We start from the raw sequence: 72,089 nt of genomic DNA, 5'->3' as shown, positions 1-72,089 counted from the left end.
ATTGTAATCATACATCTTAATGGAGTACAAGATGGTAGAGGCATACATATACACATCACTCATTTAGCCCTTCCCCAGTTTCCACCCCATTCCCTCTCCCTCCCTCCTTCTCATGTTCTGCTTAGTGATTGACTTTGATATGTTTGTGAATGTACATCATGTGCATTAGGGAACTTCCCTCTTCCCCCCTCCCATCTCCCTCAGTTAGGTCGCCTTATTTGCTCCTCTGTGGTTTCTCCTTCTTCAATACATTTCTTTACAGCAAACTATGTTTTAAATGTTTTTCTATTTTAAAAAATTACCTCCAAGTTTTAAAAGGTTGTTAATCTACTTTTACTTTTTGAACCATTAAGCATGAGTAAATATTTAAAAATTAAAAATATGAAAACCAAACGAACAATTATTTTTTTCTAGCACATCTCACTATAACAATCTCTTCTTAGACTGCTCCATGTTGTATCTTTCCCCAATATTGTATACATATTCAAATTATCTACATCTTTTAAACACAGAATATTAGCATGCTGTAAGAGCTGCTTCTCATCTTTTTTTTTTTTTGCTTGAAATATATCTGGTAGATTACTCTATATCAGTTTATAAGTTGTTTTTTTTATATCTTTTTAAATGGTTGCAAGCATTCTTTTTGCATGAACAAACTAATTTATCCAACATGTCTCTGATTTAGCAATTATCCCAAACATTTAAACAAGAATGCTCATCTTGCTTTATCTGTGTCTCCCTTTGTTTCCTGTTTTGGGGCTTGACATGCTTTGTGGCTTGTTTTAATGCTCACATTATTTATCTACTCTACTCTGCCTGAGAAAAATTGACCTAATGACATGCGTTCTCTTTTCCACATTCACCATTATCAAATCTGTTTGCTCATTTACTTTCACAATGAAAAGAGGAAGGATCTTGTGATAATCTGCTGAAAACCAAGTTGAGGAACCGGTCCTGGGATCTTGAGCCACCATGTTATTGAAGTCATCTTCATCCTATCAGTCTTGTCCAGGAGAAATTCACTACTTTTCCCATGACAATTTCTCTCTGGTTGAATGATCTAATCCCTATAATTTTTTTTTTTCTGTACTGGGGATGGAACCCAGGGACATTCTACTTCCAAGCTAAACTACTTCGAGCTGTATTTTATTTTTTTATTTTGAAACGGTCTCACTAAGTTGTGGAAGGCCTCACTAAGTAGCTGGTAGCTGAGACTGGCTGCAAACCTGAAATCCTCCTGTCTCAGCCTCCCAGATACTGGAATTACAAGCATGTGCCACCACACCCAGGTCCTACAATTTTTTAGCAAAGTTGCTTATTGGATCTGCTGAGGAGACTTGTCAGAGTCAATGTATAAGTAATAGTATTGTAAAAAAAACTCCATTATGAAAATGCACTAAAACTTATTGCTTAAATCAATAAGAACATACAGAATATTTGCACTATTACTGGTGACAGGTTAGGTGGGAATATATAAAGATAAATAGGATTTTTCCCTCATAGGCTTAGAGTATGGTTTCAGAAACAGATATAAAAACAGATGACTTCTACTTTTCCAAAGGTATTGTGAGGCTTTACATTTGTTGAAACCTTACACGTGTTAAACTTAGTGTGTTAAACCAAGATAATTGGGGTCTAGTTGGGTTATCTGATTCTCCACCAACTAGGTGATCACACCTAGATGAGACCTGTCACATGGGGAATTACTTTAAGGCTACGGGAGCTTCCAAGTATAACATGAAACATGCTAGCTGAAAGGTTACAGATCAGAAATGCTTACAGGTCCATTTAAAATGATTGAACCACAAACCACATGGTTTGTTGAGTTAGCTTAAAGCATACAAGGAGAAGGAAGAGTAAGGAGATGGGGTAAGTTACATTTCTTTCTTTCTTTTTGTGTGGTACTGGAGATTGAACCCAGGGGCATTCTACCTCCAAGCTATATCCCTAACCTTTTATTTTGAATCTTGGTCTTCCTAAGTTGCTGATAGCCTCATTAAGTTTCTGAGGCTGGCTTTGAACCTGTGATCCTTCTATCTCAGCCTCCCAAGTACTGGAATTACAGGCATGCACCACACTACCCAGCTGTAAGTTAACATCATTAATGAAAGATGCAAGTAGATAGAAGTAATATACATCTGAGTCTGGAGTATCATAATGTTCATCTGTATGGTCTGTCTCTCTTTTTCTCTTCCTTGCTGATGATGTTGTTATGAGAATTGTTTACAGACAGAAGTCTTGGGCCAATGATACATGTTTGCTCTACCTGGCTATACACAGACCTGAATGGGACCATATTGGCTCTGTCATCAATAGTCGGTTTAATTTGGGAGTGACATGACTATCATCCTAGGGCTGGAATGATTTCATTTTCCATCCATTTCTATCTTTAAACAATACTCACATTTGCTCCATTATATTTTTAACTTATTTTATTTACCAATGGTTGGCATGTCTTATAGGTTATTAACTTATTATCTACATTTAGCATATCAAGAAAATTATGCTTATATCTTACAAGATACTATCTGTATTTCACATGTCTTCTGAGTTTTGCTTATTTCTTATAATTTTTGCTAACTATCCTTAGCACTTCTTATGAGTTTAATCCATTCTATTTCTTTTCTGGTCTTCTGCAGTAGAATTGAATATTCTTAAACAGTACAGTGCATTCTTAAATGCACATTATAAGATCTTGTACTTGTCAGACCCCCTAGAATATAGCTTAAAGCATGCCACTGTTAATGATCAATAGAAATATGGTGATTTAATATAAATTATATTGCACTTCAAGAAAAATCAATATTATGAGACAGATGCATTTAGTTGGTAATTTTTTTTTGGTACTGGAGTTAAACTTAGGGGTACACTACCTCTGAGCTATACCCCCATTCCTTTATTTTTTATTTTGGCACAAGGTCTCTTTAGGTTGCAGAGAGGTTTACTCAGTTGTTAAAGCCAGCCTTGAATCTGTACTTCTTTTGTCTTAGCCTCTCATGTACTGGGATTCCAAGCATATACCACTGTGCCCAGCTATTTGGTGATGTTTTAACCAACAATGTTGTTATAGATTCAATGTGATCTTCCCTAAAGGGGTTTAATATATAATTCAATTTGAAAAAAGGTTAACTATTCATGAACACATCTAGTAAGTAATAATGCAATGAATATTGAAATACCCACAAATTCTAATGTGAACTATGGAACCAATTTTATTTTCTGTGTTTATTGTTCCAACTACTTAGCAATGACATTACTCCTAAGATTGAAAATTCTGACCTGAGACTCTGTTGACTTGTGCTTCATTCTCTGGTAGAAAAGTTGCGTGTAATCTGAAAGCATATAGGCCTCTCTAGGCTCTGAGTATGAAAGAGTATGAAGGAGGCCTCATGGATGTGTTGGCTGGACTCAGTCCCTCCTCAGAGTCCCTCCTCAGACTCTCCTATGCCGTATCCCACTTGTGTCTCTGATACAGACCTCTGATCTTCTATCTAACTACCTAAATAGTCACCCGAGGGAGGTAATCTGTCTGCAGAAGTTGTAGCTGGTCCCCATTGAGAACTTTGCTGCTCTGGGACAGTGGGCCAGCACATCATTTAATTCAACAACCTGCATCTGTGGTATAGAGGATGTGACAAAAATAGTGATTCTCCAAAAGTGTTTTTATTGACAGATCTTTAAAATAAAAAATCAATATATTGACATTGTGGTTGCTTAGACTATGATGGCAGGACGATGAGGAAGATGATAGAGGCCAGACCTTAACACCTGGAGAGAAAATGGGTAAATGTGGTGTCTTTTCTTGTGTGTGCTCACTTCCTAGGTTACCATTGGTGAAGGACTCATCACCCTCACCATACACGTCTGTCCTGGCTTGCTTCACCATGTCTGAGCACCTGGTCAGATATCTGAACTCTGGAAAGTCTCATCGTATTCCTTTGACTCTCTAGCTCATGTGTAGTCTCACAGGTCTCCCCATCGAAATTGCTTAATCTCTTCCTGTGGTCCAGTCTCAGAGGCTAATTAGGAATAGATACCATCCTGCCTTCTATCTTTGTCTTTTCTTTTTTGTTTTGTCTTTCAAGTTTCTTTCCCCTAAACACATTTTTCCATTTCAGCTAACTCAAACATTAAAAGCCTCCATGCACATCACATTGGTGGTTCTAGGTGGGGTATAGCTGGGAAGTCCTGCTGCAGGTTGGCAAAGCTAGGATTGTTATTCCTGTGATCATGATCCCTACTTATGATCAATATCTCTTCTAAATTTTGTTTTTTTATTTTTTTCTGCAGTACTGGGGATGGAACCCAGGGGAATTATACCTCCAAGCTGCACCCCCAGCCCTATTTTTTTTAGTATTTTTTAATTTTAAATTTGACACAGCTTCTTTTTGCCTTTGTTCTCTCATTGAATTTTTAAAAGAGGAAACATTTTGTTTTCTTTGGGGTTAGGGAGGCAAGTGACATTTTCCTTTACCTGTGAGTTAGAAAAATAATTGAATCTATGTGTTTCTATTGACCTTAATAGCAACTGATGTTTAGAAATGATCATGCAGGCATTTCTACTCCTGGCACAAGAGTTACTTTTCTCTTCCTGACACTTTAGAAATGAAAACAAGAACTTTTCATGGGTTTCGGAACAAAGTTAAGAACCAGGGAAGTGACGGGGCACTTTCATTCTTGGCACCACTTGACATTGAAAGGGCAGTGGGAAGTAACTTTCAAGTGAGTCTTAGGAGGAAACCCAAAGGACAGTCTTTCTGCAGGGTAAAATATCTTTATCCTGAGTGAATCATTCAAAGAAAAAGGGCTGGAAGCAGGCAGGGTACTGTCAGTCAGCACACGCTGTCACATGCTGTTCTGTTATGTAGAGGAACTGCAAGAATGGTGATTCCTGGAATAAGACAGTTCATTAAAGTAAAGCTGAAGTTGTCAAGAAAGAAAGAACTTTAGAACTGGCTCCAAACAAACACACACCCAGAAAAGAAAACACCAACTACTTTGTAAAGTGTGTTTTAGAATTCGTAGACTAAGATTATCTTGATCTGTAGGCAGCATTGTAATGAAGAATCTTAGGAATAGACAGTGCTTTTTCTATGAGAGATTTTTCTTCATCTCACTCTATGCCAAGTTTCTCGTGTGTGCTCACTTCCTAGGTTGACTACAAGAGAGCAGTACTGAGAAGAGTTTTCATCGAAAGAAATAATGTAAGGTACTAGATTTTTGTTCTTCAAAGAGATCCTTTTTGTCCAGGTTTCATCCCAAGTGTAGTCATAGTGTCTTACATGTCCTCATTGTCTGTCAATTCTGCTTAATTTGGCCATCTAGTTCTTGCCCTACTAATGCCACATCTTGCTCTATGCACATGCAAAATTATTTTCTTTGGAATTAATAGAATTAAAATGGGTAAAGGAAGACAATGGATAGAATTTGAACATTATATGTCTGCATTACAAATTAAATTCTTAAAACTACAATCCATATTTTGGTTATTAGACAAACTGATTTATTTTTAGTCTCACTGAAATATCCAAGACAAAATTTGCATTTATTGATTAGCAGTGTTGTGGTGGTAGGTTTCTCAGAACACTAAAGCTGATAATTGCTTTTGAGGAAGAAACTCCTTTGAGATACTCCAAGCTAGCACTGTCCAATAGAAATACAATATAAGCCTCATGTATAATTTAAAATCTTAAAGTCTTTGAGTAGTTCCAGTTGAAAAGCTAAGAAAACACTCTGATTTTAATAGTGTATTTTATTTAACTGAGTGCATCTAAAATTCTATTTCAACATGTAACCAAAATTTGAAATACATTCTTTTATCTTACTAAATCTGCAGTATCTAGTGTATATTTCATACTACCTTAATTTGGGTTAGCTACATTTCAAGTATTGAGGTAGTTCATTAAGATAAAATTAAGTGGCCAGTTATTCCCCTAATAGTGTAGGCTCTAGGAGATAACAAGTCAAATAAAATTAGTACATATTTTAAAATCTATATAACTACATATAATTTAAAAATATTCCAACCATGGCAGATTTTTAAACATAATTTTTTGTTATTAGATTTTGTACTCTCACAGGTACTAGGGCAAACAATCTATAGGTAATAAGTATTGAAAATGAGTTTAATTTTAAAATCCATTTAAAAATATAGGAACAACATGCTTTTCATGTATGAATTTATGCACATTTATCATTTAACTCTAACTTTTCTTAATTTTTATCAATAGTTTTTTTTTTTTTTGCCAAGTCTTTATCACTTCTTAGTGGCCTAAGCCTTTTCTTAATTTTTCTTGTTAAGCCGGGCGTGGTGGCGCACACTTGTAATCCCAGCATTCGAGAGGCTGAGACCTGGAGGATCACGGTTCGCGGACAGCCTCAGCTATTTAGTGAGGCCCTCTATAACTCAGTGAGACCCGGTTTCAAAATAAAAAATAAAAAATAGGGCAGGGGGTGTAGCTCGGAGGTCAAATGCCCCTGGGTTCCATCCCCAGACCCGCAAAAAAAATTTTTTTCTTGTTAAATATATTGAAAGAATAAATCCAATTGTTCAGCAATTTCAGAGCCAACATTATACTATTTTAAGTATTCAATGGATGCCCATTTTTCTCATATTTTATTATATAATTATATAATTATTATATTATTATTATTATTTGGTGTTACTGGGGGTGGAACCCAGTGGCTTTCTACCTCCGGGTTATATTCCCAGATCTACTTTATACTTTATTTGGAAACAGGGTCTCACTAAGTTACTGAGAACCTCACTAAGTAGCTGAGGGTGGCTTCAAACCTGTGCGATCCTCCTGTCTCAGCCTCCCAAGCACAGGGATTAAGAGAATGTGCCACTACGCCCAGCATAGGTGTGGTTTTAAATTTACATTTAGAAATACAAACATTTGGTTTTCCCTTTTAATTATTGACTACTGCTGAGGTAAATGAGGTAAATACAGCCTATTTTTACAGCTGTCTTATTTGCTTTTCATTTAAAATTCTGTGCATGTCAAATTTGCCTTTCAAGAACCAGACTGGCTCATATCTTAAAACATCTGTTAAAATAGACCTATAGCATTCTTAGATGTATTCCAGTCTTGTTTTTTTTTTTAGCTATTATAGATATGTTTCTTTAACAGTGACAGGAAGTCACTGCTCTAACATGTGAGGTCAGGGAGTGAAGGTGGATTCAGCTGGTTGTGAGATTAGAGTGTGGGAAACAGTCATTCAACTCATGAGTAAGTGGAGCCTCACTTCCCTGGCTTTCCCAACTCACCTTCATGCACTCATTCTTGTAGAGAAGTAATATTTTGTGAAAAACGGCCCTGGGGGTAATGAACACTAATGTTAAATTACTAGGGAGAGAAGTGAGGGAAGATAACAACTTAAAATAATAGTAATAGTAAACATAGTGTGCATAAGCTGAAAGTAGGATGTTGAATATCTTAATATACAGATGTGAATAAACTGCCCTTTGGAAATGAGAAAAAGGGATATCTTTGGAAATGAGAAAAAGAGTTGGTTCAGTTGGGTCAGAGTTCCATGGGTGCGAAGGCTGCCATCTTTTAAGACATGGGCCAGCAAGCTTTTCCTGTAAGGGGCCCAGAAGGTAAACTTTAGGTCCACATCATCTGTGTCAGAATGCTTCAGCTCTGCCCTTGCAACTTGAAAAGCAATCTTAGACACTATGTAAATGAATAAACATGACTGGCTGAGTTCTACAATTTCATTTACAAGCCTAGGCCTTTGACTGGTTTTGGCCCCTGGGCCATAATTTGCCATCCCTGAGGGAGGACATAAATCTTAACAAGTGCTTTCTTCAGTAGCTACACCATCACCTTCTCCTCTTGTTACTTCTTAAAAACACACACACAATGGAAATGGCTTTCTCAGGAATTATGTCACATTTCCCACAAGGAGGCATACATTTCTTATGCATTTTCCCATACCTCGAGTTAACTATTTTATTACCTATGCTATAAATTCTGTTGGTCTAACAGAAGCTCCAAATAATAGTGGCTTAAGCAGAATGGAAAATAATTTCTGTCACAGGAAATCTGTGTGTCCCCGAACTACAAATAAATATGATGACATCAGGATATTACCTTATTTTCATACCATTCATGGCTTACCACCACCCATTGTGCCTTGCAACTAGCTGAAAGAAGAAAGGAGGAAAGGGAAAGCATATCCACTCCCTTTAAAAGCACAAGAGGAATTTTCGTGTCATGTCTGCTCCCGTATCATTGGTCAGCACTTGGTTGCCTAGCCCATCTATCTGCAAGAAAGACTGAGAAAGAGAATACAGTCACATGTAGCTAAATGACAGAGATTCATTCTGAGAAATGCTCACTGAGTGATCTCCTTGTTGTACACACATCATAGAGTATACTTCTGGAAACCTAGATAGCATAGCCTACTACACACTTAGGCTAGGTTATAACCTTATGGGACCACTTTCATGATGCTGTCTTTGTTGGCTGAAACACCTTGTGGTTCATGATTGTATTTATCCTGGGTGGTCATAGTACTACAGAACAGATGAATAAAAATTGGGATTGTGTATAGTTCTCTACTGTAACTAGCTTTTCTACTTGAATTTTGTGCTTATAGAACAGTAAGGGCCTAAAAGGAGTTATTTAAAATTTAAAGTTATATTTTATGTGATAGACTCTATGTTATGTTATCTAGGAATAAAGGCTGTCCTAAAGTCTTTCAAAAACAAATGACAGGTATCTAGTATATATGGTTAGGATACTGTTTGAGAAGTTTTGTAGCAAATATCTCTCATAGGTTACTACTTTCCCTATCTGTGTCTCTAGCAGACATTGTTTATAGATCTTTGTCATTGAGTTCAGACTGGGCCTTAGAATTTTATCTTTCTGCTCTGCATAGCCTCTTTCAATCTAATAGAGTTGGTATGCAATGAGCAATTGACTTTCCCTTTGTCCTAAAGTCTTACTATTTTTCTTTTTCTTTTTTTTTTGTTTTTGACATGAATCTTATCCACAGACATCAGTGTGACAATATGTGAATTGAGTGTTGTTTTATTGTCTTTTAAGTCAATTCTCCTTTCTTAACTTGTGCCAAATTTTTCTTATTTTTATTTCTAGATCATGATATATATCTCAATTTTATATAACTAACTTTAGTCAGTAAACCAAAACTGGGATATTTTTATTCAACCTTTTCATTTTATAAATAGAGAAACCAAAACCCCAAAGTGGAAAAGATTTACCCATGAGCACACAGGGAGGTGATGTTTCAGAAATGAAACTAGATTCTTGAATTTTCCTCAAGTCCAATTCTTATTCTAAAATTCTTACTTTGCCCAGTCAATCAGTAAGTGTCAAGAGTGATTAAAAATCAATAATAATTATAATAATTAAGTGAGTTACATTAATAGCAGAACTGTGTTTACTGTACTTGTGGGCAGGCACCAACACATATCACCTTTCTTATGTTAAAAGATAATATTCTGAGAAATCTTTGCTCTAATGTTTTCAATTATATAAAATAGATTTGACATTGTCAAAAATAGAATTTGAAAGCTGCTTTCCAGAACATCCACTTTGGTTAAGCTATAAAGAAAGATGCAGCTGTTCTTGTAACACCTTGGTATTTCCTGTCTCAATAAGATACCTTTATGTACAATCCAAAGTATAGCATTTTCCAGATTAATTCATGATAGTAATTTTGAGTTCTTTAGAGTCTATCTGGTCATGTTGATTCTCACTTGATTCAGATTCCTTTTCCACCCAAAATTACTTGCACTCTCTTAGACAGGGGTGTGCACCTCAATTCTCTGTAAGTGTGAATAGTTCTCAGCAGGTATGCTACTTACAACTACTGTACATGAAAATTCTCATCAATAGCCAGGTAAATGCAGAAAGTCTCTGGCTTTTAAAAGCAGGAAAAAAAACCAGAAAAAATAAGTGTGATAAAGAGAGACCAATTATGGAGCAATCAAATCTAACTATAGTATATCCATCTAAGAAAGTATAATCTTTTAAATAAAACAACAGATCTTTTAAAAGACTGAGTAAATTTTTCCATAAAAACTTTAATTGAATTCTCTATCAAAAATTATGGCACTTTCACATGACAGAGAAAATGAGTCTAGTACAATACACCAAAGGAAATTTTGATAAGAAACACTTTTTGATTTAACTATTAATTATATGAGAAAGTTTCAAAGACACTGAAGAATTTCTTTCCTTTCATCTTACAGTTTTGAGGAAGTAGTTTGAAGGCAGCACACTATCATAACTATAACCAAAGAGAGAAAATAATTCAAGTACGATGTTAAATCTTGAGCTCAGCTTCTTTTAACAAATCTTGAGACACAAAGAGGGCAAAAACATCCTCTATCCTAAGACCAAGACCAAGCTCAGGTAAATGAATGTCCAGCCATCATTTGCAAACCTCGCCTGGGGTCTTGGTATCCAGTCTTATTTTGCTACTTTTGAGTTTGCCAGTAGTTGACTTATATATTCAAAGTCCTGCAGACTAGATAAGCAAGTACTCACACACCCATGTAACTCCTTTAGGTTTGCTTATTTAGTTCTTTAGAAAGTTTATTTATTTAGCGTGCATTGAGTGAGCACCTACTTAGGCAACATGGATTTGAGATGTCTCCGAAAAGCTCCTGTGTTGAAAGCATGGTCTCAGATACAGCAAGGTTCCAAGGTGGGGCTCTGACTTAAGTAGATCAACCCACTGATAGACTAATCTATTGATAACTGGATGAATGGATGACTGGGCAGTGGGACCTAGTTGGAGGGAGGAAGTAGGTCATGGCAGGAGGGGGGCTGGAAGGGTTTATCTTCTCCCCAGCCCCTTACTCTCTCTGCCACCTGGCTGTGTACTCAGTGTATTTCCCCTGCCATACCCTTCTACCATGATGTTCCGCCTCGCCTCAGGTCCTGAGCAATGGAGCCGGCCTATAGTGGATTGAAATGCTTGAAATTGTGAGTCTAAAGAAATCTTCCCTTTTCCAAGTTCCTACTGATGGATATTTCAGAGCCAGCAAATCTAATTATACTTTAATATAATATAAAAGTCCTTAAAGTTGGAAAAGTCAAAACCATGGTCTTAAGGATCCAACCTTCTACTGTGCAAGGCAGAACAAGTGAGCCTATAAGTTTGGTACAATCTGGCTCTTTGCTATGGCAGCAGCAATTTCTGCCATAGTATTCAAAAAGGAGAAAGTGTTGGAGAAGGGGAGGCTGTGGGAGTTCACAGAGTGAAGAAGGTGGGACGAAGAATCCAAGGCTGAAACACAGCACACACCAAAGCATAGAGACATGAAAGAGCACAGGCCATGTTGGGGCAGGCGCATAAGTTGAGTGGGAGCGTGAGACAGAGGATGCGATTCAATAATACAGCAAATATTAATTGTATGACCCTGTTTAGTTAAAGCAGTATCCAGAGACTCTGGATGGAGAGATGGATGTGGTTTAGTCCTTGCCCTTGAGAAAGTCACAAGGGAGAAGCATATCACAAATAAATTGTAATCAGGTGGGAATGTGTTGAGTCCAATAATAGGGGCATTAGTTCATTTGTTCATACTTATTCATTCACAAATAATTGAGTGCCAGGTCTGATTCCAGGCATCATGCTGGTGGCAGAGGCATCGACAGAGAAAGATGAGCAATAGCACACATGACCTGCTTACAAGGACTACACAGTATGGTGGGAATGGCAGATATTGATCAAGTCGATCAAGTATTGATAGAAATGTGTAAACATAAGCAACTGAAACAAACATCATCTAGAAGACATCAGATCTTAGAAAATCTATAAGGTAGATTTTGTTCTAACTAGAAAAGGCAGGAAAAACTGTACTTTCCACCAAATACATTGTGTAAGTCTACTTATACAATGCTTTCTGCATGCTTGAATTCTTCGTTCACCCAGTGCCTTGGACAGTTGGAGTGCTTTGCAAATGATTTTCAAAAGAAGGTAACCTGGGCAATAGATCGTCCTAGTTCTTGAGACTCTGAGAATATTTGTCTTCCAGTTTCATAAATAATGACCAACACTCACACAGAAAAGTCCTAAGTTAAAACTTAGGACACTAATTCTTAAGACTCTTTAGAGTTTGAGTCCTTTCTTTTGCCAACATATTTTAGAGTCGATATGTTAAGTTTTTCTGTTTACTTATAAGGTGACCTTATTTTTTCTGTCAGAATCTTCAGAGTTTTTATAAGCCATTCTGGCAGTTTCTTACAAAACTAAACATACTTTTATTGTGTGATCCAGCAATTGTGCTCCTTAATATTTAGTTGAAAACTATGTCCACATGAAGACCTACATATGAATGTTTAAAGCAGTGTTACTAGTAATTGTCAAAATGTAGACAACCAATCCGGGTGTGGTGGTATATGCTTGTAATGTCAGTACTTGGGAGGCTGAGACAAGAGGATTGCAGGTTCATAACCAGCCTCTTAGTGAGGCCCTCTAGTACTTAGTGAGATCCTGTTTCAACAATAAAGAATAAAACATAGGGCTGGTAGTATAGCTCAGAAGTAGAATGCTCCTGGGTTTAATCTCTAGTGTTGCAAGAAAAAAATGTAGACAACCAATATGTCTTTAAGTAGATTTGTTGACAAACAGACTAAGACATCCAGTCAATGGAATATTATTTAGTGCTAAAAAATGCATTAGAAAGCCATGATAAAATATAGAGGAAACATAAATGAATACTGCTAAGTGACAGAAGTCAATTATGGAAAAAGCTATATTCTGTGTTATTCTAATTATATGACATTCTTTAAATGATAAAGCATGTAGACTGTGGTTGCCAGGAGTTGGGAGAAGTGAGGGATGAATAAGTAGAGCACAGAGGATTTTTAAGGCAGTGAAACTACTTTGTGTGATTTTATAGTGGTGCGTGCCATTATACATTTGTCTAAACTCATGAAGCCTGCCAAGAGTGATATACTTTAAGAATGATTCATTCATCAAGAGTGAACCCTAATGTAAACTATAGACTTTGAGTGATAGTGATATGCCAATGTAGGTTCATTGATTGCAAAAAATGAGCCATTTTGGTTGGGGAGACTGTGCCTATGTCGGGGAGAGGGTATATGAGAACTCTGTACCTTCCACTCAATTTTACTGTGTACCTAAAATTATCCCCCCCAATAAAGTCTATTTAAAAAAACTTAACTCCCCCCAAATTTCATTCATACCCTATGAATGAAAATATTACTAAGAAATTTGTATTTATTCCAGAGTACTGTATCTTTCTTATCTTTTAGATATTTTAGTAGGAAGTTAGAGGCACTGTTTTGTGGAAACCTAGTCAGATGTTATTCTTAACCAGGACATTTCTCACATTGTTTGAACAATTTTATTTTGATGTTGTCTTATGTTTTCCAAGGATGGAATGTATACCCCTAGGAGAAATGTGTGATTTCTGCCATAACTTAAATTCATTTTATTGTATATTCCAAGCATTAAAAAGGGGTTACAACTACAAAAATATCCAAAAGTCATATTTATGGCAGACTGATTTTCAGTGATACTGCCAAGATAATTCAAATGGAAAGACTAGGCTTTCAATGGTTCTAGGATGAATGGGTATCTGTGAACAGAACTGTAAAGTTAGACTGTTATCTTTCTCCATACACAAGTTCACTGAAGAAGAATTAAATATTTTTAAAGTAAGAGTTAAAACTAAAAGACTCTCAGATGAAACCAGAGGGGTAGAGATTCCCACCTTTGGATTAGTCAATGGGTTCTTAGATATGATATCAAAACCATGAGTGACAAAAATAGATACATGGAATTACATTAAGTGAAAACATTTGGGCTACAAGTTGTATCATAAGGATGTTGAAAATATAACCTCCAAACTGAGAAAGGTATTTGTTAATATATCTAATAAAGTACTTCTATCTGAAATATATCAAGAACTCTTACAACTCAACAACAAAAAGATGAGCAACAATTTAAAAATGGGAAGAGGATTTGAGTAAAACTTTATCCAGTGAAAAATATAACAACTAGCTAAAAATCCATGAAAAGATGTTTATTATCATTATTAATTAGGATAATGCAAATCAAAACCATAATGGCATGCTACTTCTTTGCTAGAAGGGTGGTTACAATAATTTTAAAAACAGATAATATCAACCATTGGTAAGGATATGGTAAAACTAAAATCTTGGACTCTCTGCTTTTAGAAATCAACCAGAGAATAGGTAAATACCATATAATATATTTTTAAAAAGTAATATTATTTCTCTATTAAAAAGAATAAAGTATTGGTAAATGCTGCAGCAGAGATGAACCTGAAAATACTTTTCTAAGTAAGAAAGGCAGTCAGAGAAGACCATGTTCCTTACAGGTTCATCAAGCGCTAGAATAAACAAATCTATAGGGTCAGAAAGTATATTACTTGTGAATTTAGATTCCTCTTCTTTCTCTACTTTGTTAAGGTGTGAAATTAGGTTACTCATTTGAGATCATTTTTAATTTTTAATGTATATATTTACATGTATAAGTTTTCCTCCAAGCACTGCTTTCTCAGTTTTTCAGGAAAACATAGTTTATGAGAATCAGCCATTTATAGGGGAAGATGCCAAGAGAAGGAAGAAAGAAGATAAGGCCAGGATTATACAAAATAATTGATTAGATACTTAAAGATAGAAGTTTTTCAGGTGGCCCCAAGACAGGAGGATCCCCACACCATGAGGCAGGAGTAAGGTACGCGTACTAAACCAGACAAGATTGGCCCACAACAATTGGAATATACCTGAGCTTTCCTATAAACAATCAACACATCTAGCATTAGTTGAGAGAGTCCAGGTACCAGTTACTGGCATGAAATGTTGGGTTATTTTAAAGACTTTGTCTGCAACACAGAATTTGGAAAGTCTGCCAGGTGAGCAAGAAAGTGGCACCAACCAAGGTGAACGTAGTCATGACAAGTTGGATCCCAACACTCAGCAGTCTATAACTTTGTTTATTTTACTTTAATTTTTTTTTTGTGTGTGTGATGCTGGGGATGGAACTGAGGGGCACTGTACCTCTGAGGTACACTCGCACCCTGATTTTTTTATTCTTTAGCTTGAAACAGGGTCTCACTAAGTTGCAGAAGGCCTCACTAATTAGCTGAGGCTTACTGCGAACCTGTGATCCTCCTGTCTCAGTCTCCCAAATGCTGGGATTACAAGAGTGTGCCACCATGCCCGGCGTCTTTTTTATTTTTGAAACAGGGTCTCACTGAGTTGCAAAGGGCTTCTCTAAATAGCGGAGCCTCCTGAATGCTGAGATTTTAAGAGTGTGCCATCACGCCCAGCTTGTGCTTTTGATTCTTATCAAGGTTTTATATAATTTCCTTTATGATTTCTCATGGGGCCATTGGTTATTTAGGATTTTGTTAATTAATTTCTACATATTTATGATTTCCCAGATTTCTTTCTGGTATTAATTTTTAATTTAATTCTATTCTGCCTATAGAACTTATTTGGCATAATTTCATTGGTTTTAAATATTTTTTGAGGTGCTGGGGATGGAACCCAGGGGCATTCTACCTATGAGCTACACCTCCAGGTCTATTTTTCATTTTTTATTTTGAAACAGGGTCTCACTGAGTTGCAAAGGGCCTCGCTAGTAGCTGAAGCTATCCCCAAACTATGATCCTCCTGTCTCAGCCTCCCAAATGCTATGATTACAAGCATGTGCCACCACGCCCATCTATCAATGATTTTAATTTACCAAGGCATATTTCATGGTCCAGCACATAATCAATCCTAGAGAATATTCCTTGTGTGATTACAAAGAATATGTATTCTATTGTTGAGTAGATGTCCCATAGGTTTCTCTTGACTTGGTTGGTTTATGGTGGTGTTGAAGCTCTACTTCCTTGTTAATCTTTTCCCAGGTTCTTATATCCATTATAAAGTGTAGTAGTAAAGGCTACAATTACTATCATTGAATTACTTATTTCTCTTTAATTCTGTCAGTGTTTATATTATGTATTTGAGGGCTCTGTTTTTAGGTGTGCATGTGGATGTAATTGTTATATCTTCCTGATAAACTGACCCTCTTACCATTTTGATGTGTCCCTTCTTAGTGACTTTTATTGTTTTCAATCTATTTTGTTTGATATCCATGTAGCTTTTCCAGAAATTTGATAGTTGGTGGTTTCTACTTTTGATTCATAGAAAATCTTGAATTGGATCTGGTGAGATATAGTAAAAATAGGTTCACCAAATGATTAAAAAATAATTGTTTTCAGAGTGCTATACATCTTTGCTATGATAAACTTATTGTTTCCTTTAGATGCACAGGATTTTTATAGCACTGTGTAATCATATTACCATGTTGAAAGAGGTATGAAACACAGAGCTTGAACAATTTCTCTTGCATGTTTTTACTGTCATTAAAATTCTCTGCACACAACTGAGTGTTTAGATCACATTCCTCTGTTAGGCCTAGAGGGCACAGATTATGTTTTGGCACAAAATCTGTCTTCATGTGTCAGCTCAGAAGGTTAGTTTATGCCACTTCTATCTGATTGAGGATCCATAAGATGCTATAATTAATTAATCTCTGCATTAAAAATGATTAGCTGAGCATCCATTACCTATTGGCTCTAGATTGTCTGTAAATGAATAAGACAGAAATGTTCTTGTGCAGCTTATATCTTAGTGTGTGGGGGGGTATGAAAACACAGATAAAAATGTTCATTGCTGTAAATTTTTTTTAATTTATTTTTTATTGGTGCAATGTATTCATCATAGTGGTATAAAGAAAATACTTTTGTAGACATACATGTACATCTCACCCAGTTAGCCCCTACCACGATCCCCACCCCATTCCCTCCCCATCCCTCCTTCCCACGCTTGGCTTACTGGTTGACATCTAGTATTATAGCAATTTATACAATATTAACATTGATAATCTCACATAACAGTTTCATTTGTCTGGTACCAAACTTTTGATGACTTAAAGATAACATTTCAATATTTCTTTTTGCTTTCTTTCTTACCAGAGAATATTTTTTTCTTTTTTTTTTTTTTAGGTGAAACTATCATACATTCATTTATTTATTTATTTTTCAGAAAAAATCTATCCTGATATGGAATATGGACTCTAGATACCCAAAACAGTCTCAAAGAAGAACAAAGCTAGAAGATGTATGTTTTCTGATTTCAAACCATATAAAGCTACAATAATTGAAACAGTGTAGTACTGTTCTAAAGGCAGATATATAAACCATTGGAGCTAAATAAAAGCCTAGAGATAAATTCTTCCATACATTGTCAAGTTATTTTTGACAAGGTTTCCATGAACTTTTGGTGGAGGAAATACTAGTCTTTTAACTAAATATTGTTGAAAAATAATAATAAATGAAAAAGAATAAAATTGGACCCTTACCTAACACATATACAAATATTAACTCAAAATAGATAAAAGACCTAAATATAAATCTTAATACTATAAGCTTTTAGAAGAAAATCTGGGTCATAAAACCTCACAACATTGAAATTGGAAGTGATTTCTTGGATATGATTTCAATGGCACAGGCAACAAAAGAGTAAATAAACTCCCTAAAAAATAAAAAAAAATATTGTATATCCAAAGACAATGTAAACAGAGTTAAAAGTTACTGATCCTCTTCCAAGAGTTCCTCCTATGACCCATTTCTCCCTAACTCTCACATATTAGGGAAAGCATCTGATTTCTTATTTTTTGTGCCTGACTAATCTCACTTAGCATAATGTCCTCCAGTTCCACCCATTTCCCTGAAAATGATGTAATTGAGTTTTTTTTGATGGCTGAGTAAAATTCCATTGTGTACATATCCCACAGTTTTGTAATCCATTCATCTGTTGATGGACATCTTGGCTGGTTCCATAGTTTGGCTATGGTGAATTGTGCAGCTATGAACATAGATACACATGCATTAGTTTGGTAGTTTGGTTTCTTTTCTTTTGGGTAGATACCCAACAGTGGTATTGCTGGATCAAATGGAAGATTTGTTCCCATTCTTCTGAGGATTCTCCATACTGTTTTCCAAAGTGGTTGCACTAATTTTCAATCCCACCAACAATGTCTTAGAGTTCCCACTTCTCCACATCCTCACCAGCATCTGTTGTTGTTTGTGTTTTGAATGATGGCCATTCTAGTTGGAGTTAGTTGAAATCTCAGGGTAGTTTTGATTTGCATCTCTCTGATTGCCAGTGATGTTGAGCATTTTTTCATGCATTTATTGGCCATTTGAATTTCTTCTTTTGTGAAGTGTCTATTTAGTTCATTTGCCCATTTTGTTATTGGATGCTTTGTTTTCTTAGTGTTGAGTTTCTTGAGTTCTCTGTATATTCTAGATATTAGTCTAGAATATATATTCTGATAGCAGTGGTGTAGGTGGCAAAAATCTTCTCCCATTCTGTTGGCTCTCGATTGAGGTTCTTGATAGTTTCCTTTGCTGAACAGAAGCTCTTCAGTTTCATGCAATCCCATGTATTGATTCTCCTTTTAATTTGTTGTGCCTTTGGGGTCTTGTTGAGGAAATGTTTGTCTGTGCCTATGTGTTGTAGTGTTGGACCTATGCCCTCTTCAAGGAGCTTCAAGGTCTCTGGTTTAATTTCCAAGTCTTTGATCCATCGTGAGTTGACTTTTGTACAGGGTGAAAAAGTGGGATTAACATCCAATTTTCTGCATATGGTTAACCAGTTTTGCCAACACCATTTGTTGAAGAGGCTATCTTTTTTCCAGTGTATGTTTTTGGCCCCTTTGTCAAAAATCAATTGGCTGAAAGTGTGTGGACTTGTTTCTGGGTCTTCTATTCTGCTCCATTGGTCTATATATCTGTTCTTTTGCCAGTACCATGCTGTTTTTATTACAATGGCTTTGTAGTATAGTTTAAAGTCAGGTATTGTGATTCCTCCTGCGTGGTTTTTGTTGCTGAGAACTACCTTGGCTATTCTGGGCTTTTTGTTATTCCAGATAAATTTAAGGACTGATTTTTCTATGTCTGTGAGGAATGATCTTGGTAGTTTAATGGGCATTGCATTAAATCTGTAGATCACTTTTGGGAGGATGGCCATTTTAATGATATTAATTCTGCCAATCCATGAACATGGAAGGTCTTTCCATCTTCTAAGATCTTCTTCGATTTCTTTTTTCAGTGTTTTATAATTTTCTTTGTAGAGATCTTTTACTTCCTTGGTCAAGTTTATTCCTAGGTATTTTATTTTTTTGTGGGAGATCCTGAGTGGAAGTGTTTTCTGAATTTCTTTTTCATTGGATTTATGGTTGGTGTACAGGAAAGCTTCTGACTTTTTAAGATTGATTTTGTATCCAGATACCTTGCTGAATTTGTTGATCAGTTCTATAAGCCTTTTGGTTGAGTTTGTTGGGTTTTCTAAATATAGTATCATGTCATCTGCAAATAGTGAAAGCTTAAGTTCTTCTTTTCCTATTTGTACTCCTTTGATTTCCTTTTCTTGCCTTATTGCTCTGGCTAGAGTCTCTAGTACTATATTGAAGAGAAGTGGTGATAGTGGACATCCTTGTCTTGTTCCAGTTTTTAGGGGAAATTCTTGAAGTTTTTCCCCATTTAATATGATGTTGGCAGTGGGCTTATTGTAGATTGCCTTAATAATGTTGAGATATGTTCCTTCTATTCCAATTCTCTGCAGTGTTTTTATCATAAATGGATGTTGAATTTTATCAAATGCTTTTTCAGCATCTATTGAGATGATCATGTGGTTTTTGTCTTTGATTCTGTTTATATGATGAATTACATGGATTGTTTTTCGTATATTGAACCAGCCTTGCATCCCTGGGATGAACCCTACCTGGTCGTGGTGAATGATTTTCTTGATGTGGTTTTGAATGCGTGTTGCTAGTATTTTGTTTAATAGTTTTGCATCCAAGTTCATCAGAGATATAGGCCTGTAGTTTTCCTTCCTTGAACTGTCTTTATTCGGTTTGGGTATTAGTGTGATGTTGGCTTCATAGAATGTATTTGGGAGAGTCCCGGTTTTTTCTATTTCCCGAAATAGTTTGAGTAGTATTGGGATTAGTTCTCCTATAAAGGTTTTATAGAATTCACTTGGGAAACCATCTGGTCCTGGGCTTTTCTTTGATGGTAAGCTCTTTATTGCTATTTCAATCTCTTTGATTGTTATTGGTTGGTTTAAGTGTTCTATATCTTCTTGACTCAGTTTAGGAAGGTTGTATTTATCTAGGAAGTTGTCGATTTCCTCCAGATTTTCCACTTTGTTGGAGTATAGTTTTTCAAAGTAGTTTCTGATAATCCTCTGGATTTCTACGCTGTCAGTAGTAATGTCTCCTTTTTCATCCCTTATCTTCATAATTTGGTTTGATTCTCTCTTTTTTTTAGTTAGGTTGGCTAGTGGTTTATCAATCTTGTTAATTTTTTCAAGAAACCAGCTTTTGGTTTTGTTGATTTTCTGTATTGTTTTTTTTATTCTCTATTTCGTTAATTTCTGCTCTAATTTTAATAATTTCCCATCTTCTGCTGGCTTTGGGGTTCAATTGTTCCTGCTTTTCAAGGGCTTTGAGGTGTGTCATAAGGCTATTTATTTGAAGATTTTCTGTTTTTCTTATGTGAGCACTCAGTGCTATAAATTTTCCTCTTAATACTGCCTTCAAAGTGTCCCAGAGGTTTTGATATGTTGTTTCTTTATTTTCATTTGTTTCTAGAAATTTCTTGATTTCACCTCTTACATCTTCTATGACCCATTCTTCATTCAGAAGTGTGGTGTTCAGTCTCCACATGTTTATGTTGTTTCTCTGGGTCTTCTTATAGTTGATTTCTAGTTTCATTCCATTATGGTCTGAAATGACACAGGGAAGTATGTAACATTTTTTAAATTTGCTAGTGCTCATTTTGTGTCCCAGGATGTGATCTATTTTGGAGAAGGTTCCATGAGCAGCTGAGAAAAATGTAAACTCTGCTGTAGTTGGGTGAAATATTCTATATGTGTCCAAAAGGTCCATTTGGTTAATGGTGTTCTTTAGTTCTGAGACATCTTTACTGACCCTTTGTCTGGAAGATCGGTCTAGTATTGTGAGTGGTGTGTTGAAGTCTCCCAGTATTATTGTGTTGGGATTTATGTGTGGCTTCATGTCACAAAGAGTTTGATTTATGAAAGTAGCTGCCCCTATGTTTGGGGCATAGATGTTGATTATTGTTATTTCCTCTTGCTGGACTATTCCTTTTACCAGTAAAATGTGACCTTCTTTGTCTCTTCTAATAAGTTTGGGTTTGAAGTCTAACTTGTCTGATATCATAGTTGCTACTCCTGCTTGTCTTCGAGTACCATTAGCATGGATTACCTTGCTCCAGCCCTTTACCTTGAGTTTGTTCCTATCTTTACTTGTGAGGTGTGTTTCTTGTAAGCAGCAGATGGATGGATTCTGGCTTTTAATCCATTTTGCCACTTTATGTCTTTTTATTGGGGAGTTGAGGCCATTTACATTCAGTGTGATTATAGAGAGATAATTTTTAATTCCCAACATGTTAAGATCTTATTTCTGTTTGAGATACTGTTTATTCTTCTTTGCTTAGTTGTCTGCTGGATGGGAATTCTTGTTTCTTTGGTTCTGGCGTGAATTACCCATTTCCTCTTTGCAGTTAATCTCCTTGAGTATTTTCTCTAGCGCTGGTTTTGAAGACATAAATTCCTTCAGTTGCTGTTTGTCATGGAAGCTTCTTATTTCCCCATCTAATTTGATGGATAGTTTTGCTGGGTAGGAAATTTTTGGCTGGAAGTTGTTTTCTTTCAGAGTTTGGAATATGTTACTCCAAGCCCTTCTGGCTTTCATAACTTGGTTTGGGAAGTCTGGAGTGATTGTAATTGGTTTGCCTCTGTATGTCACATGGCCTTTTGTTTTTGTTGCCTTTAAGATTCTCTCCTTGGCTTCCACATTAGTCATTTTGACAATTATGTGGCGTGGGGATCCTCTTCTCTGATCCTGTCTAAAGGGAGTTCTATAAGTTTCCTGGACCTGTGTATCGACCTCTTGCTCTATGTTTGGAAAATTTTCTGCTATTACTTCCTTGAAGAGATTGTTGATCCCTTTGGTTTCACCTTCTTTTCCCTCCTCTATTCCAATTATTCTAGGTTAGCTCTCTTGAAATGGGCCCATATTTCTTCAATGTCAGATTCCTGCTGTCGGGTTTTTTTTTTCTAAATTAGAAACTATGCGTTCATTTTTAGAATGATCATCTTCAAGAAGCGAGATTCTATTCTCCATGTGGTCTAATCTGTTGTTTATACTTTGAATTGAGGCCTTTACTTCATTAATTGCATCCTTTATCTCTTTTTGACTCTCTCTAAATTCTTTTCGAAAGTCCTCTATTATTTCTAAAGTTATTTTCCTAATTTGATCTTCTAGAGATCTTTGGGTTTCTGTGTTATCAGATTCTGATGTTGTGGTGTTGTTGGCATTCACTGCTCCATTGTTATTTCTCTTTCCCATGATTTTGGAAGTTTGTGCCTTCTCTGGGTTCTTCCCTGAGTCACTACGAGTTCACTTAAGATGCTCTGGATCTCTAGTCTATGGTATCTCAGTCACCACTACTCCTTTACTGTGTTGTATCACAAAGTCTCAGACCCAGGGAGTCAATCAAGGCTGCTTAGACCGTGGGGGGTGCCAAGTTGGGCGTTCTCCAGTGGGGAGTTGTGACTATGGTATGATATCTCTGCCACTGCCACTCCCCCACTGGGCTGCACTGCTAAAATCTCCGACCCAGGGAGACTATCTGCGCAAGTCCCTGGGAGTGCAGTACTGGGATTTCTCCCCTAGGGGCCGCAATTTGACTCACGGTTGTTGAGTGCGCTGATGGAGCTGTAGTGAACTCGGTGGATTCGCTGCTGCCGCCACTGGCAATATGGCACCACTGCCACGCCCTCGGCCGTGATGCGGCGTATTTCTTCTCTGGTTTTGATCTCTGCTCTGAGTCCTTGCCAGTTGTGCTGCGCCCAGCCCTTGGGAGCTTTAGATGTTCCCTGCACCAACAAAACTGCTGACTGCCGCCCGGCTGTTCAGCACCTGCTCACCTCTGCTCGCTGTCCACCCCTCCTCTCAGGCGCCTGGTGGCTGGTTGAGTGGGTTGGTCTAGGGCCGTCCGGTGAACTTGCCGCTGCCGCCAGCAGTAAGACGCTGCTTCTGCATCCTAGGCCGCGAGGCCAGAGTACCTCCTCTCTGGATTTGAGCTCTGTTTTGAGTCTCCCTCCTCTCTGGAGCCTGGTGTTGCTAGGGGAGATGTAGGCCGCGCCGCTCCGGCCGCTCTGCGCCGCGGCTCTGGCTGCTTCGCACCACGGTTCTGGCCGCTCCGGCTGCTCCGGCCGCTCTGCACCGCGGCTCTGGCTGCTCTGCACCGTGGGTCTGGCCACTCCGGCTGCTCCGGACATTCCGCGACGCGGCTCTGGCTGCTCCGGCTGTTCTGGCCACTCCGCTCCGGCTGCTCTGGCCGCTCCGCTCAGCTGTTCTGGGCACTCTGCTCCGGCTGCTCCGGCCGCTCCACTCCGCGGCTCCGGCCACTCCGTGCCACCGCTCCAGCCAATCCGCGCTGCAGCTCTGACTGCTCCAGCTGCTCTGTACCGCGGGTCTGGCCACTCTGGCCGCTCGGGCCGTTCCGCGCCGCGGCTCTGGCTGCTCCGGCTGCTCCGGCCGCTCCGCGCCGCGCGGGCGCGGCACTTCGGGCTGGTTTTTTTCCGGTGACTTGTTTTTCCAGCCCTTTTTCTCTGTCCCTTGTATTTACCGTTTTTCTTTCTTTGCTGTGGTGTTTTCTGGCTCTGAAAGGCGCTGGTTTTGAGGTAGTAGAGTTGGATTGTTAGTGGGACTTGTAAGTGCCGCTCTCCTCCGTCGCCATCTTCCCGGAAGTACTCATTGCTGTAAATTTTATAAAGAAAATAAAATGTGGTGGCAGGATGGAGAATGAAGTGGGGGATGTGGCCCATCATAATTGGGTTGGTCTGGAGCAGCATCTCTACAGAGCTAAGAGGAGACCTAGGAAATGAGAAGGATTAGTTAGGTGAGGAACAGTGGGTAAAGCAATCCAAGCAAAGCAGACTGCAAGTGCAAACTCATGAGACCAGAAAGAGGTTGTCTGTTTAGAAAGCAGAGAACAGGCCATTGTGGTTGAAGCACAGTAGGCACAAATGAGTTGGGAAAGGAAGTTGGAGAATATAAATGCTAGATTACTTAGGCCTTGAGAGTCGCAGTTAGAAATTGGGGTGTTATTCTCTACATGATCAGAAGTCACTGGTAGGTTTTTAGAAGACAAGTCAAGTGATACGATGAATGTGTTTAAAACACCCTTTTGGAATCAGTACGAAGACTATCTACTTCCCTACTCTGGCAGAGCAAGACTGGAGCAAGAGCTCAGTTCATGTGAGAGATCTCAGGACAGCAAGCAGCAAGGTATTTTCAATGGAAACGGAGAGGTGGTGGGATCAGGGCATATCTTGAAGGTAGACTCAACAGAACTTGCTAATAGACTATATGTGAGAATAAGGGAAAGAGAAAAGTAAGAGGATTTCTAGGTTTTGTGATTCTAAATTGGATTATATGCCAGGCATGGTGGCCTATACCTTTAAGCTCAATATTTGGGAGACTGAGTCAGGAGGATTGAAGGTTTGAAACCAGCCTCAGCAACTTAATGAGACTCTCATCAACTTCAAAACAAAAAAATTTTAAAAAGTGTGGGGGCTTATCTTGGAGGAAGAATGCTTTTGGGTTCAATCCCTGTACTAAAATAAGTAAGTAAGTAAGTAAGTAAGTAAGTAAGTAAGATTAAAATCCAATTGGAAGCTGAGTGTGGTGACGCACGCTTTTAATCCCAGTATTTGGGAGGCAGAGACCTGGAGATGGGAAGATCATGGTTCAGCATGAATTTGAAGTTTATCAGGGTTAGAATCTAGGATTGTCCAAGAATAGGACTTCAGACAGACAAAAGAGGTATATTTTGTGCATGATAATCTTTTCACTTGATTCAAATCATGCAATAAAAACCAACTTTGATCATCATGAATTGAACTAAGCCATAACACTAAGCAGAGAAAATTAGAATATTTTTATGTCTTGATTGTTAGAGTATTTAATAAGTAAAATGAATTATTAGGCCTTGTGAAATATCTTTATAATATTCCAGGATGGTGCTGTATCCAGCATTTGACAATATAAAATATCAATATTGTAATATCACAAAAAAGGCATTGTATCACTGGAATACACTCAAAAGGCATTTCTTTAAAGTTCCCCTTGGGGAATGAGGCTGAAAACATCAGTTCTTTGCCATTCTGACTTCTGCCACAGTGCTGTCATCCCCATTCTTCATTTCCCAAGTGAAAGTTACTCTTGATCTCTAAGGACTAAAGGTTTCAGATAAGTATATGCCATTTACTGGTTTGTTTCCCCTCCATTGACTATTATTCACTATTTTATTTTGAAAACAACACTAATGAGTAGGGTTAATCCTGAGTGGTGACAAAATATAACAAAACAGATGTATTCCTGCTTTTTCAGAGTTGTGCTGTTGAAAACATCATCTTTTTGTGATGTGCGGCATATAGTAAAATTGTTCAGATGCAAATCTGAAACTGTTTTAATGATTTACATTTCTATTCTCTAGTACTTAGATGGTAACAAATGATATATTATTATTTCAAAGTACATTTATTGGTAAATGCCAGTACTACGTACAGGTACATTTGTTTTGACCATCAGAAATGGCCCACACTCTATGCAGGGTACAACCTTCTCTGTGGCAGACATTATAACCATGTGGTATTATGCATGCAGAGCTCTTCTCCTATGTTTGTGATGTTATGGGAAGTAGAAGACTGTTTTCTTAATTCTCATAAGTTGAATATCCCCCTAAAGACTCATTATCAAAAGGCATGTTGAAGCGTGTAGTGTCATTACAAGATTGTTTTCGCTTCGCAACAAGCAACAAAAGGAGAAAAACGTTTCTGACAATTCCTGAACGTGATCACTGGAAATCACACTAAGACACTGATGAGAAAGCCAAGTGTTTAACAGATCACTTTATGTGCACAACTTGATGAAAGCCTTGGAGTGGAGACTGATTATTTGCTAAGCACGGAACATAGTTTTCATGATCAACTACTTTTTCACTTTTCCTGAATAACAAAATTGGAGCAGATCCACAATTATAAACATTGAAATGATTACAGAACGTTCCAACCCTGGAGGAAATCACATGTAATTAAATTAACAGTGAAAGCTTTAGTTTTACTCATCTAAGGACAGTTTCTCTCTTTCTCTCTGAAGATAAAATTTTTGACAAAGTCACTTAGAAAGGAAAACCTCCCACCTAGTCAATTCAGTCTCCCCTTTAATGCTTTTGTTGTTAATGTTGTTTTCTCCATCTATTGGAGACCAGCTGCTGTGGTCTCCACCTGGCCTGTGAGCCTTCTGCTACGCCTGCGTCTGTCTCCATGGAGACAGACAGCTCCTAGGGCGGGGCCCTGCACAGTATCCTGCCAGGAACCTTCCGACCCTCGCTGGGATCAGCCTGTCTTTGATCACAGTGAAGAAGAAAGGAGAAGAAGGCACATCTTTAAAGAAGCAAGAATGTATTGGGGACCTGAAACCCTCTCTCCATGTGGTCCTGCAGATACAGTTAGATAAAGCCGTGAGAGGAGAGAAGGAGCGCCTTGTGTTTTCTTCTCTGCATTGCCAGAAGAGATGCCCCAATTGCTGGGAAGACCCGGAGGCTGAGGCGAGAAAGGGACAGAAGAGAATAATAAGAAAATTAGGGGTCTCTCTTGCAAACAAACTCCAGCAGTTCGACAACTGTGTAGAGGAAAGATTGTTAACCAGAAACCAAAGAAATGTGTGGTAACTAGGTATAATCTTCCTCTATAAATACACAATTATTCTGAATAGAGAAGTACTAAAGTCCATAAACATCTTGTCTGTTAATGACCAAAGGGACTGGGCCGTTTTTTAAAAATTGCTTATTTTACAGAGAAGGCACACAGGTTTATAGGAAAGCATAAATGCACTGAGAGCCTGTTGGGGAGCGTGGCACACTGTTGACATTTCAACCTTTTGTTTCTGCCAGTGGAAATATTTTCCTGCAGGCACGACTAGAAGGTTTTCTCACTTCACCTTTAGATCTGAAAAAAAAAAAAAAAAGAAAGCTCAACTTGTCGATGTGATGGTAGTTTTAATGTGTAAAAATAAGTTAAATGTGATAAACATTGGGCAAATGCCAATTGTTATAATTTCTGGGTGTTAAAAGTCATTCTGAGCTGGGCATGATGTCACATGCTTATAATTCCAGTATTTGGGAGGCTAAAATAGGAGGATAATTGGTTCCTGGCCTGCTTCAGCAACTTAGTGAGGCAATCTGTAACTTAGTAAGACCCTGTTTAAAAATAAAAAATAAATAAAATAGGACAGAGGCTATAGGTCAGAGGTAGAATGTCCCAGTACAAACAAAACAAAACAAAACAAAACAAACAAACAAAAAAACTGAGTTTTGCGACACTGGGATTGAGAACTAAAGTCTTTAGTGTTCTAAAGAGATTTGTCCAGAAAGACTTTATTTTTCCAGTGTATATGTACTGATATCTTTGGGAATCTAGCTTAACCTAGGACTTGAATTTTGGTCACTCTGACCAGCTAGATTTTACTGCCCATTTGAAGTGATAACTCCCTGAATTTCTGCTTTTCAGTTGGTCATTTTCCTGCAGTTTAGATCTCTTTCTTTTGGATATGCAGAGAAAAACTTCCATAAAATGATAATGACTAACATGAGTAATGTGTATTATGGTATGCAGAGTTTCTCAGAATGTACCCGATTTCACCTAGGTCTTAATCGGAAAGCTAAGAGATGGGAATAATTCTGGTCATCCAAGCCATTAAGAAGTTAGTGTACTAAGTGACATCTCAAACCCACTTCTTTTTACCCCACAGCCTATTCTACTCTGCACACTTTTGAAATACGGAGCATAGATGTTCTTTAAAGAATCACTCAGGTGTGATTGCAAATTACTAGAGGACAGAAGCAGGATTCTCCAGTTCTTCTTTCTGAGGAATGATGCTTCAGTGCTTTTGTTTGCTCTGCGCTTTTCCTGTTCAGGAGAAAAGGAATTACAGCTGTACCCATCCACCACAAGACAAAATGGTTCTTATGAGCTTTCTAGGAATGAAAATGAAGCATCTCTTCCATTTCAGTACCTTTTCTTTGGTATTTATGTAGTGCCTGCTAAAAGCAAGGAGCCAGAAGTAAGTGGGCGTTGGAGTTCTAAGACTCATACAAAGCTGGCTTTCTCTTTGTGTTACTAGGAGGAGAGCAGGTGTCACTAAAATAGCCTGGCAGGTAGGCTTATGTCTCCTCAGGCTAAAATGACACTTAGCTCTTGGCCTACCTATTCCCAGCACTGTTCATAATAGTGTCAGTGAGCATCAAGAAAACCTGTCCATGCAGCTTGTTACTAATAGTGCTCAATTATCACTTACTTTTCTGGTTTCAATAACTGAACCAACATAAATGGAAAGGCTGAAGCAAGGTCTGTGATCAATGGTTATACAAAAATAAAATATTGTCTTTGGCATTTAAAAATAGAATCCAGTGAACTTGTCCCCGTATGAACTTGTAAATCTTACCACTGATTGCTATATCTGAGACTTTGAAAAAGAGAAGCTGAAACACTGGGAAGTCATTAAAACCTGGTTGTCTAAAATCGCATGAGCTGGTGACAAAGCTTGGCAAGGGGTGTAATTTGTGACCTACCAGATCCTCCACATTGGACTGCCTGGTGAAATGTGGTTGCATCATTTTAGGGTGAAGAGCAATGCCAATTATTGGCTAATTTTGTCTCACAGTGGCTTTATTATCAAATGCACTTCCTGAGAGTCCTGTATTTCCTGGTTTAAGAGTGGCTGATGACGTACTTGTAACCAAGGTACTTGGCTCAGCTCAACAGCCTCTCTCTGACTAACCTGGAGCATGCCAAGTTAACAAACACTTTTTTGTGTTATGTTTAAGAGAAGGAATGCAAAGATTAATTCATTGACCCTAATAGCTTTAATCCAATGATTCACAAACAATGCCATTTGGATTTCAGTAACTGTGATGGTGTAACAGTTGTTGACTTTTATTAGTGTATAATTAACTCTGCAGTGTGTCAAGATGACAGTTGTAATCTTCTATTCATTCAGAGATGCTCACCAATTTCAGCATTCTTTTTAACAACTTATATGATGTCATTTCAATACTTTGATAATTACTGTCAACATTTGTGACCATGATCATAGTAACAGTGATATATGTGTTTATTACATTTCACAAAGTACACATATATTTATATATAAATTGTATCTGTGTATATATTTATATAACCATACACACATATTCATATATACGTATACATACATATATGTTGTCTTTAACTGGTTCCAAGTTGAGATATCTTGGCAGAGAAGACCTGGGCTGGGATTATGAGGAGGAGAGTGGAGAAGCAGAGATTAGAGATAGTAGGTCCATCAGGTCAGTACTTTCAGTTTTAGGACAGTTGGTTTGTATGGTTATTTTTCTATAGATTCTTTGAATCTACCAACCATGCCTCCTTTGCTAAAGCCTGTCTTGAATAGCCCAAGTTATCAATACAAAATGACCTCTCTTCATGAAAGGCCCTATTTTAGGTTGGTAATTCCTGAATTCTTTTGAGCATTGTTGCTGCTGTAACTTTTCCCACAGCCATGGTACTGGTCAGGTCCATGCAGATACCAACTGTAAGCCATCACCAGAGCATGGAAGGCTGTCCTGCCAGGGGCTCCAGAATGCAGAAGCTTGTTATTCTTCTGGTTCTGAGCTTTCATAGGTGATGGTTTCACCAGGTACCATGGGTACCAGCTCACCTGTGCAGGGCATAGACCAAGACTTCGGCATACTTTATCAATGGTACATTTAGTCCATGGCCAGTAAAGTAGGACATAGTCCACAAAAGCAAGGAACCAGACATAAGTGGACCTTAGAATCCTAAGATTCTCACAGAGCTGGTAGGATAAGAGCAGGTCACAGGCTAGCTAGGCTTCAAGGAGATGTGTGTGTGTGTGTGTGTGTGTGTGTGTGTGTGTGTGTGTGTTGTGTATTCAGTCTTCTCTTGTAAAAGCATCTGTTTCCTGTTGTGGTGGCACTCACATTTGCCTTCTTACCCCTGGAAAATAAGCTGTTTCTTCTAAAAGCTCAGGCCTCACACAAACAGGTGATGAGTTTCCAGTCTCTACTTGAACTCTGGGCCTCTTCATGGGCTGCTAGACAGCTGTGGCAGGGTGATATTGGGATGGACTACAGACTGGAGAGCAGTCCCAGTGTTCTGTTCAGCACTGTGTCATATGCAGCCAGTAGTTATTGAACAGAGTGAAAATTATTTTTCTTGAAGGCCTTTATTGAACTACAGATTTAGAGTTAGTTTTGTGCTTAGAGCCTATAGCAGTGGATTTATGAATCAACCTTACATTTTTCAAATTTTCAAAAACTTTCAAGATCATTTGGTAAAACTGAGCAGAAGATGGAAACTTTGTTTTCTGGGTAATAAATTGTGCTCAAGGTTTTTTTTTCTCTCCTAGTATAGCTTAAAAACCACCTGACAGTAATTAAATTATTCTAACATCTCCCTCCCACCTCCCACACACATTTTTCCCTTTTGTTTTGTTAGTTGGTGGTGTGTGCAATTATCGTCTTTTAAGAAACAAGCACAGCCACCCACAGCTACACATGCTAACCGTAGATCTGAACTGTGGTGATAGAAAGAAGGCATCCCTTCCCTTTTTCTCGCAGGTTGTAAACTGGTTATTCACGTTTCCTTTGATGAGAATTTTAAGCACCAAGAACTGTCTTTATAAGCACATGTAGCAGATGGTTGGGAATATTGTGTGATAAGGAAAGCTGGCCAATTTCTTTAGTTATTCTCACCTCCTGAACATATTCCAGAGAAACGCAGTGGCATATTTTAGGGTGTGTCTTTATAAGGCCTCTTTCCTTAAATATGAACATAATTTGCTGGTGTGTTCACTTTAAGATGGATTCCTTTGGGGGCCGTCTCCGTTGTAAGTGATCTTGTAGCATTTTCATATAAAATTAGACTTATGTCGAAAGCTCTCCTGGGTGTTGCTGCCTAGGAATTAACCCAGCTGTTCCTTTTCCTCATTCAGGCAGACTATGAGATAGGAGGCAATGAAGCTCGATATTTATATGTCTCTTGATAACCTTCGTGCCTATTTGTGTGGTAACATAATCCTCATAAAGGAGGAAAGAAGTTTCCAAGTCACCGACTTTGTTCTGTGAACTGACTCCACCTTTTACCATTGGCATCTATAAAATAAGGGTAGCCATTACTACTCTTGGGGTGATTGTAAGGATCAAAATAAATTAGGTAGGTAAAGTTCTTTTTTTTTTTTCATAAAAGTGCCCCATCAATAGTTGTGAAGTCAGTGGGCCAGTGATAGAGGGATATCAACAAACATCCAGTTGCTATGCTCAAGGGCTTTCTAGGTGCAAAAACATCTCAAAGATATACCATTAGGGACAGTCCCCTGCTAGCCAAAAAGGCCCAAGGGGGCTCTGCCCAACCTAATATGCTCCTTGGTGTTATATTCCTTCCTACTATGTTCCCTTGTCCCTGACTCTTGCTTCCCTAGAACATGCAGGATGAATGTGTTAACTCTAAAGTTTCAGTTCTGAGGAAGACTAGAGTGACAGAGATTTGGTCTGGGAGGGAAACTCCCAGTGGTCATGCGGTACTGGTAGCTACAGTAGCAGAAATAGAGGGATAGAGTCCTGAATGGATAACAGATGACTCATTGTTTTGAATGTTCTGAACTGTAGTTCAGTAGTCAATGGGTAAAGATAGTAAACTATTTCACTATGTCCTCACTAGTCTATTACCATATCCAGTGACAGCATATGTGTGGTATTTTTTCTTTCTTTTTAAAAGATATCCAGGCTTCCTCATATCATGAGTTTTCTTTATGTTTTAACATTCAGCATATAATGTTTTTAGGATTTCTTGTTTAGAATTCTACATTTATCATTTATATAGACAAACATATACACATCTATAATCATAAACCACACACCTTTGGATATGATTTAACTTATTTTTGCCCTTGGATTTAGTCTGAATACCCAAATAAGGTTTTAGATGACCTCTGGTAATATCATTTTTAATTATTTTATTTATATAGACGTTTTATCTCTTCAGTCCACTGGTTGTACATATAGATTTTTACATTTAAAATGTTTGGATCAATTCCCTTTAACTTTGGAAAAGTGGTAATAATTCATCCATTAAAACATCAATATTAGAGAGAAAGGGTCAGTTGCTTTAACAAAAGGCAGAGTGATTTAGAAGTAATAAACCGAAAACCTTTTCTGGTGTAGATAGTAATCAATAAGCTGACTCAAGTACAAACTCAGAGAGAAAGGAAGTCATGGAGAAAATTAAAAGTTTTTATTTCTAATGACAACTCCAGCTTCCCTTGTGGTTGGAAATAGGCCAAGTTTTGTTGGTTCGTTCAGTGAAAAGTTCTTCCTGTACCTTTTGTCCCTGAATCAGTAATAGTGTATAAGAAGTCACTGTTAAAATGCAGGTGGTCTTTGCATTGCAAAACCTTTTGAGTCAGTGCATCAGGACATTGACTCAAAATGAGTCATAGAATGAGATAGCTAGAGGAAGACCTCAGTGGTCCAAAGACTCTGAAGAGTGGGGCTAATTCTAAATTCCAAGGCTTCACTGTCTTGTTCTGTGGCCACTAGAAAAATGTGGCTATCCAAGTTTAAATTAATTAAAATAAAATACAATAAATTCAGTTGGAGTAGCCATGTGAACACATGTGGCCAGTGGCTGGCATATTGGATTAATAGAGAAGTTGACCACTTCTATCATTGCAAAAAGTTCTATTGGACAGCACTGCTCTAGGGATTGACCTAAGGAGTTCCAGAGGGTAGAGGAGTACCAATCAAGAGACATTCCAAAAAGAAATATAGGTGAAATTTAAGTATTGTTGGCCAATCTAAACAGGGGCCAAGGCCTGAGTGTGTATATAAGTAGACATGTGTAAGAAGTCAGCCAATGGACTAGGTAGACAGGTATCTATCTCCCAAATAACCAGCAAGTGTTGCAGCCTGTTCATCAGAATTCTGAGGCATGGCAAATCTAGTCATCAGAATAATTGAAAGCTGACCCAGCATGGCAAAAACAGGGACCCCCTAACCTCATCTCCAACTTTGCCATTCTGAAGCCAGCCTGGGATAGGACAATGGACCCAAACAGGGATGAGCACGTGAGAGGTCAATGCTTGGAAAATTCACTAATAAAGCTATGAGCAGAATTGAAAGACAGGGTTGTTATCAGACTGGAAAGCACAGATATGTATTCAAAGAGGAATCTCTTTGGTTAAACTAGAATTATTTGAAACTTTTGGGATAATTTTTCTTCCTCTAGACTCATTTTGTCTCATTCAATCATTTATTTAACTATATATAATAAATATATAGTTATTAAATATATTAAACATCTATTATGTAGTAGAAGATACAACAGAAAATAGGCAACCTTCCTACTTTCTAAAAGCTTATACTTTAGTGGAGGGAAACACAATAAGACTGAAAAATAGGAAAATATATTACATATTTGATGACAATAAATATAGAGAAAAATAAATGTAGAGAAAAAAAAAGCAGGAGATGGGTCTGGAGGAATTGTGATGTTAAGCAGTCATAGAAAGGCCAGTGGTCATGAAATCCCTCATTAAAGGAAGAGTGCAGGTGAAGACCTGAACAAGTGAGGAGACAGTCCTCATAGCTAGTCAAGGAAAGTGAGATCTAAGTAAAGTGAGAGTAGCCTTATCTTGTCCAGGGAGCAGTGTGTCTGGAGCAGAGTGAGGAGGGAAGGTGCTAGAAGGTAAGTGAGGGTCACATCTGGTGTTAGCACTTTTTTTATTTCTACAAATGATATTGTAAGAAAATTCTTGTAGAGTTTTTAGCAGAGGTTGACATGACCTGACTTACATGAAAAATAATCATTATGAAATTGTTTTAGGATGATTATACATTGAAATGAAGATGAGAACAAGGGACTAATTGAAGGCCATTTCAAGAGTTCAAGGAGTGAGATAGTGGCTTGAAACAGAGTGGTAACAAGCATTTCTCAAACATTTTGTCTTAGAACATGTTTATACCCCTAAAAATTATTGAGGACCTGAAAAGTTTTGTTTATATGAACTGAACTGTCAATCTTTGCCATATTGGAAAGAAAAATGTATTTATCTAAAAATGACATTAATAAATCTGCAATATTAACAAAATATTATAAAAATATATTTTAAAAATAATGAGAAGCGTGGCATTGCTTCACAGCTTTGAAAATCTCTTTAATGTTTGGATTCATAGAAGATAGTTGGATTTTGGTGAGTGCTTTTGATATGTTGTTTGGGATGAAGTACATCCATTCAGAGCTATGTCTTTGGAAAAGTAGGAGATTTCAGATAATAACACATATTCTTATTTGATAATTCACTGAAATTTACAAGTAATATTTTTCAAGGTAAGTTGAACAAAGAATTAAAAGCATACAAATAAATCTTTTTGTGCTTTGTTATACTAAAATACATTAGTCTTCATTGTATGTTGAGATACATTAATCTGTACTGGGAATACATCTTTTTTCACTAGTTTGATAACATGAAGTTGTCACTTGGAAGATATTGTTATGCTGAGGTACACAGATTTTCTAAATGTTGAAACATTTTATTGTATAAAACTAAAAATTACACTCCCTCATCACCAATCTCATCATATTTCTTCAATGTCTAATTCGTGCTGTTGAATTGTTTTTTCTGTGTTATAAACTATGTGTTCATTTTTGGAGTGATCATATTCTAGAAGCGAGATTCTACTCTCCATGTGGTCTAAGTGATTGTTTATAGTTTGAATAGATACCTTCACTTCAGTGATTGCATCCTTCATTTCTTTCAGACTCTCTCTACATTTTTTCAGAATTCCTGTATTAATTCTACAGTTATGTTTCTGATTTGACCTTCTGGGGAGCTCTGCAATTCTATGTTATCAGGTTCTGTAGTTGTGGGAGCTCATTGGTCCTTTGTTGTTCCTCCTTTTCATGACTTCAGATGTTTGCCTCTGTTACTTTCGATGAATTTCTCTGCTCCTAGGTTTCAGCTGGTATAACCAAGGGCACTTTGTTTTGTATTCAACAGTGAAGGCTGAGGAAGGAGGGAAGTGCAGGAGTAAATGGAAGAATAGGGTAAAATCTCAGGTAGAGTTGAATTGAATGAATGTATGAGTTTGGTACAGTAGTATATACTAGAAATTAGAGATAGTAGCTGGATGTGGTGGTGCACGCTTGTAATCCCAGCATTCAGAAGGGTAAGATCTGAATATCACGGTTTGGGTACTGCCTCAGCTACTTAGCGAGGCCCTCTGCAACTCAGTGAGACCTGGTTTCAAAATAAATAATAAAAAACAGGGCAAGGGATGTAACTCAGAGGTCAAATGCCCCTGGGTTTCATCCCCAGACCCGAGGGAAAAAAAAAGATAGTAAGGATAAAGTAGTGTTCTAGTAACCAATGTAGAATTTGTGGTATAATGATATGAAGTAGGTTTGATAAAAGACAAGGGAGAGATAAAAAGTGGAAGAAAGATAGGAAAGGGATAGTGAGAAGAGAGTTGGTATGTACAAAGGAAGAAGTTTGGGAGAGGGTTTGGGAATAGGTTAAAAAAAAAAACAACAACCAGGCATACATACACACACACACACACACACACACACACACACACACACACAGGAACAAATAAAACCAAAACAACCTCAACCATGAATTAATGCAGTTATACAACTAAGTGATTATCCAGCATATAGGTATGCAGCAGTTTCTTTCTGTGCAGGTACCGAGTTCCGCTGGCACCCTTCCTGCTGTGAATTTGGTTCTCTGAGATTTTCTGTCTATGTAGATGGCCACTACCATTCCTGCTGTGTTAGTTATTAAGCGCAGGTCACCCTCATGCTTTCTGCCGGTTTGGAGTGTAGGTCTCTCTCTGCCACCATTAGTGACGTATGTCTCTGAGACCAAAGTCAATGTAGGAGTTTCTATTATCCACAGCTAGGGCTGGTCTGGTCTGACTTCTCCACATTCACCACAATTGGGAGGTCTGTGGTGATCCCGGACCTTCTATTAGTTGGGTCTATCTAGATTCCCCCCCCCCACATTTTCTATTGATCAAAGCCTGAGTCTGTTAGAGCTTCTGTTATGTCCAACAGCAGCCCCCTCTCCCGCTTTCTCCGGGCTGTATCGGGAAGTCTCAGACCTGGGGTGTTTTTGTGGCTGTAGGAGACCCTAAGGGCGTCCGGCTGGGTGATTTCCCATGGGGGTGTGACCTTGCTTACAGTATTATTGAGCACAGTTCTGAGTATCTGGACAGTGTGGTACTCCCTGTCACCACTCTGCCTTTACTGGATTGAACCATAAGAACTCAGAGCCAGGGAGTTTATCATGGCTGTGCAATTCCCTTTGGGCACAGCGCTGGAGGTTCCCCTTTGGGCTACTTACGCTTCTGATGCTTGCTGGGCTGGGACTCTTGGGGACATGGTGGGCTGGGCTGTTGCTGGCTTAATGGCATCACAGCGGCGCACTGCGAGAGTGGCGAATTTCTATTGTGGTGCTGAGCTTCACTCTGTGTCCCTGGATGGCATGGTTAGATCCCGTATGCTGTAGCAGGTCTTCACACAGGCTGACTTAAAACCTGTGAGTCTGCTGCTTCTCCCTTCAAATCCTTGTTATCCTTTTGTCATTGGCGTTAGGTGCTGCGTGGAAAGCCTGCACCTGTGTCGGCACCTGCTATAGCAGGCAGGACTTTTTTTTTCCTCTCTGGTCGGTCTTCTAGTCTTCTTTTTCTCTGTCTCTCATGTTTATTGTTCTTATTCCTTGCTGATAGTATTATCTGGCTTTGTAGCACTCACTTTTTGGGACAATGGGGATTGAGTGTCAGCAGGATTTGTATGCACTGCTACTCTCTGTCACCATCTCCCCCCACCCCCCCCCAAAAAAAATCCAGACTTCTTTTTCCCTTGAAAATCTGAATTATACCATTAGCACTAGTTTCTGTGATTTCTTTTTCTGAAAGTGATGGGCTCACTTTGTTCATTTTTCAAAAAAAATTTCTGCCAAGCACTCAATGTAAAGCTTGTCTATCAGTTGTTCTTTTAAGTAAAAATGATTCATGGAAAAAAAGTGATTAGGTGAACTTCTAACACAAACAATTGTGTATTTCAGTAAGGAACAAAATGTCCCATTTTATCACCTAGAATATTATCAAAGCATGTACTCAAAGGCTGACATTTCATTTAAAAAATAAGTACTGTTTTAATAAAAAACAGTCTTGCAGGTGTGGTGGTGCATGCTTGTAATCCCAGCATTTGGGAGGCTGTGAGACAGGAGGATCACAGTTTGTGGACAGCCTCAGCTACTTAGTAAGACCCTTTGCATCTCAGTGAGACCCTGTTTCAAAATAAAGAATAAAAAAATGGGCCTGGTGGTGCACACTTGTAATCCCAGCACTTGGGAGGCTGAGACAGGGGGATCGCATAGGTTCGAAGTCAGCCTCAGCTACTTAGTGAGGCTCTCAGCAATTTAGACCCTGTTTCCAAATAAAGTATAAAATAGATCTGGGAGTATAGCCCAGAGGTAGAAAAGCCCCTGAGTTCCACCATCAGCACCACATACAAAGTAAGTAAAGAAATGAAGAAATAAAGAATAAAAAAGTAGAGCAGGAGGTGTAGCTCAGAGGTAGATGTCCATGTCCCTGGGTTCTATTCTCACTACCAGAAAAAAAAAATCTCAACTAAGTGTGGTGGTACATACCTCTAATCTCAGTACTTGGGAGGCTCACACAGGAGGATTGCAGATTCCAGACCAGCTTCAGCAAATTAGCAAGGCCCTCAGCAACTTAGTGAGACCCTGTTTCAAAATTTAAAATAAAATAGGGCTGGGCATGTAATTTGGCATTAGAACACACCTGGGTTCAGTTCCTAGGAAGGAACACACTACTTCTCTCTCTCTCTCTCTCTCTCTCTCTCTCTCTCTCTCTCTCTCTCTCTCTCTCTCTCTCAGGTAAAGCAATCTTCTTTTCTCTCACTTCCCTCTCCTACATTAGTGTGAAGAATACAAGATCACAGGTAAAAAGAGACTTCATGCATTTGCTTGGCCTTCCGCCTTCTACTATGTGAGGATGCAGATATCTGGTGCCTCTCAGAAGCTGAGAGCAGCCCTTACCAGAAAACCCAATGTGTCAGCATTTCAACAGGACCTCTCAGCCTTTCCAACTGTGAGACAAAAAGAAATCTGCTCTTTATAAATTTCTGAGTTTTAGTTCTTTTGTTATAGCCACAAAACTGCTAATGAATGAAGACAGTGTCATCCTACCAAAGTGCTCTTGTGTTGGTATGTGCTAGAACACCAATAGTTTTGTTCATCACAGCTTCAAAAAAATCATCACTGAAAATATTAATACAGGTAAAAAGTTAAATAATATTTGAGTATTATGATATTGTTTTTTTATTTAAAGTGATAGTCCTTCTTTGCTGAATTATCCCTTCAATTATCTTGTGAACCCATGAAAAAGGTATCAGGGACTCCTAAGAGGTCATGAACCAGAGTTTTAGGACCATTTCAGTAAGAAATGAGTTAATTTTGAATACATTTTAAAGGATTTGTTGATGTTTTAAACAGGGTGTATGAGAAGAAGTATCAAATATGATTCCAAGGCAGGTAGAGAATGGTGTTGCCATTTGGTAAGGAGGCTACAGAGGGAGAGGGAACAGGTGACGGGCTGGGGTGGGGGAAAGGGGTGAGAGAGACACTAGAAAGAGAAAATCGGGAGTTTGGTGTTGACCTTGTTTTCTGTTTCTGTAAAGGCCCCCCACTTCTTTTCTTTTTGGGGGCTGAAAGTTTAGATGAGGAGAGGATTTAATTATCTGAAATATCTGATGATTCACAATAGGCGTTTCTGTAAGGGAAAAGGTGCTGACTAACTGTAGCTAATGTGCCTTCTTGGTCCTCTCTTTAGAAAATTTTTTTTCTTTTGGGGAACTCCTTGCTCAGAATGAGGTAGAGCAGTGGTTGCTAATGTTAGTATTTGGTTCAAAGACTCCTTTGAAAACCTGACAACAGATCTGGACCCCCTAGTGTACTGCAGTGTAATTCTGATACTAATTACCCAGACTAGGCACAGAACTCCACAGGTTTAAGGCCATAGTCTCCCTCAAGACTATCTTTACTTCAGATGCCAGTCTCAAACAAAAAGAGACCTAGGCTACCTGCATTTCTGACCACCTGGCTACATGTAGGGGGATTTCCACAACTCAGTCAGGTTTGATAATTCACTAGAACAATGTACAGAGTTTAGGAAAGCATACAACTAAAGCTTTTTAGAGTAGCAGATATCAATGAGAACAAACCAAATAAATAGATGCTTAGGTAGAGTTTGAAATAAAATTTTTGTTGTTCTTTCCCCATGGAGTCAGGATGCCCCTCAGCCTCTCCCCTTTAATGTATCAATTCACCAATCAGAAACCGGACCTGAATCTTGTCCAGGGTTTTATTAGGGTTTGGTTACATAAATATGACTGTATAGGTCCTTGGTCATGTGTTTGAATCCATTTCTATCCCTTCCCCCCTCTTTGGAGGTCAGGCTGACCCATGCCTCAGTCCTTCAGTCACATGGCTATTTATTTTGGTGGCCAGTTCACATCCTGAGTCATCTTATTAGTATAACTCAGGTGGTGCTCATGAATTAAAAAGACATTGCTTTCATTTGGGAGATTCCAAGGGTTTTAGAAACTCCATTCCCAGAAATCAAGGCAAACACCAGACAAGTTATAATGTACCCATCAGTCAGTTTTTCTTACAATACCAAAGGTATTTTAAGAGCACATGGGCTGTGCTCTACATCATGGTGACCTGAAGTGAGAGAGTGAGCAGGGGGAGAAGGAACCATTTATATAATCCCCAAGTCTGCACCCTCAGGGACCACTTCTTCCAGCCATATCCTCCAGCCTATGGGGTACTACCCAGGTAAACCCATTACAATGGATGTAGCCACTTCTGGAATTATAACCCTCATGACTCAATTATATCAACCCTAAATATTAATAAATGAGCTCTTTAGGGGGTATTTTATGTCTGACTATAAGACGTAGAAAACTCTAGGTTAGACACCCATGGTTATGGAGTTTAAGACTGCCTTTTCAAATGGGTAACTGAGCCCTGTCCCCACTTAAGCACAAGATTTACAGGCAAGTGAAAAGATGTCAAGCATGAGATTCAAAGGAACATTCAGAGAGTTAATGGGATTCTTTAACTAATCTAGCCAAGGATAATTACAAAAATGTAAATGTTTTTGTACTACAATAGATAGGTTAATAAAAAAGCATTAAATTAGCTAGGGACAGTGGTGCATGCCTGTAATCCTAGTACTTGGGAGGCAGAGACAGGAAGATTACATTTTGGAGGCCAGCCTCAGCAACTTAGTGGAACTCTATACCAAAATACAAAACAAGATAGGGCTGGGAGTATAGCACAGAGGTAGAATGGCCCTGAATTTAAAAAAAAAGCATTAAATTGTAGGATAAAAGTGTTGGAGAGAGCAGAGGTTTATAGTAATTCTGATCCATCTACATGTTATGGGTTCCAGAGTTTGTGCACATGTAGCTTAGAGTTGGAATTCTAAGCAGGATTCACACTGAAACTGAATTGATTTTAACAATCCCATATGAACAGATTCCAAACACAATAGGTGAGCCTTTCTTTTTGTAAGGCACTCAGCACATTTTTGTTGATTTATTGCGGCAGAATTTTTTTGGTAAATGAGATGAAGCTGTTCTTTCCAGTGGCCTATAACTGATGACTGGTCATGTGCATTAGACAAGGGATTGTACTTGACTGGAGGAGACCTTTTCTTGAAACAATCTGTACCTGAGGTCATGAGTAGCTATTGTGTTCCCTAAGCTTATGGTCTTGTAGCACATTTTTTTTTTAAACAAAAAACTATGTGTTAACTCAGCTGGCTTAACCAAATCCCAGGCAAGCTAATTACATTCTTTCTAACTTAAATTCCATTTATTTTTAAAAGTTCCTCAGCCGGGCGTGGTGGCACATGCTTGTAATCCCCACACTTGGGAGGCGGAGACAGGAGGATCGTGCAGGTTCGAAGCCAGCCGCACTGGCGTAAGAGACCCTGTTTCAAAAATATAAAATAGGTCTGGAAGCGTAGCCCGGAGGTAGAAGGGCTTCCAGGAACCCCAGTACCACCAAAAAAAGAAAGTTCCTCAAAGGTAGGCATCTTTTGTTCTTTATTTTTTTTATTTGACATCTTGAAAAAAAGACACTACACAAGTGAGAGGATGGAAATTATTTATCACAGCCAGATAATGGATATAAAGCTGTTTTAATTTTGATTTGACTATACAAATAAAGAGCTTCTCTTTTTTGCTGTCTCAAGAAATGGATTTATTCTATCTAGAGCTGCAAGATACATTCTTTAAAAATATAGGAAGAAAATGTCAAAGATAGTGTACTGTTAAGGCAAAAATGTCAGTGTAGTGTAGGGGTCAATAAAAGAAGGTATACTATATTTTAATTTTATTTATTGATTTATTTCTGCAATTGTGGGATGGAACCCAGGGGCATTCGACCTCCGAGCTACACCCCCTGCCCAATTTTTTATTCTTTATTTTGAAACAGGGTCTCACTGAGTTATGGAGGGTCTCACTAAGTAGCTGAGGCTGTCCGCGAACCGCGATCCTCTGGTCTCAGCCTCTCAAATGCTGGGATTACAAGAGTGCACCACCACACCTGGATATACTATATTTTTATATCATGAAATAATTGCTTAGTTGGGTTTTTATTAACCCGACATTGAAAAATTGTATGAAAGCAAGTTTAGCTCTCAGTTTCTGATATATCAATCAGAATTTAATGATTATTCATAAGGTAAATAAGAGTAATCCTTTGAAGAGAATCACTGCATTCCTCTGTATCTTTTATTTATTTTTTAATTTTTATTTTTTGGTGGTACTGGGGTTCCTGGAAGCCCTTCTACCTCTGGGCTATACTCCCAGACCTATTTTTACATTTTTTCTATTTGGAAACAGGGTCTCCTAAGCCAGCGCGCGCGCGGCTGGCTTCGAACCTGCACGATCCTCCTGTCTCTGCCTCCCAAGCGCGGGGATTACAAGCGTGCGCCGCCACGCCCGGCTTGTATCTTTTATTTTAAGAGGAATAAAAGCATTCATAGCTGGACTTGGTGGTGCATGCTTGTAATTCCAGTACTTGGGAGTCTAAGACAGAATTCCAGGTTTAAGAACAGCCTCATCAACCTACTGAGACCCTGTTTCAATTTAAAATAAAATAGAGCTGGAGGTATAGCTCAGAGGTAGAATGCCCCTGGATTAAATCCCCAGTAATACACACACACACACACACACACACACACACACACACACTTAAATACTAAGATTAATGTGAGTATTCTCTGTTTATTCTGATTTTCAGGGAGAAATTTTGTGTGTGTGTATATGTGTATGGGTGTATGTGTGTATTTGTGTGTGTGTGTGTGTGTGTGTGTGTGTGAGTGTGTAGAGAGGAGAGAGACAGAAAGAGAGAGAAAATGAGAGAGAGAAAGAGAGAGAGAGACAGAGAGACCCTTTTATGATGTTACCTTCCATCCCTCTTGTCTCAAACTTTCTATCTATTAGTGTCCCTGGCCTTTCAGCCTAAGACTCCATACTCCTTTGATGCAGAAATTAGAGTTGCTGGAGAATTTTTTTGTAGCACTGTATATTGACTATGCTATTCAGAGGGCATTGACACATACACAGGTGATGTTTCCATCATCATTAGCTGATTTGACCAGAATGATATGTTTAAATGCCAGTGCATATGTAGACTCACATCTATCCAATAAGAAATGCGTGGTGTGGTACATATTTTATTTTTTTATATTGACAAGTATTGATTTAGAATTATTTATTTCCTTCTTTTTTACTTTCTTCTTGTTTACTACAAAAAGAAAAAAAGGAAAGGAAAGTGATGTTGCTGACATTTTGGCAGTCTATGTACCTAAAGATTGTAATGGGGGAATAGCTGTTCATGTTAGCTCCTGACTTGGTGGTCAGAGCAACCTGCTGCTCTTACAAAAAGAACCTATTGAAATGGAAATGGTATTTTAAAGGGATTATTTTGTCTTTTCATGATACTATTCAGTGTAATTCTAGGAGGAATGGATATATAAGAATGTTATTTTTCACTTAAGTTTATGTTTAGTAGCTGTTCTAGCCATCTATTTTCTTGAGCAGAAAAGCATTGCTTTGATAAAAAACGTTTAGGGAGGCCTCTTTACCTCTTGAAGTTACTCATTTTTTTTATTGCAACTAGATTTTGAGCTTTTAAAAGCAGGGATAATAACATAATTTTTACGCTTGCAATACTTTAAAATTAGCTACTACTAGGTACTTAGAGATAATTGATGAAACAAACGACTCTTGAAAACAGGTCTTTCATACTCAATGAAATGAATGTTTAATCATGAAAGTATAGTTATTACAAGAGATGGCTTTCTTTTTGTCAAGAGATTCTAGTTGGTACTTTTAAATCACATTGCCTGCTCTGATCACCTTTGAATTAAATACTTTTCTAGAATTTGGAGCAAGTAAGAAAATTTAGTGCCCTGATTATTTTTTTCTCAAAAGTGCCTTGAGATTCATATTATTAAATACAATGATACCATCTACTGTGACTAATATTTTAAAGAATTAAGCATGAAAGTCATTATTTAAGTCTTGCCTTTTAGAAATGGGATTGGAGGGCTTTTCTGGTGCCTGCGTTGGCAGCCGTGGGCTCCAATGAGCCGCTACTTTCCAGTACTCACACCTGTGGGTGATGATTTATTTCACTTTGAATGTGGGCTGAGCTTTTTGATTCCCTTCTAATGAAAACAATACAATGGGATAGGCTTTCACTAACAGGATTAGTTTGTAGAAAGACTGATTTATATCTTGGGTGCTCTCTGTAGCTCCCTCTTGTATCCCTCACTCTGAAGAAAGCCAGTGGTTGACCATGCCATGAAGCCTGTGTGAGTGAGTTTGAAAGAGGATTTTCAGTGTTTGGGATGAGTCCTCCCCTGAACTTTGAGGTGACAGCATCTTTATTCAACACCCTAATCTCACCCTTGTGAGAGAGCATGAGTCAGATCCAATGGCTTCACCTATTCTCAGATTTCTGACCCACTGAAACTGTCCCGAATACCAAGTCCCGAAAATATTTTCTTACTATTGTTTGATGATGTAACTATATATACTTCAATATACATTTGAGACTTTTATTTGTATTTCAAAGTGAACATGATATATTAAATGCTTAATAAATCACTTTATCCCATTAGATAAATTTAAAGTAAATACACAATGTGCATCTTGGGTTTTTTTTTTTTTTGTGTGTGTGTGTGTGTGTGGTACTGGAGATGGAACCCAGGGGCAGTCTACCTCCGAGCTACACCCTCAGCCCTATTTTTTATTCTTTATTTTGAAACAGGATTTCACTAAGTTGCAGAGGGCCTCACTAAGTAGCTGAGGCTGGCCGTGAACTTGGATGCTCCTGTCTCAGCCTCCCAAATGCTGGGATTACAAGCATGCACCACCATGCTTGGCTGCATCATGATTTTTATTTATTTATTTATTTTTGAAGATTTAAAGAAGTTTATTAGAAAGATAGAAATACAGAAAATAGAAATACAGCTCCATACCAGACTGGCATGGAGGGGTGACTCGAAATGAATACACAAATCATGTTTTTTTTTTAAGCAAACATTTGCTTATATGCATTTTACAAACAACAAAGGTTTAATTACATGGCAATTTATTAAAATTAGTTATTCATAATTTTATTGAGATATAATGGACAATACATGGCACATATTTAAATTGTATAACGTGACAAGTTTTTTGTTTTTTGTTTTTGTTTTTGTTTTTGTTTTTGTTTTTGCAGCACTGGGAGTGAAACCCAGGGGCATCCTACCTCCGAGCTACACCCCCGGCCCTATTTTTTTATTCATCATTTTGAAACAGGGTCTCACTAAGTTGCAGAGGGCCTCACTAAGTAGCTGAGGCTGTCCTCGAACTGCGATCTCCTGTCTTAGCCTCCCGAGTACTGGGAATACTAGTGTGTCACCACATCTGGCTCCAACTTGGTAAGTTTTGACATGAATATATAGAACCATAAAACCATAACAATATTCATAATTAAAATAATCATAATGCCGGGCGTGGTGGTGCATGCTTGTAATCCCCGCACTTTGGAGGCTAAGACAGGAGGATCACACAGGTTCGAAGCCAGCCTCAGCTGGCTTAAGAGACCCTGTTTCCAAATAAAATATAAAAAATAGGTCTAGGAGTATAGCCCGGAGGTAGAAGGCCCCTGGGTTCCATCCCCAGTACTACCAAAAAAAAAATAATAATCATATACATCTTTCCCCATACATGGCTAATATCATTTTGTAATGATGAGTAGGATAATGGACGTGTAAGTGTGTACATGTGTGCATACATGGATGTGTGTGTCTGGAATTTAAAAAAATGTGAAAACGGGGAGAAAACTGATGATTATTTTCTGGGGAGGCAGTGAGAGAAACTTTATAGAGAAAGTTCTAAAAAATAAGTAAATATTTTTGGGCGGGCATTTCTAAGGATCAGAAGAATAAGTAGAATTTTTGAAGTGAATATTGTGAGCAGGGAATAAATAGCACGATTTAAGATGGAAAAAATGTGAAAAGGCCTACAACCATGAAATAGTGCATCACATTCTGGGTTTAACAAAGAAACGATAAGAAAACACTTCTGATACTTATTAAATGTATGTACATTCTTATACAAGTTACCACTTCAGAGCCTCAGATATTCTATTTGTAAAATAATCATATCTATATGTGGTACTATTATGAGGATTGATGAGATATAATAATTTGCATGTATCTTTCATGTAATTATGCCAAATAGATGGTAACTACAGCTGGGCGTGGTGGTGCACACTTGTAATCCCAGACACTTAGGAGGCTGAGACAGAGGATTGCAGGTTCGCAGCCAGCCTCAGCAGTAAGGCCTTCTGCAACTTAATGAGATCATGTTTCAAAATAAAAAATAAAATATGCCCCGGGGGATGTAGTTCAGAGGTAGAATGCCCCTGGGTATAAATTCTAGCACCAAATAAAGAAATAGTCACTGAAATAATGATTACCACAACTAATTTTTTATTTTAATATACTTTATTGGTGCATGGTAGTCACACAACAGAACGAAGTTCAGAGTGATAGGGACATATATGCACACAGCACTTGCTGAGCTACAACTCTTTTCACTACTACCATTAGTATTTCTGGAATATTAAGCATAAAAGGGACTCAAATTGAGTTCAAACTGGAAGAATAGGTAATATCCAGACCAAGAGGAGCTTTGAATGCAATGCCAACGAGGTTTTGCTTAATCCTGTAGCTTCTGAGGCATTAGTTCCTATGGAATTTTAGATTAGGATTAATATTTTTTTTTTATTCAGAGCCTTGATCCTGGCACCGATATCTTACAGATGACTGGGAGATGGTAGGGAAGGGCTGGAAGCCCTCAGACATTAAATATTAGACAAGAATCAACTCACACTTGAAGACTTGTATCATATATGTGTGTATGACTTTGAATCTCATTATGATGTATAATTACATTTCACCAATAAAACCACATAAAAAAGACTTGCTTAAAAATCTAGTTGTTATAGATTAAGCACATAGCAGGCAAAACACATCTAAAATTCTAACAAGCACATTTAAGATAAGTAGGTAGTGCTGACTCAGAAACCTTTGTTCAAAGGAGATCAATCATGGGTATTTCTGTCATATTTCTACCTCCTCCCACAACCTTTCCCAGTTAAAAATGAAAAAAAAAAAAGATACCCTGTCCTGTGCTTTATTAAATGTTTGGCCACTGCTGGTTGTAAAGTTACACTTCATCAGAAATGCTGCATTCACACTGAAGTAATTGACTGGCTAATTACTCTCCTGGGAATATGGCCTTAGATTAATCATTATAAATAATGGGAAACTAGATAAACTTAGCTCTTGTCTCAGAGCTTGCATCTGAAACAAGGAAGAGGAAACAGCATTATTTTTATAGTTTTAGATTCCCTCAATTTCTAGATCCTGCAGCTGTGTCCTCATTGTATTTTACAGCCAGAAAAAAAAAACCCTCCTCTCAGCAGTTTCTATAATTTCAAATTTATAACTATGTCCAGGGTAATTCACCCGTAAGCCAACTAGAAATAAAAATAGAGGAGATAGACCCATCTGTTGGAGTGATTTCTTAACTGCTGAAAACATTTTCCTTTCTTTAAGAGCAAACCTTTAAATCTGTATAAATTTCAGTCCATAAACCATGAAACTCTAATTTTTCCACTGCTCTAGTTACTTGAGTAAATTATTTTTGCATATGTGATGTGTCAAAAATCAACAAAATGGTCTGAGGGAGTGTGAGAGATTGATTTTCAACTACATGAAAGTCTTCTAAGTGATAGCAAAAAGATTCTTCAGGAAAATTAAAACCCCCAAACCCTGTATTCCTTGTATCGAAAGTTCTTTGTCTTTAGTATTTCTTTTCTCTGCTTTGTGAGTTTCAACATTTTATCTCATTGTTTTCAATTAATTGTGTATTTTGTTAAAGGTTAAGATTAACCTTCTCTTAAACCTGCTATTTCTACCTTTTCTAAAAAAGGTTTATTATTTATTTATGCATTCATTTTGCAGTGCTGGGGATGGAAACCAGGGTTTTGTCTAGCACATGCTAGGCAAGTACTCTATCACTGGTCCACATCCCCACCCGATAGGGCTATTTAGACAGCCCTTACAAAACCATTACTTAAGGGGATAAATCCCTTATCCTGAGTAATGCAGACAAAAAGGATTGTTTTGCTTGAATATTCTGGCCACAGTTCTGTCAGATCTTCTCTTCATTCTGCCTGTGTAGAATAAGCAGTGGCAGCAGTGCTTTGTATTATAGTGGGAGTGTGACCTCTGCATTTTCGTGTGATAAATCCAAGGGTAAATCACGTGGAGTGCTTACCACTTGTACAGCTGGAAGTCCTCTGATTGAAATCCACACACATTTATTTTGGGAAATGAAAGATCTTACCACAAAGCACCACATAAAGGAAATTCTTTCACTTTCTGCAAGCCAGTAAAAGCAAACACAATGAAACACAAGTGCTTTTCAGATAATGTCTTACACCACCATATACTCATTCTCCATCAGCCTCAGGTCTTCTCAATGTCGCGAACAGGAAGGCTGAGAAACGCCAGGTCTGTCACCCTCTGCGTGCCCTCATGCCATCCTCAGAGGTAGATGGGGAGGGGCTATTTTCTAATGCAACTGTCCTCACCCTCCTGAGCATTCCTGCCCTCACAGTACATCTTACAAGGTGAAGGGGACTGACACAAAGGAAGGAGTTTGAGCCCCATGGTAAGCCTGTAGTGTAGAAGCAATCATCTATGGAGAATTATCTCACTATGATCAGATGCTTAGCAAGTTGCTTCCAGTCTCTTTTCTATGTTTTCTTCTTTCTTTGGCTCAGAGGACCAAGCCTGTGTTAGTGATTCAAGGCCATCTGAAAAGGCCTGGTTACTTCTTTCCCGGCATACCAAAAGGATAATTGAGTTGGGAACAATTGAGTTTGCATCATGAATTGAAATTTAGAAACTTCACTAAACATTTATCTTAGATGCACAGACAGCAAACTATGGTTTCTGTAAAGATTTGATTATGTATATAGTTTGAATGTAAATTAAAATTCTTTCTTACTGGAACTCAGGTAATTGACAGAAGAATGGGATTTAACCAAGTCAACTTTGGGGAAACATTCTGCCAAACCCCAAATAAGCATTAATTCTTTCCAAGTCTACAGAGGAGGACTTTGTCCTTAGCTACTCCCAAATGCTTATTTGTGTACTTCTCTCAGTTTATGATGCATACTTCCAAGTTCTCGCTGTTAGCTGTATAACAGAACAACTCTCAGGAAAGAGTTGATAGCTATTGTTAATATTAGTTATTTTTCCTTTGGTGTGAATTTAGGTATGTATGTTAGATTTTCCAGAATTCTTTCCATTTGAACAGTAACTTAGAAATAAACTCGTCTTTTTTTTTAAATTGAAGAATAAAGGATTGTATGGGGAGATATTTTGGAGATGTGGGACTATTCTCAACTAGAATAAATGACTTATTTACATATGAGATCAACCTCCCCATAGTGTTCATTAAGGGATTAATTGGTCTAATAGACTTAATTTCCTTTCTGTTTGAAGTGGAGCCAATCCTTGGAATCACATGACTATTTGTATCTTCTTTTAAGCAGTGTTTGATGAGAGCTATTGAATGAAAAACATTTTTGAATTAGTACAGAATATACGATTTGTCATAGATCTAAAAATAGTGGCATAGATGTGTTACAGAATGACTTCAAGGAGGAAATGATTGATTGTAATTAGAAAACAATCATATACCAACCATTCAATCACTGGAAATCTTATAGGAAAAGAAACTTCTTTTAGGACATAATTATGCATGGCACCCACACACCTGTTATTCCATTTATAGAAGCCTTTGTCTTCAGAAGAATTACTGGAATGATACACAAAAACATTGCTGGAACCAAAGACAATGGAAATCAGTAGCATTTGGTTAGTCCTGACTTTTCATCAAATTTCTCTGCACATAGTTTTCTATAGCAGCAGTCCTGTCTTTGTCCAATTGCACAAAACTGTCTCATGAGCTATTTCATATACTTAGAAACCTTGTGCCTGATTATCTTCAGTGCCACACATAGCACTTAGGACTAAGGTATTCACTAAGTATCTCCTGAAGATTGAATAAATATGTGAATGTTGAGGAAAGTCAACCTAAATTTGCATGCATAGCGAGAGGGTATTATGTGAGAGAAGAAAGGGGGCTGGGTTTTAATAAAACAAAATAACTTCTACCTACATTAAAATTTCTTGTATGTCCATTGTTATCTAAGTCCCTGAGTTGGAGAATCTTAAAGTTCTGAAAAAAACTATAATCTTCTGCTGAATTCTGGATGGGGAATATAGCTGGTAATTAGCTTTTCAATAGTGAATTATTCTCTCTTCATTTTCTTACACACATAACTTATTAATTTCTTTTAAGAGAACAATAAATTACCAACGATGCATTTTATGCTTCCAGTTTGTTCAGCACTGTACTGACATTGTGGGATATGGCTATTGAAATAGAAAACATGCCTTCTATTGCCGAGATGCTTATGTTGTTTGGAAGAGCAGACATCACACAGGTAAGAAGTAGAAAACTAGAGAAAGAAAGGAGTATATCATGGAGAAAGATGTGTTTTGGATAGCCAATGTTCTTTTTTTCTGGAATATCAGGTCCCTGGCAATACTAGTCTAATTTGAGATATTACAAATCATAAGGACAACAAAACTGTGGGATTGGAAGCTAAGCTGACTTTTCTTGTCACTTTAGTTATCAAATTTAGACTGAAACTTATTGAGATTTCATTCATAGCATCATAGTATTTGATACAGATTTTTATTTTAGGTTTAAAATAAGAGGTTGTGGTAGAAGGAGTAATTGAACTGATCACATTCAAGATGCACACATGGGCCAAAAAAGACTATGTGGCTCCAAGTCATTTTTATACCACTAAAATTAGGGCCTTTTAAAAGTAGATGCTGTAGGTAATATATAAATTAACTTCCACCTCACTGATAGGATTCCTGAATCTCCTTTAGCTTAGATTCTTTATGCCCCTGTTCTCTCTGGTCTATATTAGTTCACAACAAACTTCCATTTTCTAAATTTAATTATTCTAAATGTTAATCATTTTGTAGCTAATCAAATCTCCTAATAATTTGCTTTCAGGTCTAAAAATCTCTTAATATGTATTTTTATATCATTTTCCTGAGTATGTTTTTATTCATCGCAATAGTTAGGAATACCAGTGTTAAGTGAATAAAAAGTAACTAAAACACCATCAAATACTTGAATCAACATGAATGGGGCCCTGGATATTTTCATAAGTAGCTGATAGTTCCTTAAAAATAGATGTGTTCCTTTGACTGCATGGTATTGTTCATATTGCAAGGCCACAACTATAAAATTGATCATTTGAACCCTGGAACTTTAGGATTCTGTGACACAGATCTTGGAGAGGTCCTTGATTGTTTACAAAGGGGCAAATTCCTGAAAGATTATTACATGATGACAGTCAAATTTCTATACCAGTTTCTAGATTTATCATCCTCTACTTTTATAAAATAAAGCTGCAAAATGTTATCTTCTAGATATTTGGCTGAAAACCATCTGTATATTAATCAGACATTCAAGGGGTATTTATTAATCAACCATTCTTCCTGCATTTCCATTTGGTGTGGAGGGGAAAGTCAAAGACTCTCTGTTGCTTGCAATCCTGCTACCTTGTTGAGCTAAGGAATACATGATGAAATATTCATGGAACAATTATTGTAAAACTATATTTATATACTTGAAACTTAGGGGAAAATATGGTGGTTGGTGAAGAATTTATTATAAACTTTATGGAGATCCTGGTATCTAAGTTTTTTCTTTGGAGAACTGGTAGATTTTGACCAGCAGAAACAAAGAGAACAGGCTGAGATCAGCATGAGAACATGGTGATATCATCAGCCAGAGCCAATGAACAGAGGGCAAGGGGAAACTGGGGTGAAGAATGCTCTAACTGGAGGAGAAATTGCTTGTTTGGGGCTGTGGGAAATCATTTCAATAGGTAAGTTTGTTCCTGTCCTTTGATTTCACAATGATTTATTTATTATACCACTACCCTCATTATCTAAAACAGAACACTACAATTTCATATACCATCTGTGAGCTCCAAATGGTCATAATTAACAACCACAAATGTTCTAAAAAGGTGATGTGCTAAAAATAGCTAACCATGCTTGTCAGCAGGCTGTTTCTGTGAGTCCCATGACATTAGATGAGAGAACGGCTACATTTTGTTATACCTTCACATGACTGTATTTCTTACATAGATTGTGAGCCTAAGAAAACAAAGCTTTCTAATTAAACATCCTGAAACTTAATATTTTTATTATGGCCCATTAGGGGCAAAAAAAATTAGACCATACCAAAAGTAATTTTTTTTTTTTAATATGAAAGATGCTTAGTGTAGGTTCTGGAACAGGAGTTAACATACTCCAGACTACTTGTTAAATAAAGATAAAATATAATTCGTTTGGGATTTTTGTGTGAAATGTAAAGAGCTCTGTTATGATTTGGATATAAAATTCCCCCATAATGTTCAGAGGTGAAATCTTTGAATCAGCACTCTATGCTCATCAATGACTTAGTAAATTGTATGAACTTACTAGGGGTAACTATAGGAAGGCAGACTATGGCTAGCGGAAGCGGGTAACTGGGGGGCCTGGCCGTGGGGCTATATCTGTCCTTGGTCCTTTCCTCTGCTTCCTGGCTGCCCTGAGTATCTGTCCCATGCCACACCCTGCTACCATGATGGTTCTGCCTTGGGGTCAGCTGACTATAACAGAACACCTGAAACCCTGAACCAAAGTAAACTTTTTCTCCTTTAAGTTGGTCCTTTCAGGTATTTTGGCCACAGTGATGAGAAGCTAGCTAATTTAGGCCCTTTAAATTATTTTATTACTAAATAATTTTCTCCTTGATTCTTTATGGAGAGCACAAGAGATGAATCCTTGACAGGGAGCTTGCACAGAGTCTGAAGAAACCAGATGGCTCAGGAAAGTTAGGATTCAAAGTTTGGGGTTTAATTTCCATCAGTGAATATGGCTGTCCTTATTATACATACCTATGGCTGTCCAAACTGTTACAGCTAACTAAAAAGCAATGAGCCAAAAAAAGTATTGAATTTTATCAAATTGAAGGTGCCATGGATTGTAAGATGCACCATTATTTTATATACTACTAAGAAAGATAAAATGCTACAACTTAAACCTGGCACAATGCTTCAGTCTGTGATAATACCTTTTATTTTATGCTTAGGCATATTGAAGAATTCTTTTAGAGGTATTGAACATAGTTTAAAAATCATTTATCACTATATCCTTTGATGGGGAAATATAAATTAAACGGGTTGGTTAAAGTATTCCTAAAACTGCTTCTGTTCACTATCTGACTCTTGTAAGTCACTTTTGACTCACTACTATTACCACCAGTACCTATATTTCTCTTCACAATGTCATTCTTTATTCATCAAAAGCTCAGATGATGCTACATTTCTTGAAGAAGTGTACCACCATATTCTCTGGGATTTTCTTCCAGTATACCTAGTTTGACGCAGGCATCTGCCCACCACAGCCAGAGCTGATTGCCATTTTTATTACTACCTCACTAATGCTAAGTTAGGAGAACCTTTCTCTCCTCTCTGAGACTCTTAAATAAGCGGAAGGGGCTTATAGGCCACTAAAGCATTATGCCAGACTGAAGATACCTAATGGAAGTTGAGTAGTAGAAGGCTGGTTGTGGGGAGGGATGGTGAAGTACCTGTGGGCTTCAGATATCATCACAATACATTGAATACAAGAAACATTCAATATCAAATTTATGTATCGTTAATGATTCCATTCCTTTCTTTGTACCCAATACTTTTTCATATCAATATAGAATAATAAAATGCATTTAGCTGGGCGTGGTGGCGCACGCTTGTAATCCCCGTGCTTGGGAGGCAGAGACCGGAGGATCGTGCTGGTTCGAAGCCAGCCTTGCTGGCTTAAGAGACCCTGTTTCCAAATAAAAATATAAAAAAATAGGTCTGGGAGTGTAGCCTGGAGGTAGAAGGGTTTCCAGGAACTCCAGTACCACCAGAAAAAAAAAATAGTATGCATTCTTCCTGAAGATGCTTCATTTAAAACTTATTTTGGTGTGTATTTGTAGTATTTGGGATCACATCCAGGTGCATTCTACCTCTGAGCTACACTCTCAGCTCTGTTTCTTAAAAAAATTTTAAAACACGCTCTCACTAAGTTGCTGAGGCTGGCCTTTAACCTGTGATCCTCCTGTCTCAGCATCCTAAATACTAGAATTACAAGTGTGTGCTACCATATCTGGCTTGGAGATGCTTTAAAGGGCAATTTAATTCAATATTTTTAAAACCAATACATACCATTTAATTGAAATGATGATGAAATGAGAAAATTTGAGCAAAATTCTATAGGCCCAGCTGTATCATGGCTGGCCAACATCAATGATCAAGGTAAGAAAGTTACCTGGGACTGAACAAAATGGGGAAAAAGACAAATTTGCAGTTGAGTTAAAGGAATCCAACTGGGAATGGGAGTTGGGCAGTGAAAGTCACTTCATCTCCTATACACTTGCTTTGTGGCCTTTTATCATATTGAAGATCAGGATATGGAATTCTCCTTATTCTATTTCTTGTAGGTCAGTATTCATGATTTCCCTATTTCCTCACTGTTCCTCATTCTCATGTTTGCAGATTTCTCGGGTTTGTTTTTATGTTGTTTTGGCATCTTCTTTCTTTTGATGTGTCAATCGGTGGATAACCTGTCTGATAATTGTAGCAGTAGGGATTTAGAGGTGTCAGCAGGTTCATGCATGGGTAAGTAGTGTTTTTGTTCAATGGTGAGAGTTAGAGAGAAAGAGCTGGGATGATGGGTACAAGAATCGGGTAAAGTAGAGGATATGATTAAATTGAGTAAGAATTTAAGTAGAATAAGGTAGTGTCTGGTTGAGAATGAGAGATGGTGATATAGTAGGATTCTTGTAGTTAGTATAGAGTATTTAGATATGGAAATATGAAACAGCTTGAGAATAAAACAAGGAGATACAATAAGGGAAAAAAGTTTTGAGGGGAGAATAGAGAGGATAGAGGGAGGAAACATAAAAAGAATGGGGGAGGGAGCTAACAAACATGGATATAATAACAAAACAAGCAATAATATGGGATTAGGTAAGGGTCAAATTTTATTCTTTTCCATGTAATTATTATTTTTCAACAATATTTAGTTAAAAGATTATTATTTCCACCACCAAATGTTCGTGGAAACCTTGTCAAAAATAACTTGACAATATAGGGAAGAATTTAGCTCTAGGCTTGTATTTAACTCCAGTGGTTTATATATCTGCCTTTAGAACAGTACTATACTGTTTCAATTATTGTAGCTTTATATGGTTTGAAATCAGAAAATATATATCTTCTAGCTTTGTTCTTTTTCAAGATCGTTTTGGGTATCTAGAATCCATATTCCATATTAGGATAGATTTTTTTTCTGAAAAATAAATATATAAATATATGATAGTTTCACCTAAAAAATAGAAAAAAATATTCTCTGGTAAGAAAGAAAGCAAAAAGAAATATTGAAATGTTATCTTTAAGTCATCAAAAGCTTGGTATCAGACAAATGAAACTGTTATGTGAGATTATCATGTTTAATTTTGGATGAATTGCTATAATACTAGATGTCAACCACTAAGCCAAGCATGGGAAGGAGGGATGGGGAGAGAATGGGGTGGGGATCGGGTGGGGGCTGACTGGGTGATGTGTGCATGTATGTCTACAAAAGTTTGTATCCCACTATGATGTATGAATACAGTGCACCAATAAAAAATAAATAAATAAAAACCCTAACAATTGTAAGAATAAATAAGACAAAAAAAGTAAAAAGAAAATAAAAAATAAAACAGTACTGCTAGTTTACATACACAGGGCCCATAAGTGTCTGTTCACTGTAGTAGATTCTGGAGTATGTTTCAATATCTCTTATTTGCTCTGGACCCTATTATCAGCTCTTGGGCCCACTTTATGAGTGTTTGAGTCCCTCTCTTGCCTCTAACCGCTTTGTGTTCAGGTGTCATGGTGGTGGTTGTCACTATAAATTAGTTCCATGTAGGCATGGGGTTCTGTGTCTTCTGGCCCTGGGCTTTGAAATCTCTGCCCTGAGCACAGTGCTTTCTGCCCTGGGGTCTGAGATCCCTGGCCTTGTGCTCTGTGCTTTCAGGCCATCAGCTCTGTGCTTCCTGGGCTTGGGTTCTGTGCTGCTAGGCCCTCAGCTCTGCATTTTCCAGCCCTGGGCCTGCAACTTCCTACTCGCCCTGGCAGTGGTGGAGGGTGTCCAGTTTAATCACAGAGTGACCCCCTGTGACCTTGTGCTGGTACTGCACCCTGGGTACTATGGGCCTTTCCTGTGTCTGTAGGTTCTAACCCAGCCACCTCAGGGGTGGGCCGTCATATCCTAGCCACCCGTGGTCCCTGTGGCTGCTTCAGGTGGCAGTTACCTTACTGCCCTGTGGGCCAGGTCTCTGGAGAACACTATGCACCGTTGTGGGTGCCAGTTTCCAGTGAGCACTTGGGCTTTCAGATATTTTTCTCCATCTCTGAAGCGTGGTGCTGGTCGCTTAAGATGTTGGAGCTCTGCTGCTGCTATTTGCACTTCAAGTCCTTGGTTTACTTGCCAGAATTTCTTGGGGCTGTAGAGCCAGCAGTTGTGGCTCAGGCCAGTGGCCCGAGATGGCACTGGCTGCCACGCCAGGTAAGTCATGCGCTCAGGCTCTTTGCTGTGGATCTTGTGATACTAGAATATCTTTCAGATATTCTTCCTCCATGGTTCTCTTTTTTGTGTTTTTGTTCACATATATATTAGCTTCTTTGTTCTTGTCAAGGATCTGTCTTCTTGGTAGTTAAGTTTTGTTTGTTACAGATACTGGATGTTCTCTGCCCTATAGTCACCATTTTCTTCTCAAGAGATTATTATTTTTAACTTACATAACAAATGATAAAACAGAAAACAAAATTTTCTAGAAGCACAAGAACTGGATACAGTTAAGATGTAGAATGTTTAAGATTTTTATATTAAATTAAATCTAACATATTTAGTGCACAGTAAATTTATATAACATGAGAATACACAGCTAGAAAACAGAACATCTTCATTATAATTTTTAATTTTACAACTTGTCCAGACATGATTTTTGTAGTTTTCTATGTATGCTTTCAGCCTTTTTGCTGTTGTGTTGTGGTATTGAGAATTAAACCCAGGAGCATTCTACCTCTGAGCTATACCCCCAGTCCTATTTTTTTTAAATTTTGAAACAGGCTGTAAATAAGTTGCCAAGGGTCTCACTAAGTTGCCGAGGTTGGCTGCAGCCTGTGATTCTCCTGTCTTAGCCTCTCAAGTACTGTAATTCCATGCTCAACTCTGTCAGATTTTTTACATATGCATTCAGAGATCTTCTTAATTCATAAAATCAAACTTCCTTGACCCATAGTAATTTGCTTAGCTATTCTTCATCTGATAGATTTTGATATTCTTTTAAAATTTTGCCAATTATAAACAATTCTTCAATGAGCATATTCATATAAATATTATTATATGTGTATTGGAAAGATATTTGTATGATAAAGACCAAGGAAATGGAATTTGGAGCCCCAAAATATGATGTGAGACAAAGCTGAATTTGACAAGTGGCTGCCATTAAGTGATAAAATTATGTTTTTGTAAGGACTTCAGGTTTTTGGTTTTTTTTTTAATCCTAGGACAACATGGAGTTCAAAGACCTTCTCATTTTACTTTTGAAATTAATAGAAACCATCCTAATGTTCCATTATGTGGTTTCCTGAAGGCTTCTGCTTGTCACCTTTTATCAAATTAGCTGCTGTTATTAAGGAAAGTCAAATTCATTTAAAAGTGTTACTGGATTCATTTATAGTGTCTTATCCTATATTTTCCCAATCAATTAGTATTAAAATATAATTCCTTCAGCATGAAAGTGAGGTGAGATTTATTAAATTTTATTTGTCATCTATCAAGATGATATATTGTTTTTTCTCCTTTAATCTGTTTATGTAGTTTTTTTCTAGTATTAAAACATCCTGGAATAAGCCTTAGTCATTAAGTAATATTATTTAAGTCTGGATTTAGTTTATCCATATACAAAGTAGTATATCTTTGTGGTACATTCAAAAGTCTTGTGTATAGTGTATAGTTCTTGCCCAATTTGGATATCTACATTATTCTAGTCTTGAAAATTTAAGTTGAAAATGGCCATCTTTTCTATTTTCTGAAACAATTTAGATAAGACAGGAATAATTCATTCCTTAAAGGCAAGGTCTCTTGAAATTTGGTTACTTAATAACTTTTTCAGTACCATCTATATTTAAGGACCATTCATTCAGCTTTTCTATTTCTTTCTTTTTTTTTATGGTACTGGGGTTCCTGGAAACCCTTTTCCAGGCTACTCTCCCAGATATATATATATGTTTATTTGGAAACAGGGTCTCTTAAGCCAGTGATCTGGCTTTGAACCTGCGCCATCCTCCTGTCTCTGCCTCCCAAGTGCAGGGATTATAAGTGTGCGTCACCACGCCTGGCTATTTCTTTTAAAATTGATTTTGATAATTTGTATTTCCTGGAAGAGACTGTAAATTGTTCTACAAGTACCACCTTGGTTTTGAGGTCTTATTGTGTGAATTTCTTGTTCCTTTCTAAAGATATGAATTATTTTATCTCATTGTCTCTTTAATCTAAGCATCACTTAGAATAGTGTTTGTACCTGTAGTGTATGGCTCCATATACCCTGATCCCTCAGCCTTTTATTTAAAATTCTGGTGAGAGGGTGGAGCCTAAGTGGTTGTTTCCACAATAGCTTCTGACTAAACATACAGAAAGATCATTTTAACAATTAAAATAGTCAATTGGAGGATTGCATTTTGATATTATTAATAGAGAATGTTCACTTGTAGTATCTTAACTATAAATAAATTTAATAGTATTTAAGATAAATATGATTTACTTAATTTTGATAGAATGTAATACTTATGATAAAAGGCAGGATTATTTTTGAACACAGGTTCATCTTCTAGGAGTCTTATACTCATCTTGATTTAAAAACTTAATTGCAGAACAGTCTTGTTGGCTTACCAATGGGGACGTATGTGAGAAATGCATTGTTAGGTGATTTTGTAAGTGTGTGATACCATGAAGTGTGCCTGTTCTAAGCCAGATGATGTGGCCTGCTATACACACAGCTATATGGCTTGTGGCTCCTAGATTACAACTGCACACTTTGCTATGCTGACTACTACAGGCAATGGCAACACCATGGTGAATACAAAGTGACTAGATGATAAAACACTTTCAACTTCATGTGACTATTATGGAGCCACTGTCATATTTTTGGTCTATTGTTGAGTAAAACATTGTTATATGGGAGGTAGATATAGTTATTTAGCCCAGATCCTAGACCCGCAGGCTTCAAAGCACTACTCTGACTTCATGAAGACTGGCTTCCTGCCTCTGTTGCTGGCACCATTGCTCCTGTTTGGAATTCTCTTGCTGTTGTTCTCTGCCTCTTGATGGCCTGGGCTCCTTTTTGACGCATATGCACTCCTCCTGGAGCTCTCCTGGTTATGCCCCCTGTTCCTGACAAGGGCTCTATACTAGCTCACACTTAGTGGGGCAAATTACATCATGCTCACATTCTTGCATCTTGAAACATTTTACAGCTCCATGTCCTGTGGATAGGAAGCACTCAGTAGCATTAGCTATAATTATTTTCAGATTTAAGATTCAAATGTTACATAATTATGAAGTGATAAGTAAAAGTTTCTCATTCATCCTCAGGCCTGCCTCTTCTTAACTTTTTGATTTCTATCAGTAGTACAATGAGATGAGGCTTACATAAGAGTTGGTAATGTTTCCTTTCAGCTCTATAATTATAACTAATTCTTTCATGGTTTGTCTTTAATTTGCTTATAAATCAGGGGTCAGCAAACTGTAGCCCATATAATTGGACTAATGCCTGTTCTTTTATAGCCTATGAGCTATATATTTATATTTTATATATAAATTTACTGATTGATATATACATATATTACTTATATATAAATATACTCAATATGCTTATATAAAATCAATAATTAATTATTTTTATGCATTTATATTTTTAGAGAATTAATAAATAAAGAGAAAAATAATATTTTATGACATGTGAAAAATATAGAATTCAATTATTACCCACCCATAAATAAAGTTTTTTAATATTTTGTATTGGTGCATTGTAGTCATACATCTTAATGGGGTACAAGATGGTAGAGACATACATGCACACGTCACTTGTTTAGCCCTTCCCCGATTCCCACCCCATTCCCTTCCCCCTTCCTCTTCATGTTTGGCTTAGTGATTGACTTCGATATGCTTGTGAATGTACATCATGTACATTAGGAAATTTCCTTCATTCCCTTCAGTTAGGTAGTCTGATTTGCACATATATGTTTTTTCCTTCTTTGTCTAGAGTTCCTCCTATGACCCTTTTTCTCCCTAGCTTCTGCAATACCACTTCTGGTTATCTACCTAAAAGAATGGAAACCACACTACCAAACAAATGTATGTGTATGTGTTTGTAGCTGCACAATTCACAGTTGCCAAACTATGGAACCAGCCAACAGATAAATGGATCACAAAACTATGGGATATGTACACAATGGAATTTTACTTAACCATAAAGAAGAACAAAATTACGTATTTACAGGGAAATGGGTAGAACTGGAGAACAGATGTTAAATGCAATTAGTCACAAAAAGTAAAGTTTTTGTTTTTAGAAATACAGCCACTCATTTATTTTCCTATTGTCTCTGGTTGCTTTTGTACCATGATGGCAGAAATGAGTGGTTGCAATGGAGACATATGGCCTGCTCAAGCTCCAATATTTACTGTCAGCCCTTTACAGAAAACACTTGCCAACTCCTCCTCTAAGCTCCAAAACATAGTAAATATTGTTTTCAGATTTAGTATCTTTCACTTGAACTACTAAGGTAGCCTCCCTGTGGCTCACTGCAGTTATGTTCTTTGCTCCTCTCCCATTCATGCTCCATGTAAGAACCAGAGTGATCTTGCTGAAACATCCCTGAACCCACTCCTGTTGCTTCATGAGGGCTGAACTGGCTGTACTGGGTGCATTGTGTGTTATGTCCATATTCTAAAGAGAGGTGCTAGACATTGTCCTAGAGATTTTAATGCATCATTCTTTGTTCATGTTACTAAGATTGTTCAACTTACTTATCATATTCTTTATTGAAATAAAAATACTTTGTTTGGAAGATAGTTTTTTTTTTTTTTTTTTTTTTTTTTGCACTGAGGATTGAACCCAGGAGGTTTTACATCTGAGTTAAACCTCTAATCCTTTTTATTTTTTTATTTTGAAACAAGGTCTCACTAAGTTGTTGAGGTTGGCCTCAAACTAACAATTCCCCTGTCTCTATCTCCCAAGTACTGAGATTACAGGCATGGGCCACTCTGCCGGCCTTAAAGATAGTCTTCTTATTAGCATTTAATTGAAGTCAAGAAATCCTGGATCATATCTATTTTTTGAGGCCCTGATATATTAAAAATAATTTGGCAATGATATAATGTATTGTAGAATGTGCTAATTATATAATGTGATAATTACATAAAATACTATAATTCCAGTATTTTATGAAACTAATATCTGGCTTAAACTCTAATTTTTTTCTTTTGGTGGTACACATCCTGAAGTAATTTATTTTATATGTCAAGTAAAATGTTTTTATTGCATATATTGCATATATTAATTTTAAATAAATAAAATTTTAAATACATTTTTTTCTTGAGTGATAAAGAATTCTATATTCAAATTCCAGTGGAGCAAGGGAGGTGGTTTAAGAGAGTGGAAGGGGGGAGGGGAAATTAATGAAGGAAACACTTCCATTGACATTTTGTACATCTGTGAGAATGCCAATGCCAATCTCAGTATCCTGTATGTGGAAGGAAGGAGTGGGGGTGCTCAGAGGAAAGTCCATCAAGTGCTGTGTGCATGCATATTACCATTACTATAACTGCATTATGTGCAACCATAATGCATCAATAAAAGCATTAAACAAAGAATTCTACTTTCAATATTTTTCTCCCCAAATGTTAATGACTTTATCCTTTGGCCTGTTAGGTGTTAGGGTTTACTAATACTACTGATATCAGAATCCAAGTTTATGATGCGAATTAGGAGGCCAATTTGATTATTATTCTTTGAAGAACTTTTTTCATCTCTGTGGAAGCTTTTAAATTCTTGCCTGATCATTGGTATTCTGAAGTTTCATGGGGATAAGTTTAGATATGCATTTTTTAAAAAATGAATCTTGCCAGGCATGGTGGCACACGCTTGTAATCCCCGCGCTTGGGAGGCAGAGACGAGGATCGCGCAGGTTCGAAGCCAGCCGCCTGGCTTAAGAGACCCTGTTTCCAAAAAATAAAAAATAGGTCTGGGAGTGTAGCCCAAAGGTAGAAGGGCTTCTAGGAACCCCAGTACTACCAAAATAAATAAATAAATAAATAAATAAATAAATAAATAAATAAATAAATGAACCTTGCCCACACTTCCTATCTGAACATGTCTAGGTTTCCCCCTCACTGTGAGTTTACTTTTTGGCTATTAACTTTCATACTAGCTACTACTTCAAGCTTCAGGAGAAGTATGCTAACTCATATTGCCAAAGGAAGAGGTGCCTGAAATTTGCATCTGCTTTTCATTAGAGAGTTTTTAGATGATATAGAGAAGATTTTAGTGGGAAGACACAAATGCTTTTAAAACATGGCAACACCAAGATTTAAGGAATAAGTTGTGAAAACTGGCTCCTAAGCCTAAACCCACTTAAAAAAAAGTCGATCTCTATGTATAAAATGAGGATGTGAAATTTCATGATCTTGAAGGTCTCTCCAGAAATTCAAGGTTCTATTCAGTGTGTGTGTGTGTGTGTGTGTGTGTGTGTGTGTGTGTGTGTGTGCAGAGTATTGCCCCTATTAGGAAGAGTTTGAAGATGTAAAAGGTGTTTTGTATTGTTATAATGACGATGGATCATTTATGGCATTTTATGCGCAGGATTAGGGATCACAAATATCTTGCAGTAAGTGAGAAAGCCTTGCAAAAGAACTGTCCAGAAAAAGTAAATGTCAATAGTATACCACTGAGAAATACCGTGAAACACAGGAGCAGCTGAATGCCAGTTAATTTCTTCCACTTTTTAGAATTTTCTGTACTGTCCCTTCTTGGTGGGAGAGGGGAACATGGCGTAATTTCTTCTTCTAGTGTGCAGGGTGGTCCAGTCTTGGCTTCAGATAAAACTTGCTGCTCTTTGGCTTCACAGGCAGCTGGAATTAAGCCTTTCTGACTTGGAAGGTTGGTCTTCTATTCTTTTTCTAATGGTTAATAACTATGCCATGGTACAACTTGGTATTTTTGTGTTATTTTTCCTGTTCATCTAGATAGAGTCACTCCATTATATCCACTGCTTCAAATGAAAGAACATAGATACTACTTCCCTTGACTGAGATGAACAGGATGCATATAAAAGAGGTAAACTCTTAAACTTTGGAGCCTAGGGGATATTGACAACAAGTTAGATTAAGGAAATCTCTAAGCAGGACAAGGTCTTTGTTATAATGAATTTACATTTGCTCAGCATACCTGAGGGGAAAAAACTTCCGATTTGGTAAGACAAAGAGCAGAAGATTAAGAGCTGCTGATTTGGTCTCATCTTTGCTTCACTTTCATTAGCTTTGGAACTTGTATTGACTTAAATACAATTTGGAGATTCATTTCATCTAAAAATATGTATTTTATATGCTGAAGCTTGCTATCGGCTTGGTTCAAATGCTCCTTAGAGATATATTTTAACAGAAACAGGCCATTCCAGGGGAAATCTTATTATTAAGAAATAAGTGTACAGTTCATTATGCGGCACAATCTGAAGATCCAAGGAGGCAGCGACCTATGCTGTGTCATTTCACTTCCAGGCTGAAGCACACCTCCAACTGCCCTGGCTTTCTGTTCCTTTCTCTATCTGGGCCTTTGAGTTTGGCCTCCAGGGATCTAGGCCTTGTCTACCTCGATAGTTTTTGCCTCTACATTTTTCCCCTTACTTCCTTTTAGTCATACTAATCTGGTATTTTTTTTAAATGACATTAATCTCTCAGAAGTTTGGTTGATTGTCTTTCATACTTTCTCACTCTTCACTCCCAGTGTCTGCTTAGCGAGCTCCTACATGTCCTCCCACACTCACTTTAGGAATCATCTTCCCAGGGGGATTTCAAAACCCCCTTCTTCCTCCTCTTCTTCCTCTCCCTCCTCCTCCTCCTCCTCCTCCTCCTCCTCCTCCTCCTCCTCCTCCTCCTCCTCCTGGGACTGTCTGAAAGAATTAACCTGGGGAAGACTTGCTAAAAGTTTAACCCAGACTTAATGAATCAGAGCTATACAATGAGTCCCAGATATCCACATTTCCCCCCCAAAACTACTTTGTTATGGTTTGGATTTGGCCTCAAAATTTCATGTGCTGAAGACTTGGTCCCCAGTGCAACAATATTTAGAGGCGAGGCTTTTAGGAAATGATTGGATCATGAGGGCTTTGACCCCATCAGTGAGCTAATCCATTTGATAGATTAACAACTTGAAAGCACTACTTGGAGGAGGTAGAATCTGTAGGCAGGTGGAGCATGGTTGGAGATAGCAGGTCACTGTAAGATTGCTGTAAGTGAGCCCTTGGGGGAACTGTATCTTGTCCCTGGCCTGTCTGTCTGTCTGTCTGTCTGTCTGTCTCTGTTCTCTGGATGACATGAGCTGATGCTGACCAGCTTTCTTCTGCCATGCCCTTCTGTCATGATGTTCTGCCTTATTTTAGGCTAGAGAAATTGAGCCAGCTGTCTTTGGACTAAAACTTCTAAAACTGAGCCAAAAGAAATCTTTCTTCCTTTAATTTGTTTAACTTGGTATTTTTATCACAGTGCCACAAAGCTAACTTGTGCATTCTTAGCACATGGTAGAGGTATTTTGAGTGTATTATCTATCATTGTTTACATTTGTATTTCTAGTACACAAATAGCAGCTGACACATAATAGGTGTGTCAAAATCCATGCATGTTTTGTTGAAGTATGATCAAATCATGCTGAAAGTATAACCTAAGACATGGGATTGAGTCCTGACTCTACCACTTGGTAGGTGTGTATTTGGACAGATTATTAAAACATTATGAATCTTGATTTCTTAATCTATAAAAAAAGAATAATACCTACCTACCAGGGTTTTGAGGTGGAAATGAGATGCATAACATTAGTATTAGCCCAACAGGTTTTTAGATGGAAATTTTGAATCTCTAACATCACTTAAAAAAAAGTGATTTTCTTCTACCCTCTAGACTCTGCCTGGTTTATGAATTAAGTTGAGCTAAAACACATCACTAAGCCAGGCGTGGTGGCGCACGCTTGTAATCCCCGCGCTTGGGAGGCTGAGACAAGAGGATTGCACAGGTTCAAAGCCAGCCTCAACTACTTAGTGAGGCTCTCAGCAACTTAGTGAGACCCTGTTTCCAAATAAAGTATAAAATAGGTCTGGGGGTGTAGCCTGGAGGTAGAAAGCCACTGGGTTCCACCAATGTACCACTAAAAGAAAGAAAGAAAGAAAGAAAGAAAGAAAGAAAGAAAGAAAGAAAGAAAGAAAGAAAGAAAGAAAATAAAACAGATCATCAAGAGGAAAACCAATTTAATTACTTTTGCACACATGGTAGTCCCACAAAAATATGAATAAGAAGAGATCAGATGATTGAAACTTATATATATCATCCTCAAATATAGGGATAGTTAAAGAAATAGGAATTTTGGGGTCTTGGGGTGGTCATGGCAAGATATGGGGTGTGATAAATTTGTGGTGTATAAATATTGCTTTGTTATGTAGATGAAGTCTATCAGATGTTAAAAGTTGTCTCAGAATAGCTCTTTCCCTGGTACAGATACCTAATAACTAAAGAAAATTTCCTTTATAAATGTAATTTTCCTTTTCAAAACATGAAGATTTTACCTTATTTTTATGCAGTTGAGGAAGAGCTAAAAGCCTTTTATTTTTTCTGCTGGCTCTTAATTTCTTTTAGTGCAAAATAATCAATATGCCAAAGTGGCATACTTTGGGCAAGATGTTTTGAACCTCTTCAGATGTTAGACAGAAAATTCCTAGGAGTGGAGGGATTTTTATGGGTCATCCTTTCAAAACCCCATGTGGGCTGAAAATTTGAGAAAATTAGACTCAGGACTGGACAAATTGGCCTTTCTGATTATCCCAATTCTCTTGATTTGGCCTGCTGGGAAGATTTTTTTTCTTGTTAAACACTTCTGCTTTCCACAGTCTGCTCAGACAGATAAATGATGTTGAACAGGATGAACAGGAGACTTGTGTTCACACCAATTGAGCTGTCTGCCTTCAGGCACCGTTTCCTCTTATTTCCACCAAGCCTCCATCCATCTATCCAATCAACAGCTGTTGAGCATCTACATATGTAAAGTACTATTAGTAGAAATCACTACTATTTTTTTTAGCATTGACTATATGCCAACCATTGTACCAAGAACTTTCATGTGCCCTCTCTTGATTCACACAGCAAACTGAGATGGAGCCACTATTTATCCCTATTTGACAGAAGAGGATCTTGTGCATCAGCTTGCCCAAGATCTCATAAAAAAACATTGTGAAACTAGGATTTAAACCTGAATCATCTTTCCCCAGAGCCTGCTGTGTTAGATATTATATTACTCTGCTTCCACTGACTTCACATATCCTAAATTGCATGTATCCAGGGGTATTGTAGAAAGAAACATAACAGCAAGTAAAAAGAAAAGAAAAAATAATTCTTTCTTGATTTAAAGAATCTTTCATCTGACTGTTTTTTGAAAGAGTAACAAAGTCATTTACCTGTTCAGTTTGTGCTGCAAGTCTTTATTTCTGTTGCACAATTATTTTTTAGTCTTATACACTCTCACTTCTTGTGATGGATTGATAAAAAGAGGATGATTGTCCATAAAGACTTGTACTGTGCAGAAGAGACCTGGACCTTTGGATTCATGGCTGATCTTGACATTTATAAGATAGGACAACAGTCGCCTACAGGAAAGCCCCAAGGTGGTTTAGCCCGAGCATGTGTCAGAAAAAGCCAGGCTGGGATGATTTCCAACAAATGATATCTTTATTTCAAAAGTGGAAGCAGGGTTATATTTATTTGGATTTCAAGAGTGTGTCTGACTTCATTTAGTCACTACCTTAGAGGACAGTAAAGATAATTATGTTGGCTTTTCGATTTTCGATTCTGAAGCATTTTAGTGCTGGCAGTGTTGGTGTAAGTACCACTAACTGGGGCAGCTCTGAAATACTGTTCCATTTCCAATGTGCTCACTGAGCTTGGTTATTTTCCATCTGTTAGGGAATGAAGATAGTTTCCTAAACTTTCTCTGGAAGTGGTCTGTTTGTTCTCAGTCAAATTGGCCTTTCAATATCATATTCGATTTTTTGATGGTTCTCCTATAAGTGACTGGCTCTGTTTCCTGATTGGAGATTTCTAAAATGTTTAGGGATGAGTAACATTTTGCTTTCTGAATTCAACAATAACAAAATTAGGCTCTATTTTGTGGAGAGTCATTAAAGTGAATATTGTTGCCTTTTCCAGATAGATTATCTAAAGCTTTATTTTTATCAGCCATAATGAAATAAGCAGGGTGAGATTATTTTATAAATTTTAATACAGATCAAAGCCATAAATTAAAACACCATAATGGGAAGATTCCATGTTGGCTTAAACATGTAATTAAATAAATGATTAGAGGCTTCTGAATGAACAATCAGATTGACATGCGGGATGCAGAAAAAAGCAATGAGGTAAACTCTAAAGCTTAGTTTTTGTTTTAGAAACCAGTAGGTGTTTTTTTTAAAGATATTTTCCATGAATATGAAACTGTGAAAAATAGAATAACTCATTGAAAATCGTTTGAAATTAATGATAATGGGTAAACAAAAAATATCTGAGTTTTAAATATACTGAAGAAAAAACCCATTATCAGTATTTATTGAATACTTAACCCAGTAAATACATAGGGTGTTAAACATCTATCTCATCTCAAAGCCAGCTACATTGAGGACAAACTTGTGGACTGGAAGGAAATAACTATAATCTCTGAAATTTCTGTATGAGAACTATCACAACTGAAAGAACTCTAGGCGTTACTTCATGGTGGATGATGTGCCTTTGAATTTTTTTTTATATTTATGAAGGTGCAATCACTGCTGCAGAATGATCTATTAATAGTAATGATGAAATTAACAAGATTTTAAGACACATCTATTCATGTGCAAAAAAGATTTGGATAGCTATAAATATTTTCTGATTTTTATTGTAGGTTTGCTTTCATGAACCAAAATGCTTTGCTAGAATAAGTAAGACAATAGTTTTCATCATTACAAGAACAAAATAGACATCAGAATCATTCTGGCAGGGTTAAAGTCTCCACCATCAAATCGAAGCTCTGTGACTAGAATGGAGTATAATTTAGCAAGGTGGATACCATATGGATGGCACAATGGAGATTTTATGGTTTCAAAAGGAATCAGTTCCACAAAAACAGAAAACATGTTACAACATGCAGGCATTGGGAGGGAGAAAGTGAACAAAGAGATTTATTACAGCATTAGTTTTGGTGAATGTGCAATTTCTAGAGGTGAATTTTTTCAAGTATGTGAGTGTATTAAATGATATGAGATGGTCTAATAGAGTTCTCAATTAGACTATTCTCTAACAGAGAATAGATATCTCTGTGATATCTTCATATCATACATTCTTTTAAGTATTTTTCGATAATATTTTTATATTTGAGTAAAGATCTGATTTGCTAAGATATGCAGTGAGTTTATGTTATGCAATTAGTTTTGTTGCCAGGCAGCCTCAACAGCAGTTTTGATGGGTAATTTGCTAGAAACTATTAAAAGGGCTTTGCTGAAGGTTTGAAACAGTCTGAATTAGCTTCAGAGAGTGTTAGGTGCTGCTATTTTAATGAACTGAAGCTTTGAGTTGGGGATTAAGGTTAGTGAAACCAAAATAATTTGGCACTTTGGGAAATGAAATGTTAACAAAGTTGAGAAGAATTTAATATTCACTCTATCTCTTTTGGCTTTCTAACCTCCACTGGCTAGTATCTAACCTATATCTTAATTTGAGAATACCCTTCTTTTTTCTTAAAGTGCACATTGCAGGACTTCTGTTAAGAAGGGCTAACTAACTGTTTAAATTTTCTGTCTTTGCTTTCTTTGTATCATCCAATGAAGTTATGACATTCTATTGAAAGGCAGGCAAGTCAGGAAGGGTTTCTCTTGTTTTCCCCACACTCTTGCCCTGCTTCTGTCTTGGTACTATGGAGCTATCTCAAGATCTTGGCCATGTTTTTCACCTCTATAAGAAAGCCTTTGGTTTGGTTCTTGATTTAGACTTTTTAAATTCTTGTTTCTTTAGGAAACTATCTTTGATTTCCTCCATGTTGCTGTTTTGAGCACTTTGACCTGCTTAATTCATTTTTGGGCTCAGCTCCCAAAATTCCAACTGGCCAGGCTTTGGCAAACCCAAAGCCTCTTTGTGCATGATACTAAAGGAGTGTTTCTAGGTCACCCTTGGTCTTAGGTAGTTTATAAAACCTCTGTTAATTTACTGTGAGAGTTGTATGAAAATCTTTGTTCTATAAATCAAAATATTTTTACCCATTAATTTATTCTTGGAGTTATTTATTAATATATTTGTTTCTTAACAGTAGTTGTATGAATTACAAACTACATATTTGCTGCTAGTCTGGAATTTTGGCTGCTTAATAGTTGAAACCTCATTACATGCAAAAATTATTCCTACTTAAGACATGTGAATATATTAAGGTATTTATTTGAATGTTGCCTTACCATGCTCCCGAGTTCTTATGAGAAGGAAAAACAGAAAGAAAAAAAATCCAGAGCATTAAAAAAGATGTAATCTCCACAATTGAGCATTTCTGATCTGGAATGCTCTTGACCAGAAGTGTTTTATATTTAGTAGGGTTTTTTTTAATCTCAAAATATTTGTATATTCTTCTGAAAATACAAAATCTAGATTTTTTTTTTCTTTTTGTGGTATTGGGATGAAACCCAGGGGCATTCTACCTCTGAGCTATACCTCCAGCCATATTTTTTATTCTTTAATTTAAAACAAGGTCTCAGTGGGTTAATGGTCCCACTAAGTAGCTACGGCTGTCCTTGAACCACGATCCTCCCATCTTAGTCTCCCAAATGCTGGGATTGCAAGCACGTGCCACCACGCCTGGCTTGAAATATTTAAAAATCTGATACTTTTTGAATATTGGCCAATATGCTATTCATAAGTTTCAGGTAATGAGGCATTTTGAATTTCAGGCTTTTGGATTAGGGATGCTCAATCTGGATTTTGACTTCTAAAGGTAGTTTCACATGATGTGATATTTTGTTTTTGTTATGAATTCTATATCATAAAATATTATGTTAAAAACTATAGTTGACTGAATAATTTATTTCTGAACATCTGCAATTGGACTAGTATTTCATCTGGATGGAGTTGGTGAATGCTTAAGTATTTCCATGGGAACAAATCAGGGTAGAACATTAGGTTTTAGAGATAAAAGTCATATGATATTTAATACTGTAAAATTATTTCTAAGAGTGGCCTACTTGCATAAAAATCCCTCAGTATGGTGATGCTTTAAACTCTTAGACTACAAACCATTAGTATCTTAGTGAGAATTCATGTAACAGATTATTTTCCAACCTAATAGTGGCTGAGATGGAACAGTACATATAACTGATAGTCTTGAAAAGAGCAAAGAGAAAAAGGTTGAACAGTAGTCTTTTGTTTCAAACTTATTCTCATTCTCTTGTTTAATTCTATGTGCCCCAAAGAGACCTTTTATTCATGTTTGGGGGTTTCCACAATATCCCTTTCACAGTTTGGGTTTGGAATATTCTTCCAAAAGCTCACCAGTGTTGGCAATGCAACAAGTTCAGAGGTAGGGCATGGCTGGGGGTGGTGGGTCACTGGACATGTACCCTTGAGGACTGTATCTCTCCTTGACCCCTCCCACTGTCTTTCTTTCTGCTTTTAGCTGCCATTAGTTAGGCAATCTTCCTGCACCATGACCTGTTGTCATGATGGTTCTGTCTTAGAGCCACCCATGGACTGAACTTCTGAAACTGTGAGCCCAAATAAACCTTTTCTCTTCTAAGTTGTTTTTCTTGGGTATTTTGGTCATGGTGATGAAAAGCTGACTAAAACAATCACCAATTTTTTTTTCTACAAAAGATTGAAAATCTGTTGGTGCCAGCAGGCATGACTTATGTGATTTTGGTTTCAGATAGACAAGTTTTGATTTTCTCAGTTTGGGTAGGATTTGACTTTATTTTTAGAAATGTACACTGTATGGTAATTATTCATTTATTTATTTTCATAATAGATGGTGGAACTTTGCAGGACATGGTTGTTTGAAAATGTGATGTATCTAGCTTTATACTTAACTTGTAGGAGATGTTTAGTAATTTTTTCCATGCACATTTATAAAAACTTTGGGGATGTTGCATCAAAATAATTATGCTATTGCGCTTCTTTTTCATTGAATAGGTTCAGTGGCAAATAAATACATTGGTTTCTAAAATATTCTTGCTCAAAATGTCTGCTCAAAGTAAGTCAGCATCATCTTTAAGTTGATTTCCTAGTTGTTCTTTAAGAAAACATCTTTATGATATCATATAAATACAGTCAGAGCTTTATTGTCTAGCCTTTCAAAATGTGATGGATTGCCTCTTTCCTTGAAAGGTGAATAAATCATCACAACCTCATAAATCTTAGTAATCAGTTTTACACCTAGTTTTAAGAATTTCCATAAATAGCTCACGGGGTGGGGCATCCAACCAAGAAGGTAAAAGAGAAGTAGAGAAAAATAGAAAGTGAAAGCCAATATTAAAATTTAAAAATAAATGAGGATATAGTGGCAAGTTCTTGTGTATGCCCAACTGACATGTATGTAACAAGTTCTCTGTGATTTTTGTCATGTAACCCTTGGAAATAGGCTCCCATAGGGAAGGTGATTGTTAAGTAG

The sequence above is a fragment of the Muscardinus avellanarius genome (assembly GCF_963383645.1).
Source record: "Muscardinus avellanarius genome assembly, chromosome: 2".
NCBI classification, from domain to species: domain Eukaryota; kingdom Metazoa; phylum Chordata; class Mammalia; order Rodentia; family Gliridae; genus Muscardinus; species Muscardinus avellanarius.
Note: the sequence above shows the minus strand (reverse complement) of the source record.